Source organism: Cimex lectularius, unplaced genomic scaffold (assembly GCF_000648675.2).
Source record: "Cimex lectularius strain Harlan isolate CLEC.00 unplaced genomic scaffold, Clec_2.1 scaffold3, whole genome shotgun sequence".
NCBI lineage: Eukaryota > Metazoa > Arthropoda > Insecta > Hemiptera > Cimicidae > Cimex > Cimex lectularius.
This window is the reverse complement of record NW_019392688.1, coordinates 4,985,286-5,049,250: the sequence shown is the minus strand read 5'-3', so window position 1 is coordinate 5,049,250 and position 63,965 is coordinate 4,985,286. Positions and strand designations below refer to the sequence as shown.

The window sequence follows — 63,965 nt, the reverse complement described above, 5'->3', positions numbered from 1 at the left end:
GTGTGTGTGTGTGTGTGTGTGTGTGTGTGTGTGTGTGTGTGTGTGTGTGTGTGTGTGTGTGTAAAGTAAATAAATTTAAAAAATGTATTATCAAATTGACGTGGCAAGCAAGTCAGTCCTCATATATACAATGAGATTAATTTTAGTTATTACTTCGGTTTGTTTTTTCTCATTTGTACAAATAAAACTAGTCACTAAATAATATAACTACTTCTGTAAAACAATCTAGTTTCAAGACATGCTGAAATAAACTGTCATAAAAAAATTGTTTACTACTTTTATTTAGTCACTTTTTTCGAAAAGGTTACCACTCTTTGTGATATCAGCAAGAATGTAGAATGTATGGATTTGACCCAGTTTATAGGATCACAACAGATCAGAACGTTTAAGACTGCCCAGTATATCCATAGACCTGTCTCAACATACTTGTGTACCCCCTGGTTTTACAAATTAAAATCGACGAACGTGATGAATCTAGAAATGGTGGTTAATTTAAAGAGAAACCCAATATTTGAGAATATATCTTATGTTAAAACTACCTCCGTAAATATTTTTTGCAGGTTGAGTTTTGCTTGAGTAAACCAGGGGGTACACTAGTACATTGTCCCTGTGTATAATTATATGTGTGTTTGTGTATACATGTTAAATATGTTACACACAAAAACAATCACAGGTATTAAAGCAAATTGGTTTTATTTTTTTTTTAACTTTCAGTTTATATTATAAACTAATTAGTAATTATTTTCAATGTATATTGGTAACTATTTTACAGAAATGTGAGCGATCGGTTGTGCTGTTTTTGACCGCAATTACAACGCAAATTGAGGTGGACGGAGCGAAAAATGAAAATGCGAATCAGGGCGCAACTACGCACTACTAGATGTTAAAAACGCAAACATCACACCCACAAAGAGAAAATATTCTTACTCTAGGAATTGTTACTCTTGAAATTTGATATTGTTATTGCAGCTGCAAATTCTTTAAGGTGTAATTAAGTTATCAGTATAATTAGAAGAAGAAAAACTAGTTTATTTGACTAAATATTTACATATGTACAGATTGCAACCTGACTCTTTTTACATTTGCGTTAGAAGTGCGAAAGACACTGGGCTTTATAACCTTCTACTACCTTAATATTGCAATCATTTTGTATTGTTTAGCAAACTGATTTTTTTTTAAAACCTGCTGTCCCCTTTTGAACAGTATGATTAAAACGACACATTTAGGGTATTCAATTATCTCCTTGCTGAATAGTAAAAAAATTCTATAGGTTATGTTCCGTCGAGTCTTTCAATGGGAGATCAGAAACATATTCTCAATGGCACGACTCATTCAAGGCTGGAATGCGGTCATCCCCGGTCCTAAATAGTCGTAAGAAAGATTCTCCGGTTCTCGAAGGTGAGGCGGAAACAAAACCCAGGTGACTTCCCGGTCGGCGGACGGTCGTCCACGTGCCCCAGAATCTGCAGTCACTCTCTCCACCGGAAGGGCTTAACGAGCGGAAGCCTCGTCCGGAACGGTCAACAGATAGACGAAGAGTCGCAACTCCTCCTGTTGACACACATGTCCAACTTGAACCAATACCACTCTCACGGACCTAGAAAACAAAAGGTTCCGATGTACTCGTTTCTACCGTCAAACAGACCCAGGAGCGAGGAGAATTTAGCATTTGCATTCTTAGTTTTCATATTTGGATAGTTGTATCATTCGGCAAAAAATTCACTAGTTTTCGTGGTCCGCTTGACCAATTATTATCTTTCAATTAATTAAGCTTTTTAGTTGAGATAAAAAAGTGCACACGAGCGGGATTTGAAAAATGGCAAAAGGGAGGGAAAATTCAAAAGGTGGGGTTGAGATGGGAAGTTAGTGTCCGAGTGGATCGAAGTCACGATAGCTCAAGTGACAAAGTAGCGGCGAATCTAGCCGAAGGTCGTGGGTTCGAATCCCGTTCGGCAAAAAATTTACTAGCTCAACAAAACGTTATAATTTTCTATTGTTAGATTATATACATTATAAAAGCTACAATTTGTGGACATTGAATTCGATAATGTCGTCAAAAGCAAAAAATATAGAAAATAAGCCATACATAAATTTTATATATTTTTTAAATTATTATTATATTTGTTACGTCTTAATTTAACAGTCGCAAATAAGAAGTGGAGGATTTACAGTTAATTTAGGTAATTAAATCAATTAGGAAGCGTTTGAATGGAAAAGGTACGGATCACAATTGAAACCCAGTTGTTCGTTTCTCAGGGGAGTGCAATTATTTTCCATTCTGGCTCCAGCGAGTTCAACTCCTCACCTGGAAATGTAGCCGCTGTTCCAGAAACCATCGGCCTCGCAGGAAAGCGAGTTCGGAAAAAGAAAGGCTGTTCGTGAATGAAAAGAGGTGGAGGACTTCCTGTTGGAGAACAGGTACGTTAACAGGTGTTCGAACCAGGACACAAAATTGTAATATTGCGGATAAAGATCTGCACTTCACATGTAAAGTGCTGGAACAATGAATTAATTAGCACAGAAAAAACGTACAACAATTAATATAAATTCTTATAAAAAATAACTGTAAAAGAAACGTAATATAGCAGTGTATATATTGCAAGTAAAATGAACAGCAAAGTTAAAAACGAACCAAAAAATGCCACAATTTACGAAAATGCTTTCAAAAGATAAGTGAACAGCGAAAAATAAAGATTAATAGATAAACAAATGAATAAATATACTAGCATAGAAAATCTCTCTTTCTTTCTCTGACAAACTCTCTCTCTCTCTCTCTCTCTCTCTCTCTCTCTATGTATCCATATCTACATCTCTTTCACTAATCATCTTAATATCTCTGTATTTCTATCTTTATGTACATAACTATATGTCTCACATTATAAGGAGTAGGATATGAGGGAAAAAGAGAGGGCGTCGATGCCAGCAACGGTTTAGGCGTTGACACAGCGCTGAGCGCTGTAAGGCAAAGGTCTTGGGTTCGAATCCAGCGGCCCTGCATTCGAACCCGACATACTTACAAATGTTTTGTTTTCAAAAACACTGGCAAAAAAATATAAAAAAATAAATAAGAGAGAGAGAGAGTGAGAGAGAGAGAAATTGAATTTTTTATAATATTGTGTTTTGATAGTGCTTATAGAAATAATTTAGGTACTTAAGTTTTGTAAACAAGCATATGAGTATTTGATATTAATTTATTAAGTTAATAAACTTTATTTAGGCCATTATATTAGCCATTGTTTTTCGGAAATTTACTTTTTGCTTTTTATGCTCTTTTTTGCCGATCGTATAGGGAAAATTGGTTTAATATTTGAGAAAAAAAATTAAACAACCGAATTACCGGTCTGTTAAACTGAATGAAATATATATATTTTAAACCGTTCAAATAATAAATGTAAAGAAGTTTTATGTAAATAACAAAAAAAACCTCATGAATAAATGCAGAAAAATTTAAATTTTGTGTAAATACTAATGTATATGTATTTGTTAAATTTGAACAATGTTTGTAAATCCCAGGCCCTGAAGATGATCTCAATAAAGATCGAAACGTCGGCACGATAAAGAAAATGTTTTTCTGAAACCTACATCACCCCAGACCGCATCTCACGATTTCTGAATAATTATCCACTAACGGTCACGAATAACCACTAATATTAATTTTAATATGTATCACAGATTAAGTGTCTATATAGCAAATGGATTAGTGTAATGTAAAACAATAATATTATTTTTTAGTTAGATATGGAAAAATGGCAAAAAGGAGGGAAAATTCAAAAGGTGGGGTTGAGATGGGAAGTTGGGGTCCAAGTGGATCGAAGTCCGATAGGTCAAGTGGTAGAGTAAGCGGCGTATCTAGCCGAAGGTCGTGGGTTCGAATCCCACTCGTGACACTGACTTTTTTGTCTCAACTAAAAACCCTAATTAATCGAAATTTTTTAGCTTGAATTTATTGTCCTAATTCAATATATTGTTTGAAACATATTTCATAATTTTTGTAACTATTTGTGTTAAAAATTGTATATGTGAAGACACATATCATTGGCGAAACTCTGATTTTCTGTTTTCCCTTCGCCCAAATAATATTAAAGAATTAACAAAAATCAACGTTAGACCCAAAGAGAGTTCGAATGTGCGCTGAGCTAATATTGTATTCTACTCCATGAGGTCAAGATTTAGCTGCGGTCTTGCCCCCGATGACCCCCCGTTGACAACCTCCAAAAAAAATTTTAAAAATATGAAAATCGTTACCCTCGTTGAAAATATTAAACCTGGTCAGTAGACGTCTCGATATAATTGTCAAAATAGCCTGAGTGAAAAAATTATTTAAATTAAATTCGATTGTAAAAAGACTCAAAAGCATAAGGTTTATTTATTAAGTGATATTCAGGTTCTAATTTTATAGTGATTTATGTAGCATAATTACAATTTTCCTTTTTCCACGGGTAAATTGTTCCTATTCTGCCTGGACTCGAAGTCAGACATTGTAGAACGCTTTATTCAGGAATGTTCATTTCAAAATAAATTTCGGCTTAAGTATTTAAAAAGCCTCGCCCACCGTTTTCAAAGTTTGTACTATTGATTTTATTGATATATCGATTATATTTAGTGGTATATTGACCAAATTACTTCTTTCAATTAATTAATCGTTTTATGTAAGGATTTGAAAAGAAAACGCGGGATTCGAACCCAGGATCTTCGGCTAAATACGCTGCTGCTCTATCACTTGAGCTATCGTGACTTCGATCCACTCAGACACCAACTCCCCATCTCAACTTACAACCTTTCGATTTTCCCTCCTTTTTGCCAATTTTCAAAATTCGAAAGGTTGTAGGTGCTAACAGCTCTCCCTGGCCACTTCATATGTCGCCGAGAATCCAATCCTGATTACACGACATTTGAAAAATGGTAAAAAAAGAGGGAAAATTTGAAAGGTTGTAGGTTTGTTTTTATTTGATCACTAATTTTGTTATTTTTAATGAAAATCTTATGTTTTTAAAGGCACTACTACTTTGTATTCATTTTCAGAGCTTATTTGCTGCCACTTTTACTGAAAGGAAAATTTTGATAGGACTGACAATTTTTGAGTTATGGCCGACGGAGGACGCGTGAGGAGTATGCTTTTTGTAACAAAAAGATATAACATAAATTTCTCATCTACCTGGCAAATTACTCTAACTTTGTTATTTTAAATAAGAATTCCATACTTTTATTGCAGAATTCGATTCTAGAGCTTATTTTATGCCACTTTTACTGAAAGGAAAATTTTGATAGGACTGACAATTTTTGAGTTATGGCCGACGGAGAACGCGTGAGGAGTATGCTTTTTGTAACAAAAAGATATAACATAAATTTCTCATCTACCTGGCAAATTTCTCTAACTTTGTTATTTTAAATAAGAATTCCATACTTTTATTGCAGAATTCGATTCTAGAGCTTATTTTATGCCACTTTTACTGAAAGGAAAATTTTGATAGGACTGACAATTTGTGAGTTATGACCGACGGAAGACGGGTGAGGGGTATGCTTTTTGTAACAAGATGATCCAACCCCTTCATTTCGAAAACGATTAACATTAGCAAAAAATGTTCTTACACAAACCCCAAGTTAATTTTGGCTAGGGATGGCATGCGATACCAGATTTAACATAAATTTCTCATCTAGTTGGAAAATGATACTAATTTTGTTATTTTTAATGAGAATTCCGTGTTTTTATTGGTCAATTCATTTTTAGAGCTTGTTTTATGCCAATGAGGGCGGTATGCTTTTTGTAACAACAAGATGGCCCATCGCTTTATTTCGAAAAAGATTTACTTTAGGAAAAAATGATCTTATACAAACCACAAGTTAATTTTGGCTAGGAATCGCGTAGTAGTAACAGATTTAACATAACTTTCTCGTCGTGAAATGACACTAACTTTGTTATTTTAAATAAGAATTTCTCGTATCTATTGTATAATTCAGTTTTAGAGATTATTTTATGCCACTTTTATTGAAAAGAAGATTTATTGATAGGACTGACCATTTTTGAGTTGTGCCTGACGGAAGACGCGTGAGGGGTATACTTTTTGTAACAAGATGGCCGACCCCCTTATTTCGAAAACGATTAACATTAGCAAAAGATGGTGTTACACAAAGCACAAGTTAATTTTTGTTAATAAAACCATTTTATTGCTAAAGTGAATCGTTTCCCAATTAAATGGGTGGAGTATAGACGTTGATACACCCTGTATATGAAAATTCAAATGTACAGAAATTGTATTCTAAACAATGAAAAACTTGACTATAATTAATGTTTTAGCTGTTTGCTTTGTTGAATCGTTCGAATAACTCGTGGTTATTAAGCTCTGAGGAGGTGCGTTTAAGGTGTGATACATACTGTATACCTATAGTCTTCATTGTTCTCAATAATCGCAATTTGGTCTCAATCGCGAAGTAATTGGGCTCGGGTTGGTTATGATTTTCCACGTAGCAATAACAGCAATTGGCCTATCGGCGGCTTTCTCCTCTCCGGGACGCCTACAAATACAAATTGCCCGTTCACGCCGGCTGTTTAATTGGCTTCGGCCTTTTATTCTCTAAAGTGAAGATGATTCAATTTGAAAGGGAATTTTTTAATTTTGAAAAATAACAGATGGGAAGGAACTCAATTATTTGCCAAGCGATAGACTTTAAGTAGTATTTAAAAGCTCTGTACAGCCTACATTGGCCTGGATTTTTTTTTACGGTTTCTGCAGTTCAACCCATTTTTGTTATATTTCATCTATATCATCTTGTACATAAGTATGGGACATATGATTAACATGCATAGGGTCAACTCATTTACGTCTCCCCGCCCATTTTCACAACATGTTTCTATTTTTGAACGAAGATGGCGGGGAAGGAAATCAAAAGCCTGAAACGTTCTTGATTAATGGCTTTGCAGTAATAAAAGTACAGAGTAAAACCAAAATTCCTATCAAAAGTAAATCTTTAAAATGCTCTCTTTTTACGAAAAAGTATACTTTGGACTGTTTTACAAACTAGTGCCAAATAGTCAGAGATGTACTGAGACCGCGACGGAGGAGTAGTGCATAGGAGGAAAGAAAAGGAAAAGGAATAGAAAAGAAAAAGTTTTTGGGTTCATTATCCTACCCAGTTAAAGAAAATAAAGAGTTGCGTGAAGAAAGAAGAATTTAAAATTGAGTAAACCTATGGTTGGCACAACAAGCCAAATAACAATACATTTTTTGAAGATTTGTCTAATTTGACAATTGAGTAGGCAACATCACCATTTTAACGTCGATTTTTTTTGTCATTCATCACACAAATATCTTTGATTTTTCATCATTTTAATTTTCGTCCTTTCAGTTTTGTTTTTGAATTCTGGTGCTTTACGTTTTGCTCATTTTACATTAAATTTTATTTTGTCGATTTTGCGTTCGTCTAGATTTTTAATTCAAGTCTCCATTTGGTAAAATTTTGGTTACAAATATTAAGTTTTTTTTACGATTTATGGAGACTAAATTAGATATTGTTTTATTTGAGCTGTCTTTCAACTTCTGCTAACTCATAACGTCGTAAGGTTCATTTTATTGTACTTTAAAGTCTTTTCTAATCACTTAACAATATCTGTGATGACGAGAATGTCAAATTTCGTGTTCAACATGTTTAACCTATTTCTAGTCAAATTCCTAGTTGGTACAAAACGAAAAATTGGGGGAGGGATGTCCTGATAAGCGTATAATTAAAGCGTTTCCACAATATTTTCATATTCAAATTCACCTTGACATACCTTTTTGTCATTTGAGATAAAAAGCTAATATGCATTTTGTTACACCATTCTGTGGGGAAAAGGCTGCATTAGAAAAGTCTGAGAAAATCGTAATTGCCACTTTATTAGTAATATGATTACAAAGTGGCTAGTTGTAGTAACTAACATCTTCTTAATCAAATATATGCGTTAAACTGGTACAACAACAAACAGGTTGTGGAACAAGTTCACACAATAAAGAAAAAAATTGCAAATTCATCCCTTTAGCCCTGCCCGATCCCCGACTGCTTTTGGGATGAGAGAGCTCTTCCTTATGGACTGGAGAGAAATGACCTGGGTCTTCTTCACGCTCTTCCTTTATAGCACGGCCACCCACTCTTGCGTTAAATAAACGGGTCGGGAAAAATTAATTGATCGCCGTCTGTTTATTTCCCCCCCACTTAGATGCTTACGTTGTTATGTTAACGGCTGAATTTCATGGGATATGACGCCGGTCTTGTAGGTGAGGCCAAACCAAATGAGAAAGGGCAGAGGCCAAAGGGCACAGGGCCTGGAAATGCGTCCGCCTCTGATCGGGGAACATCTTCCTCCTGTCCACTAGATAAACCAGTCCTCCTACTTCGTAAAACACTACCTACTAAACTACTTTGCCCATTTAACGGCTGAGTGGGGACCGAGTACGTGCGAACGTAGTGCGTTCCTGTCGTATCGAAACTTTAAATCCGTTGGGAGGAAGCCAAATGACAGACCGACCCATGAAAATGTTCCTAATAGAACAATGCTTTCCCGAAAATGAGACAAATAATAAATAATGTCTGCCTTTAATCTTGTTTATTATTCAATTGACGTTACATTAAAATACATGTCTGGTGACCATAAACCACCATAAACGAAATCAACTTTGATCTATCTTGTTTGGCAATTTAAAAATTCTAAATAACATTATTAAATTTTTCTTGATTCCAGATGAACAGTTTATGTGTGAATTTTGATCGTAATTATGGGCTATATAAAATTTCCAAAACATCACCATTAATTCAATAAAACAATAAACTTTCGTACTACTCCATTACAGCCTAAAAATAAATCATATATCCTTAAAAAATTAATAGTTTTATAAAAGCAAATTACAAACATAATTTATTTTCATGGTATTTCATTAAAAGGTCTTACGATATAAGAAAAATTTCACTATTATTTGTTTTGGATATCCCGATGTATATTAAATTTACATAAGAGAATGAGATAGAGTGAGATGAGTGAAAATGAGAAAAATAGGAGAGAGAAAAAGTGAGGAAACTGGATAGAAAAAACAAGAGAGATTGATTGATTGATTTACGATTTACTTATTAAAATACACGTAAAAGTTAGGACTCTAGGACTAGGTAATTACAATTATAATATTTGTTTAGAGTCGCAACAGGCATAAAACAGAAATAACAAATTATTATAAAATCAACAATGAAGTAAATGAATAAAGTGAGAGTAAGTTGAACTTGAGATTATATTTTTATACAGAGAAAACTACATTAAAAGAGAGAGTGAGGGGGGGAAGAGAGAGAAAGATAGAGAACGAGAGGGAGAGGGAGGGAGAGAGAGAGAGATAGAGAGAGAGAGAGGAATAAACAAACAAATCGACAGAAAGTAAATAAATAAACTCTTACATAACATAAATCATTAATTGGGGGAGAGAAACAGATGTTGAAAAAAGAGAAAAGGGCGGAGGGAGATAGAGAAAGAGAGAGAGAGAGAGTGAGAGAGAGAGTGAGAGAGCGAGAGGGGGAGGAGAGAGAGTGAGGAATCAACAAACAAATAGAATGAAAGTAAATAATTGGATTCTTACATAATATAAATCATTAATTGGGTGTGAGAGGGAGATGTTGAAAGAAGAGAAGAGAGGGGGGAGGGAGATAGATAGAGGGAGAGTGAGAAAGAATGGGGAGGGGGAGGAGAGAGAGTGAGGAATCAACAAACAAATGGACTGAAAGTAAATAATTAGATTCTTACATAATAGAAATCATTAATTGGGAGATATGTTGAGAGAAGAGAGAGAGAGAGAGAAAGAGACAGAATAGAAATAACAAATTATTGTTAAATCAACAACGAATAAATGAATAAAGTGACAGTAAGTTGAACGTGAAGTTATATATTTATACAGAGCAAACTAGAGGCAGACAGACAGACAGGGAAAGAAAAAATTGTAGTTTTTATTTCTGATGTTATATTGTTCATGATCCTAATGATTTTTAGTAAAAAAGAGTTTCTAATTGTTTTGAAATTAACACCTGATTTGAATTTCGAGTATGTACATTATAAAAACGTTGATAATTTTCATATAAATATTGTGGAGTTTTATATTTAAATAATTTCTAAAATATCGTACCAATAGCTGAAGTTTTTATACGTTTCAATTTAAGGATGCCTAATTTCCTAATGGTTTATATTTGTCATAAATGTTATCATCATTGTTTAAATTTAGTATGGATCTTATCACATATTAATAAAACTTTCAAATTTTTCGTTAATTCATAATTCAAGTCACTCATAACTGCAATGCTGTTAAGCATATGAAGCATAATTAATGAAAGATATAACTTTTTATATTTGAACTAATTTTTAATTTAGCAAAGTGTTGTGTGACACTCGTGTGTGCGTGTGTGTGTGTGTGTATGACAGAGAGAGAGAGAGAGAGAGAGAGAGAGAGAGAGAGAGAGAGTGATAGCGAGAGAGACATTGTTATTGAAAGTTAGAGGGAGAGAGAGAGGAGATAGATACAATGAGATTGACAGAGTTTGTGTTCGGAGAGAAACAAAGAGAGAGTTTCCTTGTACGTGAGTGAGAAAGAAAGAGTTCGAGAGAAAGAAAAACAGCGAAGTAGAAATACATTTAGGTTTCGTATGTGTTTTATTTCTTTTAAATATTGACAATTCATTCAATTAATGTTTTTGAAGTCTTATCAACGGGTTCACACATATTAGCCGTAGGCTAGCCTTTATCGAAAAGAAAACAGTCCAAAGGTATGAAAAATTCACAAAGCAATGAATGACGGACGTGCATGGAGCGTCTGGCGCGATGGCGATTTCCATTTTCTTCTCCTCCGTGCAGAGAGAGTGTGGAAATCGGACGTCTGTTGTCCTTTCAAGCGGGCCGCACCGGAGATCACCGGTGCCGAAGCATCAGTGAAATTCGATCCACAAATTCTACGTCCTAGGATACGGGGAAAAAAAGAACACTTTCCTTGTTTGAGGAGTACGACGGACGGCCGCCAAGAATCCGGGCCGATATTTTGTCCTCGTCAAATATTAACCGTACATGACTCGATTTCTCCCCGATGAGTGGGAAACTCGAAATTTATTAACACCGACCCGGAGATTAATCTAAGGCCGATTTCACCAAATATCTCTCGTGAACTCTTAAAATATAGATAAAAAAAAGCTAACAACTTATTCCATTTCTTATACTTCAAACGGTCCTAAATTTACCATGGTCAATGTGACCCAGCGAAACATGCAAAAATGTGTTCCACATTTGAATTAAAATATCAAAATGGTTCGGTCTTTTTCCTAGCTGAACATATTAAAAAGCTTTTGACATGCTTCAAATGTATTTCTCTGTGACTATATTCTAAATACGGATAAAAAGGGGGGGGCCATAAGGAATTCTGCACCTCGACCTGTGTCGATATACAGGGTGTTCGGCTATTCGTGTTACAAACTTTGCCAGCAGATTCTTCATTCATAATGGAACCAAAATACCCTAATTAAATATGGTCGAAATCTCAGCAGTTGCGGAGTTATTCCTGTTTATCGGATTTTTTAAGATTTCACAACCTTATAAACTATGATAACTCCAAAACTAAAAGTTTGGGCAAATCCGTTGAAACCACTGAAAACTATGTCAAATTTCCAATAAGATGTGATCAATACTAAACTTTTAAACATTAGTGAAATAAGCGACGTTTTAGAAGGGAGAACATTGAAAAAAAAAGTTGAAAAACTTACTGTGCTAACTATGAACTATTATTTCCAAACCTAATGAAAAGAAAATTTCAGCAAACTTACTACATTTAATATCATTTTTAGTGGTGTAATTTCTTTTTAATTACTTTCTTCAAATATGAAAAAATTGATGGAGGAAAGGAAAAACCGTGGCTGACGGATTGGTAGGATGGAAAATAAAAAATGAAATTTTGAATGAATTATTAAACTTTTTTTTAATTTGGATTCGAAATCGAAATAGTGAAAGTGTTTTCATACCAACTGCAACTTTGAATAAAATATCACTGTATTGTCACTATCCGGAATAAAAGAGTTTTAAGATTCAAAACGTTTTTAGTTATCTGTGTGAAATCTTGTTAACATTAGCTCTTTCTCTCTCACACTCTCTCTCTCTCTCAATATCTTTCTCCCTTTCTATCTCTTTCTCTCTCTCTCTCTCTCACTCTCTCTCTCCCTCTCTCTCTCTCACTCTCTCTCTCTCACTCTCTCTCTCCCTATCTCTCTCTCCCTCTCTCTCTCCCTCTCTCTCTCTCTCACTCTCTCTTTCTCTCTCCCCCCTCTCTCTCTCTTTCCCTCTCTCTCTCTTTCCCTCTCTCCCCCATTCCTCTCCCTCCTTCTTTCTCTCTCTCTTTCTCTCCTTTTTCTTTCTCTCTCTCTCTCTGTCTCTGTCTCTCTCTCTATTTCTCTCTCTCTCTCTCTCTCTCTCTCTATCTCTCTCTCTCTCTCTCTCTCTCTCTCTCCCCCATTCTCCTCCTTCCTTCTCTCTCTCTCTCTCTCCCATTCGGTTTCCTTTTCTCTCTCTCTCTTTGATTGAAAAAAAGGTCAAATTGACCTAACTCAACGAGATTTGTAATAATAAATCGTTCTCCAAATCAAATAAAAAACCTCTCTACGACTCTTTCTATTAAAAATGATCTGGGAGTAGAACCATCATTTATAAAAAGTAAATCTACATACTCAGCTCACCTTTTTCAGTGCTATCTTTCTATTATTCTATTTCGAAAGGAAATTTTGAATGAATTTATTAAACTTTTTTTTTTAATTTGGGTTCGAAACCGAAATAGTGCTGTTATTTATTTACCAACACGACTGCAACTTTGATTAAAGGTTTATTGTATTATTATTCTTCCGAATAAAAGAGTTTTAAGATTCAAAACGTTTTTAGTTATCTATGTGATATCTTGTTAACACTATTGCTACTTTTTTAATTAAGAACCCGCTGATATACATGTTATGTACGGGTTTTGCGGGTTAAATGCGATGGCAGCGCGTCGAAAATACATTGTGGAGGGTGGAGAGCAATTCGAGTTAAAATTAAAAAACGTTTAATAAATTCATTCAAAAATGTCCTTAATTTTCTTATTATTCAATTAATTAACGTTTTTAGTTGAGATGAAAAAGTCAGTGCATTGAGCGGGATTGAAGTCACGATGGCTCAAGTGGTAGAGCAGCGGCGTATCAAGCGGAAGGTCGTGGGTTCGAATCCCGCTCGTGACGCTGACTTTTTTTTCTCAACTAAAAACCTTAATTAATTGAAAGATATTATTCGGTCAAGCGGATCACGAAAACTAGTGAATTTCTTCTTATTATTAATATTTCCACCTAGTAATATTTCCCAATCCGTCAACCACGGGTTTTCCTTCCCTTCTTCAATCTCTTCATCTTTGAAAAAAAAAATTTCAAAAAGCAATTGTACTACTGAAAAGGATATTAAATGGAGTACGTTGATAGAAATTTGCTGGTCCGTAGGTTTGGAAATAGTAGTTTAGAATTACCATAGTATGTTTTTCAACTTTGAAAACAAAATTATTTTTCAAAGTTCTGGCTACTAAAAACGCTTATTTCATCAACGTTTTCAAGTTAAATATTGATCACATCTTAATGTAAAACAGTTTTCAATGGTATCAACGGATTTGTCGAAAACCTTTTAGTTTTGCAGCTATCATTGATTATATGAAGCAAGGTCGAGAAATCTTCAAAATCAGAAAAAGGGAATAACTTCGAAACTGTTGAGATACGGATCATAATTAATTAGTACATTTTTGTTCTATTTTGAATATAGAATCTACTGGCAAAGTTTGTACCAAAAATTATACTTTAATTTAGTTTTCTCCCCAATAAATTACTGAAATTCTAAAGTTATCCTACAATATAAAATTAAAACAGTGCATCCATTGTTTATTAACTTATTTTAAAAAATCAAGTGTGGTAAATTTGGGTGAAGTTTGTCCTCTTTCATTATCGTCTCACGTCACGTTTGATTTTCGGTGTCGATGCTTTTATATTTTAATGCCATGGCGACTTAAATTGCTATTAATGATGGACTGCCAGGGCGTATTTTCTGCCAATGCTTCATTCTTATTGTGATCAGATATGCTAGTCAATGTTGTTATTTTAATTATATTACATATCAAGTTTACACGATTTAGTTTCTGTGATTGTTCTTGGTTATTTACCTATTCTAAATGTCCCAACATTCATGATTACAACGGATTAAATATTAAGATTTTTTTTGTAAATTTTTTGATTTTAAGCTAATACGCAAAGTGGTTTGCTATGAAATTAAAAAAAAAAACGAAGATGGTGTAGACCGCTACAAAATAGAGTTTTCTTACTTACCCCGTCAAGATTATTTTTCAATGTTTATCTGGAAAAACGACATTTTTCTTTATAATCTTACTTGGCATCGGTTTTATGCCGCATCTACAAAATCAAGCCAAAATCACTAAGCCCCAGTCCCAGATCAAATACAACCCCCCCTCCCCAACCACTGGAAACAAGAATACTTACGATGAATACGATACTTCCTCAAGATTGGCAAATTTAAAAATCTACTTCATTCAATACCCTTTCAAATAGGAGGCTAGGTACGTATTTTTTCAAGGAGTACGATCGATCACACCCTTCAAAAACGTGTATAATGGGAAAGATCACTCAATACTGAAGTACTTTGGCCGTTTAATGGAAAGACAGGATACCCTGGAGAAGAAACTGATGCAATGGAAAGTGAAAGGCAAAAGGAAGAGGGGCCGACCTAGGGCGTGTTGGATGGATTATTCTGGAGGTGACGGTCTCGACTACGAAGGAATGGAAGAGGATGATGGCCGAAAGGAAGCTCTGCTGCTGGTCAGCGACTGAACGAACAAACACAAATTTAAGGTGCAACAAAGTTTTTCGATATGTAAGTTAAACTACAGAAAAATAATTCCTGAAGTTATCTTTGGAAAGTCAGTCTAGTTTTTCACCCAGGTGTATCTTTTCGGGTGAATCTGTTATGCATTTCGTTTTGAAAAACCACGATGAGTACTTTAAAGCAAAAAAACCTGTCCCAACCAGCTTTTACTTTTTCTTCAATCTTCAATCTCTGACCTGCAAAAAAAAATAAACCATGGTATAACTGGAAGTAAGATCAGCGTGCAGGGAGAAATTCGAATTAAAGTTTATTAATTTTTGACCTCGTCTGACTTTTGCCCTTAAGTTTTCGTTTCTCTAGTTAATGTAATTTTATTTTTGTTAATTGATTTTACTTTTCAAAGTTGTACTTGTTTCTGAACGTAAAGTGTAATAATGAACAACTGGAATCAACTAAAAATTACTTGTTCGAAATCGAAAAAAAATTCAACTGATTTTGAACTACATTATGATCATTACTCCTTAAAATAATAATTGACAATAGATTAAATTTTGAGATATTGTTCAGGGAGGAAATGCTCTATGAACCTGTGGTTTGACCTCCTTCTAAAATCTTTGAAAACCTTTTTTCGCTGATTTTGCCTGCTAGATGCTGATTTTTCACTGATAAGAAAGAACACGTTAACACACACAGAGGACGAAATGTAGAAACTCGTTTGGTAGACCGGCCCTCATCGACAGGCAGACCAAAATGATCGACAACGAACGATTTTCACTGTCCGAATGTACAAAATTTCTTTCAGCCAGATAATTTGACTTTTTTTACTTTAAAAAAAAAATTTTAAAGATTTTAACTTTTTCAATTATTAATTTTTTGTAATAAAACTTATTTATCACCATGTGTAGTTCCATTTCCATAAGAACAATGGCCATTTCCTTATTGTTTCATAGTAATGGTACTTAAATTCTGCAATTTATTATAATTTTATAGAGATAAAATATGATTGATTTTTACAATTTCAAATTGAAATAAAATAGCAAATTTTCGGCAGATAAATTTATCATAGAATTTTTATGATTATTCAGGAACAATTCGAGTCATATCGTTTTATTTAAGTATTCAAGCGCATGAAACAGTCAACAAAATATTAAACTGCATAATTATTTTCTAAAATTTATTTTTTTGCTATAAATTAAATATAAATATTGAATTATTAGAATAAAAACATATTTAATAAAATAGCCACCTACCTTTTCATTTTTGAAAATTTATAAACTAAGCAGCATAAATATTCTTTTCTTTGTAGAATTTTCACACTAATTTTTCCAGGTACTGGAAGGGGTTAACGGGTTAAGATCTCCCATAAATAATAAAAGGAAGTGTGATTGAGAGTTGTTCCCAAAAATTTCAAAGAAAACGACTGATCGAAAAGTCAAAATTATTTATGTAAAAGAAGAGTTAGTCGTAAATTCATGGTTAATGTAAAGCTTAGGTTTATATATTTATATTGCCTCAGTTCGTTCCTAAATATGAATTTCTGTGTCTATGTATTGTAAATTTAAAATTTGGTCTTTACCGTTTTGATGGGTCTGTCAGAATCCTTTCAGCATTTCGCCACCTTCAGTGTCAATAACACATAAAAAATCACACAATAATAACATTTTTTTTAAATGTTATCCATTATCTCACTCTTGGAGTTGCACAAACGTTATTTTACCAATTAATTTTTATCTTTGTTTTAATTTTTAACATGATTGTACATAGTTAAAAAGTCTGATTTATTTTTGTCTTGAATGATTAGAAAGATAGGTAGAAATACTTTATTTTACAATTTTTTGCACATCATGAAACATATTTATAAAAGTATATTCAACAAGGAATTAAATCCGTCTGTCGTTGGAGATCGTTATAAATTGTCACACATAATTGGAAATTGAAAATTAAACATAAAACACTGGATACACATGTATTAATTGTAGAACATAAAAAGAATAGAAAACAAATATACTGAAAAGTAATGAATTTTTCGTCCAGTTCTATACGAAAGTAAAAATTAAATTTTTCTTGAATTATTAAATTATGGCCTTAAATATTTATGCAATATATTTTCCAAAGCAACTATTTTAGCATCATACTTACTTTTGTAACATTATTCTTGTCTTTTTCCAAAAGTCGACATCATCCGAATTTATGTTGCATCCTGTTTAATAAATGTATAACAACATATTTAGAAAAGCAAAGAACGGAAAGCAAGGGATAATAAAATTTTGGTTTTCCAAAACAGCACAATTTTGGTTAATTAGTTTAGCAAGATTTTTTAAGGTAAGGAGGTGAAGAGATCTTATTAATAATGGCCACTACAAGATTAAACATAAATACCATTTGTCTTAATAATTCTTTAAAAAACATTAAATGAATTTCATTAGGTTTTTAAAGACTTTAAAGGCAAATTTTAGTACATGATGTGAATGAAATTTTTATCTTGAAAATAAATAATAGTGTATATCTTTAGTCGTGATTTAAGATTACAGAAACCAAGACAACGAGGGATAAAGTAATGAAGTTTTCTTACAGGCTCATTTCGTAAACCGTTCGAAGGCACGACCGGCCACACAATTCGTCGTTTTCTCTCCCCATTAAGTACGACGTATTCCACCTGTGTGTGGTACTATCGTCCGAGTAAAAACCGGCCCTCCCAAAAACGGGCTCCTCCCCGTCGAAAAAGCGGTTTGAGAAAGTAAACGGAAATGGGAGGCTATGAAGAACCACAAAGGGACGGCCTCGGCTTTTATCGGGGTCACGGATGAAGGGCAAGGTCAATGAAAGGGTCCCAACCGAGGGTCAGACCGACTTTACGGTCAGCCCCTGTCATGTTCCCCTTCGGACGGTCTGGCCTTAAAATATTAAAGGTGCTTGATTGATACCTTCCTTTTGAAAATGTCCGCCTTCTAGGGAGAACTTATATACATTTAAATCAAATCTCTATCGGGTGTACAGACAAACAAACAAGATAGATTAGTTTAAATGTCCTGATGAAGTATTCCTCGAAAGTTCGACGAACGCACTGACCGTTTGGTATAATATTGGCTTTTTCCCATATTTTTGATATAAACTTATAATATTAGGGGTCGTCTGTAGGTGCAACGGTTCAGGCGTTGACACAGCGCATCATTGTAAGCTAAAGGTCCTGGGTTCGAATACAGCGGCCCTGCAATGAAACCTGACATAGTTACAAAGGGGCTTTTTTCAATTCATATAACCTCGTAGTTATTCAGAAATCGTGAGATGCGGTCTGATGTGATGTAGGTTTCAGAAAAACATTTTCTTTATCGTGCCAACGTTTCGATCTTTATTGAGATCATCTTCTTTACAAACATTGTTTACATTTAACAAATACATGTAGGATGTGGAAAAAAATGAATTTATACAATGCAAAATATATTTTTTATTTCACTACTTTCATGGTCCTCTTGATCAATTAACACATGACAATTAATTAAGGTTTTTAGTTGAGCTGAAAAAAAGCTAATGGCACGAGAGGGATCTCAACCCACCTTATGAGATGGGGAGTTGATGTCCGAGTGGATCGAGGTCACGATAGCTCAGGTGGTAGAGCAGCGGCGTATCTAGCCGAAGGTCGTGGGTTCGAATCCCTCTCGTGCCATTAACTTTTTTTCATCTCAACTAAAAACCTTAATTCATAGAAGGTAATCTTTCAGTTTGTACATGCAATTCGAAATCGATGAGAGCATTTTCTTTATCGTGCCAACGTTTCGATCTTTATTGAGATCATCTTCAGGGCCTGGGATTTACAAACATCGTTTACATTTAACAAATACATTTAGGATGTAGGAAAAAGTGAATTTATACAATGCAAAATATATTATTTATATTCAATCAAAGTATTTCTACTCATTCAAAGTGTTTGTCTTCTGTGTAATTGTGCCATTTATTACACAGAAGACAAACACTTTGAGTGAGTAGAAATACTTTGATTGAATATAAAAAATATATTTTGCATTGCATAAATTCACTTGTGCACATCCTAAATATATTTATTAAATGTAAACGATGTTTGTAAATCCCAGGCCCTGAAGATGATCTCAATAAAGATCGAAACGTTGGCACGATAAAGAAAATGCTTTTCTGAAACCTACATCACACCAGACCGCATCTCACGGTTTCTGAATAACTATCGATTAACGGTCACTAATCACCACACATTTTTAATAATTAATACAAGCCTAATACCTTTTTACGATCAACTCTCCATATATGAACTTTCTAGAGGCCTGGTTTGTTGCGTTTACATTTTCTTTTTCACCCCTTTTCGTCATTGAACTCGAAGGAAGAAATGGGTTTCCTCGGATCTGGCACTGTAACCTTGTTGGCCCTGGCCCAAGTTGGCAATTGTTCTATTGGCGATTGATAGGCAAAACGAGATTAGGCCGTTGGTCGTGTGTCGTTTTCTCTTACTCCACGTTCGGTTAAAGTTTAGAAAAAAATAAGTAGAAAATGAAGGAAACGCGCCCGGATGACCTCAAACGAAAGATCAACAAAGTTTTAAGTGATTTGTCCATGCAAATAACTTTCCTTTCTTTCTTTTTTAAACAGATAATTAAAACTTTAGTGCTTTGCCTTTTCGCGGGAATCCTTTGATGTGAGATATGTCCTACCGAAGTGGCTGTACCATAACCGAGCTAATGCTTTACTTTCACAGACGGTATGTGCCGTTGCCTCTGATTCCTCCTTGCAGAGTCGCATGTTTCCGTCTCAGCCTAGCCCCCTCATCTCAAGATATAGTGGCTTCAAATTTTACTCAAATTATTGGAGAGAGAGAGAGAGAGAGAGAGAGAGAGAGAGAGAGAGAGAGAGAGAGAGAGAGAGAGAGAGAGAGAGAGAGAGAGAGAGAGAAGTTTCTTCGATTTCCTTGAAACATGCATAAATTTCATAGCTTACCTTATACCTAGTGCGTTTGTGTTTGAGTTTTTCTTTCTCAATCCATTTTTCCAGTTCCAACATAAGCACTAAGCATACACTACGGTGCACCTAGCTGCGGTTCTGGTCCCATAAGTGAGAGGATTGCCCCTTTTTTTTGGCTCGCTTGTTGTCTTCCTTTCCTGTTCATTTACTTTTATGCATTCAACCCTCTTCTAAGCATTGTAATATTATTCTGCTTTTACAAAGTCCATAGCCAGTTTAGGCACTCCCAGAGATGTGAGGTACTAACAGTACACACATTTAGCCTTCGTGGTAGCCTGTCTGAGGGTATGTATATCTGTGCACCTTTCATTTGTTTCTTTAGTAGCTCCTATAAACAGAGTTGAATTGCAAGACTTGAGCTTGGAAAATCGTCGGGTTAGTCCAAGGGGCTTCGCTGGATGTAGTAAGACAGTATCCTTATGCCCTGTTCAATCTTCAATCCATTTGTACCATGCTACCATTACCATGCTGAATACACCGGTTGTCGTACAAATTACTAACATTTAATGCTTATATTCATGTTTGCACCATCTATTTATATATCAAGTTGCTACCTAACTTATGCCCAAGAATTTTTATTTAATTCAACACAAAATTGTTCTAAGTTTGTCTGAGTTAGAAACCACACACACTCTTTAAAAGTTCCATAAAGCGAAAAATCACCCATGCCTAGTTATCTAATATGCCTGAAAGTGAAATCATATGAATAAATCATATGATTTAACCAATGAGGCATAACATATTGACAATTTCGGGTATAAATCAAAGCAGAGATTGTCTCTGAGGAGGTAAAATCGAGGGGAGACATAAACAACCGCAGGGCTCCGACCCTGACCTTGCTCCACCAAATATTCATTATGGTGGTTTACATCTTAGTAATACCCAGCAGCGATTTACAGATGTGTTTCAATGTGATGCGTTTTGAATTCATCCCAGTTAGCTAATGTGCCGTGGAAAAATTGAAACGTCCGTTATAAATTAATTACAGCCGGGATTAAAACCATTTCTTTTTTTCAACCTGTTTTTGTGTTGTAAAATAGTGCTTAATTTTATTGGGCATTCGCGTTGTTAATCAAGTAGGCCGTTTAGGAAAAATGTATCTTCATTTGAATCTTTCATCCTCATCCGTTGTTTCCCCCTATAAATAAGGAAAAATATATCCTATAAGGAAAAATCTAATGACTCATATTTACATTATCAAATTTGTAATAACCTGTATGGTAAATTATTTATTTATTACTTATGCATTCTTTTCTTATTTGCTGGTTTTTTATTCTATTTATAATTCGTACTTACATTGAACTTTATGGCATATTACTTTACATATGTCAAGCTTCTCTGAGCTCCTCTTAAACCAATATTCGTTTTCTTATCAATATCTACGTTATCTGGGTCAAATAACTAAACATTGCAAATTTGTTAACAATAAAAATTAACTCCATTATATTTCGTGGTCCGATTGACCAAATAACTTCTATCAATTAATTAATCTTTTTATGTAAGGTATTGGTTGAAATGAAAAAGTCAGTGTTAAGAGCGGGATTCGAACCCACGGTCTTCGGCTCAATACGCCGCTGCTCTAACCACTTGATCCGAATGGATCGAAGTCCCGATAGTTCAAGTGGTTAGAGCAACGTCGTATTGAGCCGAAGGTCCTGGGTTCGAATCCCGCTCGTGACACTGACTTTTCCATTTCAACAAATACCTTATACAAACAGATTAATTAATTGATAAAAATTAACGTAAAATATTGAAATTGAAACTAATGTACAGACAATTAAGTAGGTCATATCTATAAATTATGTTTTATTGTCAACTCAATTATTTTTATAGGCTAAATTTATTTTTCAGCAATCAATAATAATTTCAATTTAATTTATAAATACTAAGATGTTCAGATAATTAAATGTTTTCTTATAATTTATACATTTCCAAATTAACAAACTCGTTATTTTTTTACGGTCTATTTAGTTGTGTTTAATTACACAAATGAAACCTTTTTGTTTATTTTATGATCGACCAAACTTTTTTAACCTTTTGAAAATGATATTAATTGGCTATTAAAAAAAGTCAAACATATGCCATTTTTAAATATAACAAACCAAATTGATTTATATCATCCCCCCTCCAAAAAAATCTTTCGTACAGAAAAATTGCGTAAATCAAAAATAAATCTAACAGCAAAGAACTTTGCTGTCCAGATCCAATGAAAGTAGCATCATTAGGTCATTTATCCACAAGATGATGATGATGAATAGGTGAGTAGAACGTGGGGTTTTATTTCTCACAAGCATTGCAGTCTTCTGGCTTATTTTACTCTTCTAGCTCCTTATTTCATTTTACGGATTCGATCGTTATTTTAAGAAATACTAGTCTTGATGTCATGCTACAATTTCTTTCCATGCGTTTTCTTTGAACCCCGTTAAATCTCTTTTGTGGGTTGCTTCGGATTTGAAGATGACATAGTTGCATAATCAAAAGAGATCATCATGCCAATATGATAATGTTTTTTTTCCTCAGATACCAGTGACCGGTGAATAATCAATCGTATCACTCCTCTGAGTTTAACCCTCTCCAATCACAGTAATGAGTATGCCAGTCCTAGTCCGGGTTGTTTTAGCATAAGTTTTCGTCGTTTTTGGATCCATTCCATGAAAGATTCTGTGTTCGTTTTTGTTAACCCAAGAATAGGTCCCGAGTCTTGCAAAACTTCCTCCGGCCGGCGTGTCTCTTTTCGAAAATTCCTTTCTATCCTGGTACCCAATTGTCAGGTTGTGTTTCCACAGATTTTGGATAATTTGATTCATCCACTGATACTTTTGACGTGATTTTTTTACATGCTAATGCTATTTGGCTATCCGATCTTATGAGGACGTTTTGCGCTTGTGTTACAATTTTCTTTTATGCAAGAAATAAATATTGGTGGCATGTACTTTAACATAAAAGACAGAAGTATGCTTCCCTAATAAGTTTGATTGCTCATGTTTTTGGCTCGTTCAAACAACGCCTGATCTGGTTCTTTCTTACACGTGTTTTAGAGTCACCTGTATACCATATTGTCGTATCCTACATTCTCGAGATTTTTCCTCTCCTTCGTAGTGTGTTGAGACTTTACACGATCTTGTAAAAAGTATTTCGGGGAACGCCCAGTCTCCATTTCTAAAATTCTAATTTTATTAATTGTTGGTACCTAAAATGTCTAGGGTCCAACTAGTCTGTTTCTGAAGCCTAAATAAGCTTTTTGTAGTTTCTGCTAGTGGTTATATTTCTATAAAACAAAATCCAAGTAGTGAATAGGTACAAATACCTCGGTGTTATTTTTACTCTGCGTCTTTCCCTATCTCACCATTTTGAAGCAAGAATTTCGGCTGCAAAAGCAGGTTTAAACTGTGTCTGGGTAAATCTCTTCGCAACAAGCTTGTACCTTATGAAAATGTAAAAGTTTATAACAGTGTCATGCGCACAGTGGTATGTTACGGCGGTCGAGTATGGGGTTTCCAGTCCTACGAGGTTGTGAAAAAATTTCAACTTTTTTTGTTAAAAAACTTTTCAACTTACCATCTTTCTCCCCAAATTACATGCTAACGCTATAATCCTGTTTGCCTCCTCTATTCTCGTATACCTTTTCTCTACACCTAAAATACATGTCAAAGATATTGAGCCTCCCAGATGATCGACTGCCTGAAATAATCGATCTACAGATAACTAGAAAGAATATCTCCTGGTACAATCAATGGGCTTCTCTCGCCTGGCAAAACTCCGGTGTTCGGGAGAATCTCTCGGACCTTTTAGTGCTTCCTTACAAAATAATCGAAGTTCATCGAGAAGAAGCTGTGAATAAGGCGAAAAGCACTAGTTGTTCTACTTGTATAAGGAACTTTTCAATGAATACCTACTCTCATATAAACCGAGCCTTTCCCAGGACCTTAATATTAGAGATTCTTGTTGGCTTTTCAAACTAAGAGGAGAATTGTTGTATTTGAAATTCAAACCCTGGGTTTTGAATGATCCTCAAGATGAAACTTGTCCACTTTGTAACAGCCNCTTTTTTTTTTTTGTATCAATTCTAATAAAGTTTTGTGTATTGTATTGTATTTCTATAAAAGTATTTCAGCAGAGTTTCTAGTGTAATTGAGGGAGTTGTTTAGATAATAATCTTTACCTTTCAAAACAATACAGCAGGTTCGTTCGAGTAACACCGATCCTGTTTTTCGTTTCAAAACCTGCATCATCATCTCACACAGTTGAACCCCGTAACCTTTGACCCTCGTAGGAAAATAGTTCGCTTTGTCTCAGTAATTAATAACTTCCCGTTACAGTCAATCTCATAAAAATCTTCCTGTTACTGAATATATAATAATTGAAAACCTACCATATTTTAATTAAACATACTCCCAGGCTAAAGTGAGTGAAAACTTAAAAAAATAGAACGCTACCAGTGGGTAGTTTCTCCATGTTTAAATCTTTCTTTATATGATAAAAACCGATGCTCAAATCAAAGTTAATTTCATTTAGACAAACTTCTTATTATTTTGATTTTACTTGGATACGTTGAAGAATATATCCCATTTACGGAAGAAGGAAAATTAAAACATAATTATATAAAAATTGTTATTATTCACGAGGATCGAAGTTACGATAGGTCAAGTGGTAGAGTAGCGGCGTATTTAGCCGAAGGTCTGGGTTCGAATCGCTCTCGTGGCAATGACTTTTTTATCCAAAACCTTTCATATAAAGAATAATTAATTGAAAGAAGTAAGTTTGTCAATTGACCACTAAAACGTAAATTATTATTATTATAAGAATGTAAGTTTTGAACAATACCATTATTCACGGTTCATATTATGGCTTTAAAACACCAAAAGGTTTGATAATTTTTATGGTGTTGAACTTTTGGACTGGTTTAGTCAATTTTTGGTGTATTAGTTCTTTCGTTTGGCGATTAGACATTTGATAACAATGTGAAACGACGGATCAGTCGTTCGACTTTCGACAGTTCATCGGCCAGCTGACAACCAGACAAGTATACATTCAGTTCGAACATGTTTAATAGGTAAGAGCAGGTCGGAATTTTTGAAACGGCGTCTTTCACCGATTCTTTTCTCCTTGTTGCCGACAAGTCAGACCTGATCCGACCGAAAGCGATTTTATTGCAATTTGCATACCGAGTTAATTGTCTTCAGCCCGGTGAAATTATAACGGCGAAAACGTTGATAACGCCTTTACAAGGATTAGAACGAAAGACACGTCCATGAAGAAACCGAAAGTAACTAAAAAGAAAATTGCCATAATGGTGAGGCGACAGTTTTCCCGCAAAACCGCATCCATTTACAGGTGTTACTTCATCATCATAACCCTGTTATTCTTCCTGTTATATATAATATTATCGATCCTTTTTACCTAAATAAAAGGGTCGTGACATGTTAACGGCAGTTATGGCGAGTTGACTAAAAGAAATAGCTTCGTCCCCAAAAAACAACATAGACCGAGTTCTACATGCTTATCGGAAACTTATTCGTTTTAAACTTTCAGTTGTTCAAATTCCTTTTCAAAGCCCGAAGTATTTCCCATCTCGTTCTTTTCATTTTTTTACAGGACAAAATATATAAATATGCTACTTTATTTGTAATAATTAATAAAAAAAAGTACTGGATTTATTTAAAAGATAAAAGATTAAATGCATTAGGTTTGTTTTATAACTAAAGACTTTTAGTTATAATTCATTGGTTGAAAACTCACCCAATGCCCATCCTCAGATTTAATAAATCTGCGGAGTTCTATACAAAGTCAACGGAGATTTTATGTCGTCTGTGTATGAGCATTTGAGGACTGGAAATCCGGGTTACTGCTAAAAACAGTTTGTGAGTAGGAACATCGTTTTCAACCCACTCCAACTTAACTATTTCTAATGAGTAGTGCTGTATTTCTTTGAATTATTAAAGTGGTCTTTTCTGTTTGTCAATAATTATATATTATTATGAACGGTAATAACTGTGCGTAGGAGTGTTTTTAAAGAATTAATTGCACCTGTCATGATTTCCTTTGTCTACTAGCATCATTGATTGAAAATTACGATCGTATCAAGCCAAATTCTTTTGACAGTTATAATTTTTTATATAGTTTCAATCAAACAATAAATGATAAATGTCCAAACTTTAACAAAATTGTTTATTTAAAAAGGTACCTTGAGTGGTAAGACACAATACAGGCTTTTGACGTTAAATATATATTGCGAACTGTAATAAAATTGTGAATGAAATGCATACAAAAACGTATAATTATATTTTTCGAGTGGGCGAATTGTTTAAAATGACTTTTTGTTCTTGTGAGTGGTCCCATTCACGAAACAGCTCGGAGTGAATGGCAACAGTGAAGGGAAGATGCATACACACACACAAAACAAGCATTGCTATTTGCTCAGCCGTCGACCGCAACATGAAGACATTCACATATTCGTCTTACGTCTCGTGTGTATTAATCGATCTTTTATCAGGCGTAAAAGTGTGTGTTTTCACTTTTTGCCGGCGATCCGTGTGCTGGGCGTATGCGGCGGTGTATCCGGAGGGAATGGGGTCAGCGCCCCCTCCACCACGGTCACGGCCTCCTATAAGACACCGGAGGTCTCGGCCAGGCAATCACATTCAGTCAAAGAGAGTCAACTAGAATGCGTCGTGCCCTAGTCCTAGCCCTGGTCTTGGCCGTGTGCCGGGGATACCCGACCCAAGAAAAGCCGGGAGCGTTCGAAGAAGGAATCGAGACGGCGTACAAGTGGGTGCAAGGATGCGGAGAAAAGGACCTATCGTTGTGTCTGAAGATGCGCGCGTTGACCTATGTGGACAGGGCTCTTAGGAGGCCGGAGGACATCGACATCCTCGACGGGGTCTCTCTCGTCAGGACGGAAGCCGCTTCCAGGGAGGCGAACGGACGGGCCATTTCCGAAGACGAGTTGGACGCGACTTTACCTGCAAACGCGGAAGACAAAGACGCACAGGTCGAGACAATGCTCGTCGACAGGGTCGCCCGGTTTCTCCAGACCCACACGCTCCAGTTGAAAGTCCCAGAGTCTTCCATCAACGAAGTCAGGAAATCTCTCGACGAAGGTAAGTCGGAAGGAAACTCTAATAAATCACGATCAATAACGGAACCTTTGTGTCTTTACAGCTAGGGGAAAGAAGAAGAAGTTGAAGATGCTCCTTCCTTTGCTTCTCATGTTGAAAATGAAGGCCGCAGCCCTCGTGCCCTTGGCTCTCGGAGGTCTCGCCCTCCTCGCCCTCAAGGCCCTCATCGTCGGTAAGCTGGCCCTTGTCATCTCCGGCCTCATCGGTCTGCAGAAACTCCTCTCTTCCAAACATCACACCCAGAGCTACGAAGTAGTCGCCCATCCTCACTACACGGAAGAACACGGCCACTACGGAAGATCACTCGGCGCCGATGTTGCCTACAAAGCCTACGCGCCCAAACAGGAATAATAATTAAGACGAACTTCGACCTCAGGGATACCACGTCCATCAGTCCAATATTTATTATATTTATTATTATTTAATTTAAACAAAAACACAGACAGACTGACTAGACGACTTTGTAAATAGTTTAATGTTAATAAAAAGTATTTTTTAAACGGTCGTTTCCTTTTAACCCCCAACCGAGAAATCCTGGAAAGAGAATGGGAAGAGTTTAAATTAATAGAGCTGGTGATCCGCTTTCACTGGGACGAGATATGTGGGCCTGTGGACAGGTCCTTACCGTTAGGAACAAGTGTGTCCCCGCTGATCTTACTGGGTGAAGGTCGCTTGCCCTCCTCAAGAAGTTCAACTTCCACGCTTGTTATTAACACGGCGGCTCACATGAAATAAAATCCTCGTAAAATCCATCTTATCGAGCCCTTACGTGGATAAAAAATATAATGTTTAAACAATAAAAAAAAAAGAAATCGCCTTTGAGAAACGCCGATAAAAAAATACCAGTGAAACATTATTAACAACAAAAAAAAATACTATCGAAAAGGATATCCCAAAATGGATTTTGACATAAATAAATCACGTCTTGGTTTATAAATTCGAACCGTGCGATACCAAACCGGTTCCATCCCTGGTCCGAGGCCGAAATTCAACGGATATTGTTTAAAAACCTGAAAAGAAATTTGGGCCGTGATAACTGAAAAACCGGAATCGACTTTTTCTCCAAATCCAGGACGGGTTGAATGTGTCGATTTTTTGAATACTAAATGAGATTCCCTCCTGTCCTAAAAAATAAATATAGGCGCCACATTTACGGTCACTCAGTTGTTCTATAATATTCATCTGTTATAATTTGATAATTTTTTATAAAATAACAAGTAATTTTAAAGTACGTAGTTTTTTCGGTCATCTTTTTGTCAAACTATTATTGTCCACAACAAGTGGTATTATTTCTAAAATTCACAAAAGAAACAAATGCTCCTACTTTCAGATCCTACTTACGTACTTAAAAAAATGAAGTAGTGTCGAATCTTAGTAATTCCACCATTTTTAAGCATAATTAATAAAAAAAATTAATGTATTTTGCATTAGTTTTAGTCTCTACAATTATTTTAACATACAGTATATTCTATGCTTGTATGTTATAAAATGTGATTTAAAACACAGTAACTACATATTTTTTTAGACGGTGCAGACTTCCAGAAACGACGATCTGCTGAAACTTTTGAGAGCTTATTAGCAGTATTTTCGTCCAATTATAATTGTCTTATATTTTCATACGTATCGCCAAAAAAAACTCAAGAGATTAAATTTTAACATAATACGATTTTACTTTCATTTTTATAAACCTCTTCCTCTGGGTCAAGATAGTAAATAAAAGACCACTTATAGATATTTTTTGAAATAGTAGGTAAATATAGATTGAAGTAATAAATGTTAATTTGTCTTCTTGTTCAAAACGCTCAATTCACTAGCTTTTGGTTGTAATATTGACTTTTTGTTTCCCCTCAACAACCATGAAGTATGGTTCTGTAAATTCTCAAATTTGTAATACGTTCCAGGCATTTTCAAAGATTTTCCGATTTGTTGTCTAATAGATTTATTTTCTACAAGAAACTCGATCATTCATAAATATTTGTCGACTTAACGAATCATAATCTAAAGTTTCCAAATGATTCACGCTATTTCTTTAAACTTCATTTAGCAACGTTGTTGCTCATTGTGCGAGAAAGGATTTCTTTAAATTCTGGCTGTGTCCCTTTCTTTTAGAGTTTTGGGTTCTCTTTTTCGGACTACCAGAGTTTCGATATCGACTTTGATTGCAAAACTTAATTCCCCTCATTATTCAGATTCTTGTTAGGACAAAGTGCAGTAGAGTACCACAGAGATCTCATGAAACAGTTTACCTTTAAGTTCATACCTATATCTCATAGTTTCTAATTTAACTATATAATTTGTTTTAATAATTAGTATATTTTTCAGTTAATTTCCTCCAGCAGACGGTTTTATGCTCTATGCTCTGTGGGAACTTTTTGTGTTAAACTAGCTTAAGAAAATATATTTGATTTTTGTAAAGTTCTGTTTTCATTGACTCAAAGGTGTGAGATAAATTCATAAAATAAAAAATCATAGATACAGGGAAAGTTAGATTAATTTACGGGTAGATTTCCTATGAAGAAGATGGATAGACCAACAGATAGATTGAAAACAGATGTGAAATATTGTGGAAAATAGATAGTCGGATGGAGAGAAAGTTTCATGGATTAATGAAAAAAATATATATATATATATATATTAAAATATACAGATTGTAAACTAACTGGCACCCATGGTTTTCTCAAAAACTCATTTCTACAAACAAACAAAAACTGCGTAGATTTTTTTTTTTTTTTGGGGGGGGTTGATAACCATAAATGGTTTGATTTTGAGATTTTGAGAAAACAAGGGGAAACACTAGCAATTTCTAATGCATATACCTATGGAGAAAAAATAAATACTTAGAAAAGAAAAATAGGTACATGGTATGGTCAAGCTGTAATGGTCAAGAAGAAATGAAAAACATGACAAAAGACAAAAAAACAAAACAAACAAAGACAAACGGATCAAATGAAAATTGAAATAGATGGCGGAGGAAGATGAGTGTTTACATGAATAAAATTCGATCAAATAACATTCGATAAGCGAAATGTGTCGATACTCAAGATAAGATTATAAATTTTAGAATAATACACTTCAAAAATTTAGATAATTTTGTATTTATAATTTAGATAATTACTGTGTAGATGCTCATATTTTTTAACCTTATGGATTATTAATAATAGTTTCAAAGCCCTAATGAAGAGGATAATTCCCTAGAATGCTTGACGAAGGAACTTGGTATTTTTCTTTTCTTTCAAATTGGCCTTATCCCTGAATTTGTATACAAAATCATAATATTAACGATATACATCATACATATATCATATCGTGATACATTTAATAGTGCACAGATGAGTAGAAATTTCGACTAAAACAAAGAGGAAAAAATAGATTTAACATACACAGATAAAAAGAGGACGGTAGATAGATATATAAATTGCTAAAATGGAAGAATGGTAAATAAGTTAAGATAAGAATATGAAAGCTTGAAATAAGTCAATAAACAATTAAAGCAATTAAAACTTTCAAATATTACTTATAAATAAAAACCGGATTCCCGGACAATTGCATTGTATTATTGCTCACTCCGCTTGTAATAAAATCAAGACACAAGTTCGAATCGTGTAAATGATCATTGGCACTATTCTTATTTTGCACTAAATTGCACGTTTTTACGGTTTACTGCACAAAATTGCATTTTTTCATTTTTTTAATATTTATTATTTTTTACGCATAAATCAACGTGAAAACACACCATTTTTATAGTTTTATAGAATTTAGGAAACAAATCAAAGTTTTCAGCTTGCAATTCTTAAATCTTTCAATAAATATTTTAATATCTTATGTTTTAATTGGACCTATTGCTGAACTAGAGAGATTATTCAGTGATTTATAATTTTATGTAAGTGTGGTTGAGACGAAAAGATTAGTGTCACGAGCGGGACTTGAACCCACGACCTTTGGCTCTATACGCCGCTGCTCTAACCACTTGAGCTATCGTGACTTCGGTACACCCGAGACACCAACTCATCATCTCAACCTAAAACTTTGTTTCAAATTTCCCTCTTTTCGCTTCATATTCAAGTTACGTGAAATTGTTATTTTGACTCTCTTTCAATTCTCGAACAAAGTTTATTCTACAATTGTACATATAAGGTTTTGAAATGGATATATTCGATTAATAATTAATTTTATTAGGTAAATTAATTTTTACTCTATTAGATGGAAAAAAATTATTTTTATCACACTTTTTTGCACGTTTTTTCACATTTCTAGGTTTGTTTTGCAAGTTTTGAAAATTTTTACCTCACGAAAATCCGTTTTATACTATTAAATATCATTAATTAGATAGTTTATTCCATTCGGTATATATATTTTTCAATGTGTAAATAATAGGAGTGGGTATTTGTTTTTCTGCGTTTAATCGTGGAACATATGTGTTCGAAGACGTATGTGCGTGATTCAGGTGGAATAATCGCGGTCATATCACTCGTTGAAGGCAGGCGGTGCTGAATCGTAACTGGGAAACAGGACGCTCGGGCAGAAATCATTTCCCGTCTTCGACTTTCACTCGGGGAGTGGGTTTTTGCGATGTGGATATGCGGGTCGAATCGAAAGCCCCATCGCAATCAACTCGCAAAGGAAATAGCCATAAAACAAACTTTTATATACCAGCATACATCACCGTAGATGTGCGTGATAAAATTGACGCAGTCACTGGTATCCTGGATAAGAATCCGCACTTCGTTGCAAGCAATTCTTAATAATTTCGCCGTCATTGTTCATTTTTGTTTTTTCTATTATCGCTGGTTTGGTTTGTCAGACGCATTTGCGCCGTTTGCCATCAAATTAAAGTGAATCGAGGGGCCAGATTACATAGAGAAATCTGACGATTAACGGTGAACACAGAAATTATAAATAATAAATATAAAATAAAAGTAATAAAAATAGAATATAATAAACATATGTACCAGTAACGAAATTAACGTAAATTTCCAAAAAGAAAAAATAGTTGTTGGACCAGACGGTGTAACAAACATTGTTTTTGTAAATCTCCCACACATTCCGTCTCGCTCTCACTTTATCTCCCTCACTTTTCATTTACATATATTTTTGTTTCGATTTATTTCTCTCTCTCTCTCTCTCTCTCTCTCTCTCTTTCTCTCTCTCTCTCTCTCTCTCTCTCTCTCTCTCTCTCTCTCTCTCTCTCTATCTATCTATCTATCTATCTATCTCTATCTATCTCCCCCTCTATATATATATATATATATCTTTCTTTCTTTCTATCTATATATCTATTTACCTCTCTTTATCTCTATTTACAGCATTATTCTGTCAACATTTCTATTTATTTTTCTTCGGCTTTCGTTCTCTCCCTTTCTCTCCCTCTCTCTCTCACTCTCTGTATCTATCTATATAACTATCTGTCTGTCTATTTGTCCATTTACCTATCTATATATCTATCTCTATCTCATCATGCATACAAACGTGAAAGAGCTAATAATATTGTAAGTATTTTTTTAAATGGCAGATAAGACAGTAATTTATTATCAGTTAACGTTATAATAACAGGCTATTAATTACCGTCGCATATTAATGCTAAGTAAAAGTAAGCTTTTGCTTATACAGGGATACTAATTAATACTAAGGTACGTTTTTACATATAAATTATGGCTTCCCATTTTAAATTTAATTATAATTGTTGGTTGATGAGTTGTGATTGTGTTAATTCATTAATAAGCAGCATAATTTATTTCACTCCTCTGATCATAATGTATCTCCCATTTGCAATAATTATAATGCATCCAGGCTATTTAACTATTTCACACCTTGTTATGAAAAGAATTCCAGTTTATATAACCCCCTTTTAATACAGAGTAAAATATTAAAATCTAACAGAATACAACATCTATCAATAAATCGACAACATAATAAATACATTAGTTATGTATAGTTGTTACATGGTTTTTGAAAAATCATCGGTTCTGTAAAACCGTACATTTGGCTGAAGGCACTATCGTCTAAAACAAAATTAACAAAAACATATTCTGTCAGAGAGTCACATCCCTCCCGATGAAGATGCTAAAAGCTCTTCTATGAAAAATGTCGATGATTATTGAAAATGATGAATATGAGGTAATATAGCCAAACAGAAAATCTATATATTATTTGAAGTTTGCGTATTAAAAGCAGACGTTTGAAATGTGTGAATTAAAGGGAAAACTTTACTGAGAAAGAATCTCGACGGTAGCAAAACACGAACTGGAAGATTACTGGGTAGGTTCCGAAAGACTGACCACATGTGTATGACGACAGTTATGGTGAAAAAATATTATGAGTACGGATTTACTTTCAGATGTAGATTGATTTTAAGATGGTGAGTGATACATTCCCTCGTACGGGATTCAATAGATGGCTAATGTTACTAGGTGAGACGGCAAAGGTAATAGGGCTGGTGAGAAGGACTTTTAAAGGATCAACGATGTCTGTTGGAAACGCTTTCTCCGCTGAGTTTGTGATAAACGATGAATTAGGGGAGAATTAAATGACCTCTTTTATACTAATTAATGTCTTGAAAAGCGGACACCCTTGCAAGAAAAGGGGCTGCCACACCGCTAATAGGACCCGAACCCTTCTGTGGAATAGGAATACACCCTATTAACGAATACCTCAGACAGAAGGACAAAAAGAAAATGAGCGAACTTTGGAATTCACTTATTGGACATAGACAATCCAAGAATCTTCTAACCAAGTTTGGCAAGAAATAAATCACAGAATGTGTCAAAGGAAGCAGGAATAGACTGGGAATCCTAACAGGATTCCTGACAGGACACTGTAGATTAAATGGACATCTAAAGAAAATTGGAATAATCCAAGATGGCACATGTAGATTCTGCAAAGAAGCAGAAGAGACACCAACACACTTACTAACAAACTGCGGAGCTACACTAGCCCGCAGGAGGAAGTGTTTTGGGATGTACAATGTGACCATAGAAGAACTACAACCACTGAAACCGGGCCTATTAATCAAGTTTCTTGATGAAATAGGACTCACCGATGTGCTTTAGGCAGAGCACAGGGAATGCAATAGCTCTTAAAGGGCGCAGTATACCATACCCTGAATTATTATATCTATCTATCTACTAATTAATGTATTGCTTCAGCTGGAAATGTGGGAGAAACATGGAAATCCAGGACGGATTCACAAGTCGAGCTAAGGTTTTCAGTCAACTTCACAGTACAGCATGCGTTTGAACCCAACAACCCTCAAGAAGGAAACTGAGTACAGTAAAAATAAATTTCTTGCTTGGCTGAAAAAAGTTCCGCAACAAAGTCATATCAAGGAAAGCGAAGTTAACCTTAAACAAAACTATTCTAAGACTGGTGTTGTTTTATGGTTTAGAGACTTCGTTTTTGTAACGGCAGATGAGCTAAAATTAAGCCAAAAAATTTATGAGCCGGTAGCGGAAAAGGTACACTGGTCGGAAAAATCGGAAAAAATTTGAGTCGAGAGGCCATTACAGGGAGGATTGCAAAGGGCTAGGGGTACATGAATTCTGAACATGGCATGTTCCTATGGATGTGAAAAGCCGAGGATCGAAATGCTTAGGACAATATTTTGGACGAGGCAAGGGCTTTTATGGCCAAGGAAAAAATAAATTAATCAATGATATTTGGTTCATCTGTTATGGCAATTGTCTTCTATTTCTTTTGCTGTAGTATTATTACTACTTACCTTTTGTATAATTCATAGTTGCCATACCACTTGGCAAATGGCAAAAATGGCAAAAAGTAGGGAAAACTCAAAAGGTGGGGTTGAGATGGGAAGTTAGTGTCCGAGTGGATGAAGGTGGTAGAGCAGCGGCGTATCTAGCCGAAGATCATGGGTTCGAATCCCGCTCGTCACAGAGAAACACTGACTTTTTTATCTCAACTAAAAACCTTAATTAATTGAAATATATTGCTCAAGCGGACCACTAAAACTAGTGAATTTAATAAGTAAAAATGAAGTATACTTTCACTAAAGCTCTCAGTCGCCATTTCATTTGTCGCCGAGAATCAAATAGATTACACGACATTTGAAAAATGGTAAAAAGGAGAGAAAATTCAAAAGGTGAGGTTGAGATGGGAAGTTAGTGTCCGAGTGGATCGAGGTCACGATACCTCAAGTGGTAGAGCAGCGGCATATCGAGCCGAAGATCGTGGGTTCGAATCCCGCTCGTGACACTGACTTTTTATCTCAACTAAAAACCTTAATTAATTGAAATTCCAAGTTGGGTTGGCAGCATGTAATTAACAGTATTTGGATATCATGGGTGTGCGAGGGCTATGCACTTTTTGCCCCAGATAAGGCTGTAGTCTTCCAAGGAACAATCCTAGGTCCTGTCCTCTACTCCATTTACACTCACGACATCCCTACATATCCCTACTCCAACACATGTAAGGTATCTACCATCGCTGATAATACTACGCTATGATACCCGACTTTGTCACCTTCCTTGGAAGATAAACGAACCAAAAGAAAATATTTAACTGTTACACTTGGACGAATTACACACCATATTAACTACATATCTCTCTGAATTCGATATTATATCTTGGATTATTTCTGGACGGGGGAGCTGACCTGAGATTTCCATACTAGATTAAACTACTTGACCTAAACTATCTTTGACTAACAAACGACAGTACTTACGATATATCGCTAATATCCAAACACAACAATCCAAGATCATACGAGACAATAATCTATGTCCGAAGTACAAAGTAAGAGTTGTAATGAAATCAGATCATTATTTTGTGTAATGGCGTTTGTGATAATTGATTATATTATTCAAAGGGCAGTTCTTCTGGAAACTGTTGTTTGACTCCCGCTTAGCTATAAACCTTGGCATATTTACATTTTATTGCTTCGAATTATGCGGCGTCTTTGTCATAAAGGTTGCCGACGTTTATGATAACTTCATAGAACCGTTTGAACCAATTATTTCGTATCGCAAGTATGCGTAGTTAGTAGTAACCTCAAGGTATCTGCAACCCCGTGACCTAAACCTAGCTAGATGCATTCCGCAGGGTTCAATCTATACTAGCATTAAGCGACGTTCAATTCTTCGCATCGGTCGGCTCACAAGTAGAATTCCAGGCTTTTCTGTGTCTTACTTCCAGCGGGGTGATTGACCATTGCTCTCAGGCGTAAGTAAAACACCCTGGAATTCTGTTCAGCAATTCATCTTAACGAATCCCAGTATTCATTTTGATATGTAAGATTTATCGATTCCAATTACATAACAATAATTCCCAGTTAAAATTTTCAATAAACCTATCATAATTATAATTTCCTATAGAATACCAATTAGGAGATTGTGGAGCGTAAACTTTTTTATTAAAATTTCCCATAATTATGCTATTACTGTAAATACCATAATTACTTGTAAGTTTATTATAGCTTTTAACAATAAAAAATATGTAAAGTAAGCAAGCCTGTGAAACATTTTCTATATTAATTTTTGTATAAATTATTTTCACTTTGTTTTCCTAATTGAGAACTTGTTTATGCAATTATTGTATAATTTATGTAGTGTTGACTTGATAATGTACTTTTTGATAAATATTTATTTTTGGTTAAAAAGAACGACTTCTCCAGTAATCAATTAGTACTTCATTCAATTTCACAAAATGGTTGCGTAAAGAGCGATTCACATCTGCTATCACTACACGGTGAAACGTGGGCAAAAATGGACAATAGAGGAAACGGGAGGAACCGTCCGACCGGACAATACCCGGGACTAGCTAACCGTAAAACTGAATCACTTTCATCTCACGCGGATAAGAAGGAAAGCAGAATAAATTAAATGGTAGGATATAAGATTCTTCTTGGCCAGCCATTCGCCCAGTAGTCGTTATGCTTCTGCCGGCGGTCCTTCTGGCTTGGACCGCCACCTCGGAGGCGGTCACCTTCCCCAAGGACAAGTACAACGAACTCGACGAATTCGGTGCATGCCTGAGGACGGACGATCCTCTCATTCCGTGCTTGACCTCGGGCTTCGTCAAGACCCTGGAAGCCACGAGGGAAGTCTCGGAAATCAATCTTGGCGACGGCCTGACTCTCATGCATGATTACGAAGACGAAAGCATTCCACAAACGATAACAGGTGATAAATCGGAAACAATTTAAGTGGTTCGACGTCATTTGCTTGATTAAAAACATTAAAGAAAAAGAGCGATACCATTCAGCCCGCAAAATGGCACAGTCGCCCTTTAGTTGAAACAATACTTACTCTTTACTATTTTAGTACACTCTTCTAAGTTTAATTATTTCACTCGTTACCTTTTAACAAACCGATTTGGTTATGTCTCCCGTGGTCTTTTCGACCATTTTGGACAGCCAGACTTATCGCCAAATTCAGTATAAGGATATAATCAGGGTTAGTAAACAGCACTTTCATTCTATGCAAAACAAATCTCTGAAGCTGGCGAGAAACCGAAACGACTCTAAACAGACAAAAACTGGTCAGAACTGAGCAGGTTCATAACCCCAAGAGGAAATCACACAATTTAAAAATAAATTTACATATTAACAATGTTCATAATTTTAATATACTGGTATAAACATTAGAAATATATTTCAATAAATTAGGGTAATTTTTGAAAACAATTCTAGAAAATAATTAGGATGATTTTTTTTTCTTTTTAATGATATTAAATAAAATTATTTACGGGTTATATTAGTATTTAGGTGGGATCGTTTGCCCATTGGCTTAATTGCATAATTATGCTCAATGATGTTTATCTATTGAGAACACAGTTTTTCAATTCTCTCTTTAAAAGAAGAAGAAAAAGTTTTTTTCTTAACTTACAACTTTTTTTATCAGATGTGGTATTTTGGTTATAAATTTTAAACTTTATGAATAACATTCAATTAAGTAAGGTTTTATGTTGAGATGATAAAGTCAGTGTCACGAGCGGGATTCGAACCCACGACCTTCGGCTCGATACGCCGCTACTCTACCTCTTGACCTATCGGACTTCGATCCACTCGGACACCAACTTCCCATCTCAACCCCACCTTTTGAATTTTCCCTCCTTTTTGCTATTTTTCAATATCTAACTACAAAAATAATATTATTGTTTTACATTACACTAATCCATTTGCTATATAGACACTTAATCTGTGATACATATTAAAATTAATATTAGTGCTTATTCGTGACCGTTAGTCGATGATTATTCAGAAATTGTGAGATGCGGTCTGGTGTGATGTAGGTTTCAGAAAAACATTTTCTTTATCGTGCCGACGTTTCGATCTTTATTGAGATCATCTTCAGGGCCTGGGATTTACAAACATTGTTCAAATTTAACAAATACATATACATTAGTATTTACACAAAATTTAAATTTTTCTGCATTTATTCATGAGGTTTTTTTTGTTATTTACATAAAACTTCTTTACATTTATTATTTGAACGGTTTAAAAAAAAAAAAAAAAAAAAATATATATATATATATTTCATTCGGTTGTTAATTCGGTTGTTTAAATTTATTTTATTCTCTCCAATATTAAACTAACTTTACCTATAATGGCTAATATAATTGCCTAAATAAAGTTTATTAACTTAGTAAATTAATATTAAATACTCATATGCTTGTTTACAAAATTAAATACCTAAATTATTTCCTTTTGAATTTTCCCTCCTTTTTGCCATTTTTTCCAGTTCTTATCTCAACTTAAAATCTTAATTAATTGAATTATATTAATTGGTCAAGCGGACCACGAAAAATAGTGAATTTATGAATAAGTGATGTTTTATTACACCCCATCGAATGTTTTTTCAGGCGATCCTAGGGAGGCCCGGACCCTCCTCGACGCATTTGGGCTTTACATGGACCGGAGATATTTGCTATGGGATATGAGCCAGCTTTTCCCAGGCCTTGTGATGAGGGTGGGCCCTTCAGCACGGGGGAGTCTCCAGTTTTTACTTGACAAGAGAAGAATCGTCGACGACCGGGCTCTTTCCACTGGTAAAATTAATAAAAAATGTCTAATTGCAAGCTGGGACAATATCAATTTGAGATGGTTATTGTTTAAAAAAATGAAACTTACTTCCGCACGCATTAATTGTTCTGGTTTTTCAAATTTCTTTAACACACCACATTTTAGTGACTTCTGATAAGTGCAAAACAATAAAACATCAACAAACATTAAACATAAAACTAATATCCTCGATAATTGTCTTTTTTAGATGTTTGGTTTTTTGGAATAACAGATTTCTCTCAGATAAAAAACAATAACAAACATTATAAATTTAAAACACACTTTTTTATTTAATTCTAAAGTGAACTTTGATATATCATCTATGGAAAAATATCGTGTTTCTATACAGAATAAAATTATTAAAGAGCGTCGTGGCCACAATGGAAGAGTGTTGAAACTGAGTCATCACTGATGGCAGTAAGAACTGAATTTGCATTTTCTTCAAGATCATACATTGATCTAGGGTGTTCGTGAATTATTTTAGGTACATTTCTTTCATTTTAATAACATTCTTAATTAGAATATTGCTTGTTTATAATTTTTTAACAATGTTGTCTTTTAAATTTTACATTATTTTATAGTTTCAACGATTTTTTAATGTTAAATTACATTATTTTTAATAATCAACATAACCTTTATTTCGATAATTAATTTTGTATTTTAAATAAATAATTAGCCCTGACTCCAGGAGGAAAGCACATCTGGGGAAACAATAATTTTAGTAAAACTTACTACATGGATGTTTTTCTCGTTTGTTAGGTGTGTTGTTGTCTGTTACTATCACAAAAATATTAATACTCTTAAAGTCATTCATTGATCAAAATTGTCGTAAGAGCAAACAAACTACCTTAAATTGCCGAAAGCCAATATATGGAAGAAAAGTGTCTCAACTCAAAAAGGGGTAGTTTTTTGAAGGTAGTACAGCTGGATTTTTAGTTTTGTGTTTTCGCTTACCTCTTGGAAAACCGAAATAAAATATTGATGGATCATGACAGTTTTTATTGCCAACAACCGTAATGGCATGAACTTAATACATAAATCAGAAAAAGTAAACTTCCACTTCTTTTGCTGAGTTGTGTCCCTTTTCATGTGGGTGTGCGATATGTAATTAAAGCATACATATTTTTATGCTAATAATAAGTCTTTGCTTTTACTTAATTAAAATTTTCAATAAATAATCTATTATTTTGATATCCACGCTATCAAAGAAGACTTTAGCATCTGAGGTCCTGAATTTAAACCAAACATGCTTACAAATGGACTTTTTACTCAAACACCAGTCTCGCGCGGTACGGTACGACCATTGCTGTTGCAACTACTGTCGTAAAAATTAATTAATTCATTTAAAACAATTAATTAGTTATTAACAAAACATTTAAATTCTAGCAAATTATCTTAATCATCGATAAAGAAAGTAAGAATAAAAAGAAAATAAACATAAAAAAATTTCAAAAACAATCGTCAAAATTACTTTTGTTTAATTGCTATTCAAATCTGACGTTATAGTTAAAATGTCTGAAAATTATAATTACCAATCTCAATAAAATTATAATGAAGAATAAATTATTAATATTAGCGTAATAAAGCAAACCGAATTAACATGTTAATTTTTAAAAGTCGAGATATTTTGTGATGCATTTGTGCTATATCAGAACTCGTTTTATAGGTAGCGTCTGATTTTCTAACCAAAATAAGCATTTTTAAATTATTTATTTTCTTTATTAAACTACGACGTTTCGTACACAGAAAGAAACTAGTTGAAGGAGATTCTGAATATTAGAAGTGTTTGAAATAACTTTCAATTAATTAAGGTTTTTTGTTGAGATAAAAAAGTCAATGTCACGAGCGGGACTCGAGCCCACGACCTTCGGCTGGATACGCCGCTGCTCTACCACTTGAGCTATCGTGAATTCGATCCACTTGGACACCAACTTCCCATCTCAACACCACCTTTTGCATTTTGCCCTCCTTTTTAACATTTTTCAAATATTGTGTAATCTATCTGAGTCTCGGCGACAAATGAAATGGCCACGGAGAGATTTAGTGAAGTATACTTCATTTTCACTTGTTCAATTCACTAGTTTTCGTGGTCGTAGCTCAGGTGGAAGAGCAGCGGCGTATCTAGCCGAAGGTCGTGGGTTCGAATTCTCTCATGACATTGACGTTTTTATCTCAACTAAAAACCTTAATTAATTGAAAAATATTAATTGGTCAAGCGGACCACGAAGACTACTGGTTTGAAAAAAACATTTTGAAAGGGGCGAATCAACTATTCTCATATATTTCGTCTTGAATTTGCAACTCGCCTTTAGTGTATATTAAGTCCTTCGTCTTTTATGTACATTCTGTGCCATAAACTACCTTATCAACTACAAAATTGCCTACTGACTCCCTCCTGAATTGGTTTGTTACTTTTGTGTGGCAAGGATCGGGCGTAAACAAGAAAAATTCGTGCTCGATCAGAAAATCACATCTCCCAAAAAGTTATACTTTTTCACCTATCAGTTCACTTCTTTTTTAATTTGTTAAGCAATATTATGCAAATAATCATTTGAAAACACAAGAGCGGACAAATATAGTTTCTATAAATGTAATTTTATTAGTGATTGTGTAGTTATAAATAATCACAACTTCAATTTCTTCCTAAATCCTTAAAAATCCTTATCTACGAATTCATACTATATGACAAAAAATAAACGAAAAATAGATTGGTTGTAATTCACCAAATAGATTTTGATAAAATATTAACAAAAATGGCAACTCCATTGCAGTTCGTGGTCCGATTGCCAATTAATTTTTAATTAATTAATATTTATGAAAGGTATTGGTTGAGATAAAAAAGTCAGTCTCACGAGCGGGATTCGAACTCACGATCTTCGGCGAGATACGCCGCTGCTCTACCACTTGAGCTATCGTGATCTCGATCCACTCGGACACTAACTTCCCAACTCAACCCCACCTTTTGAATTTTCCCTCCTTTTTGCGATTTTTCAAGCTAGCTCAAGTGGTAGAGTAGCGGCGTATCTAGCCGAAGATCGTGGGTTCGAATCCCGCTCGTGCCATTGAATTTTTCATCTCAATTAAAAACCTTAATTAATTGTAATATATTAATTGGTCAAGCGGACCACGAAATTAGTAAATTGTTAATAATGATCTATAATCAAGATAGAACACAATAGGCTTTCTTTATACACTCTGAACATTTCGGTTATACGAAACGCAAACGTCGTCCCTTTGATATATGTAATGTAACAAAAATACTCTGTTTATTTAAAAAAAAAATGAAAATGTAACACTTAAATTACAAACTGGCGAATAATTATAATTAGGTTCAAACGGTAAGAGGGAGGAAACGTTAAATACACAGAAGGTACATAATTTGAAATGACTTTTTTTTTTGTCCTTTTAATGGCGGCTTGTCTTCACGTAGTCTATCCAATCACTTTATCTGCCAAAAATTTTTAATTGCCAATTGCAAGTAATAATGATAAACTATGTTGATGATTCAGAACACAAACAGATTTGAGTAAATCCGATTTTTGGAGGAAACAGGGCTGGTTTTTTGTACATGGTACTGATAATTTGTGTCTTTAGCGTTTGTTAGAAGTGAATGAATTTATTAGCGAGAATATGTAGTGAGGGATGGCAACCTTGAGAACAACAACGACCCTCCATTTGTGTATAGGATGATGGAGGAATATCAAGCACTCCATCACCCTAATTGAGTGAAAGGTATGTAAAAAGGAAATAATGTATTAAGAACGAGTGAGAGCGTGAATGGTTTTGGATATACGAACTGCATGAGTTGGATACTGAAATGACCTATCTCGAGGTAGGTCTCGAAGCCTGCCGGTAATCTACTTTAAATTACAAAAGGTGAATTTGCCAGTGGACAGCGAGAAGTGATACACCCAACCATGCACTTGTGTGTATAAGTGCACGTATATTTAAGCTTATATAAATTCAATCCAATCCAATCAATAACCTTTCCATGACTGCAAATTACGATAACTAAAGATTACCTAGGTCTCAAACCTTGTGTTCTAATTTCAAAGGAATGCAATATATTATATATATATATGCAATAAGGTAAAATAAATCCTCACATATTGATATAGATTGCAGTTACATTTGAATGGCTATAACGCAATTGAAAGTTAAAAAAAAAAAGAGATAGTTGCTTGTAGTCATTACGTAAAATCTTTTTAATTAAGGCTAAGATCCGATGAATTAAAGATGGCATTACATAGCGGATACTTTTGGAAAAATTTCCTCACGGAAACTGGAGAAAGTGAAAATGAATATTTTAACTCCAATTGTGACTCATCTGCATTTCCATGTGTTTTACCTCAATTAATTCAAAGAAAGCGGCCATCCCGACCGGACTTTCCATATAATTTTGACGGTCATAAAAATAAATTGGCTATTAAACAGAAAGTCAACACAGGCAAAGCGGAAATGGCGTTAATTGGTAACAGTACTTGAAATGACTATTATGAAGACCTGAATTTTTCCCCAATTTTTTCTTTTTCAAAAAGCTTCGCTCTATCAACTCTAACCTCTCACCGGCTAATGGAATAAAACATTCAATTGTCTACGTGAGCCTTATCCTCGCCATCACGATCTAACGGATCGCGCATATTTTCTATTCACCAAGTCCTTTTGTTTCCTATGTAAAACGGGGCAAACGATATCTGCCGGAGAGAAAGTTCCTAATCAAATTTGCAAGCGCATGATGATAGAGGATTGCCGGCAAATTAGGCCCATTTTTTTCGGTTTATTATCATTAACTATCTCTTTCATAAACATTCTTCAGAGTGGTTCTCGTCACTTAAAGGGCGTGAGTCTCTGGATCGTGCACACGTTCCATTTCGTGAAAAGAGTGGGGACAAAATTAGTCCAAACCGTGACCACAAACTTAAGATAATACGCGTCAAATGCGGGCTAATGACTTTGCCCAAAAGCATGCTACGGCCTTCTTGTCTTATGCGGTTAATGGGTGATTGGAACGTCTGAAATGATATGTGCGTTTATCCAGTGCGACAACATAAAATATAATTCGAACTTTACTGATTTAACAATCAAACATTTACAAATAAATCAGCATAAAAATTTCAAATCATTTTAATTAAAAACGACATCAAAATCATTAAATATGTGCCCAATTATACATTAATAACATGTTTATATATAATGTAATAATATATTATGATAAAAATTAGTAATGTATGTTATAAAATAAAATGTGGTTGAAAATTTTACTGTGAATTATAACAATGATTTTACGACGATTAACAACTAATTGAGTAAAATTTATCGGTCATCTTATCAATCAGATGTTAGAAATCTCTCTGTCACTCTCTCTCTCTCTCTCTCTCTCTCACTCTCTCTCTCTCTCTCTCACTCTCTCTCACTACTCATTAAAGGCACTGATATTCAAAATAACCTAAAGTGGCATAATCCAGTTTCCGTAGTTTCTCGCAAAATAGAGATACTAGTGGTCTGTATAGTACTAAAACATAGTCAATATTCAAAACATTTAAAATTAAACATCATTTATTCAGGACGTTGATTACACCTTTATCTACTGTTTACTTGTAATGTTAATATTGGATGAAAGAAAGAAAGAAAGAAAGAGAGAGAGAGAGAGAGAGAGAGAGAGAGAGAGAGAGAGAGAGAGAGAGAGAGAGAGAGAGAGNAGAGAGAGAGAGAGAGAGAGAGAGAGAGAGAGAGAGAGAGAGAGAGAGAAGAATTGTACATTGTATTGATAAAAGCTTGCAAAATAGGTCTCATGGACATTTCTTACATTTCACGAGCATTCGTACATACAATTAAGTTTACGTAATTCAAATTACAAAATCCATATAATACAAATATAATTTATAATTGGGAAATAATAAAAATGAATAAAACGTATAAATGATAATGAATAATCTTTCAATTAATTAAGGTTTTTAGTTGAGATAAAAAATCAGTGTCACGAGCGGCATTCGAACCCACGATCTTCGGCTAGATACGCTGCTGCTCTCCCACTTGAGCTATCGTGACCTCGATCCACTCGGACTTGATTCTCAATCTAGAATCAAATAGATTACACGACATTTGAAAAATGGCAAAAAGGAGGGAAAATTCAAAAGGTGGGGTTGAGATGGGAAGTTAGTGTCCGATTGGATCGAGGTCCCGATAGCTCAAGTGGTAGAGCAACGCTCGTGACACTGACTTTTTTATCTCAACTAAAAACCTTAATTAATTGAAAGATATTAATTGGTCAAGCGGACCACAGAAACTAGTGAATTGAATAATGAATAACAATAAAATAAGATTAATGAATAATAAAAGAGAAATAATAATGAATAATTTATAATTTGACAAAAAGAGAGGGAGAGGGAGAGAGAGGAGCGAGAAAGGAATGGAGAGAAAGATATAGCCAAGTGTATAAATAAATTAATAAACAGAGCGACTTAAACGAAATAGAAAGAACGAGAAAGAGGATGAGAGGATGAGAGAGAGGGAGGAAGAATAATATTGAACGTTTCATTTATAAAACCTTGCACAATTAAGTCAAAAGGACCTTTCTTACATAGCATGAGCATTCATCCATAAAAATAAAATGTACACAATTCGAAATACAAAACGTATATAATATAAACGTGATTTACAATTTGAGAATAATAAAAATGAATAATAACATAAAAATGATAAGGAATAATGAAATAAGATAAATGAATAATAAACTAAATATAATAATGAATAATTGATCATTTACACTTAGGGGAGAGAGAGAGAGAGAGAAAGAGACAGACAGACAGATAGAGAGAGAGAGAGAGAGAGTGAGAGAGAGAGAGAGAGAGAGAGTGAGAAAGCGAGATAGTTGGAATGAAGAAAGAATTAAAGCAAGGTGAATAAATATTAAAAATCTGGCTAGTTAAACAAGAGAAAATGTGTGGGAGAAAGAGACAGAGAGATAGATAGAGAGAGAGAGAGAGAGAGAGAGAGAGTGAGAGAGAGAGAGAGAGAGAGATAGAAATAGATAGAGCGAGAGTGACTTGGTATAATCTGAGTAACGTTAACTTAGCTCTGTCAGATGGCACTGTTGGCTTTACAAAAAGTCTTTACAGTTTGAATGATCAAATGGTATTTCTTATCAATTATCACTTATGAGACTAAGGGAACTCTTGGTTAATAAACAATAATTTCTATGTGTGGTGATTAGTGACCGTTAATCGATAATTATTCAGAAATCGTGAGATGCGGTCTGGTGTAATGTAGGTTTCAGAAAAACATTTTCTTTATCGTGCCAACGTTTCTATCTTTATTGAGATCATCTTCAGGGCTCAAAGTGTCTTCTGTGTAATTGTGCCATTCTTGCGTGTCGTGTTGAGAGTGCCCAACCCAAGAAGATGATCTCAATGAAGATCGAAACGTTGGCACGATAAAGAAAATGTTTTTCTAAAACCTACATCACACCAGACCGCATCTCACGATTTCTGAATAATAATTTCTATATTTTCAAGATATAACAAGTATTTTTCTAACTGCAGTATCGTTTCTAATTACTTTGTATGTGAATTTTTCAGGTGGTTTGCTGTTGAAAAGAACCATTCTACCGGTGCTTCTAGGGGTTAAGTTGAATGTAGCCTCCCTAGTACCACTGCTTTTTGCCATGGTCATAATTCTCGTGAAGAAAGCGTTGCTCTTCAGTAAATTTTCATTTCTTCTCAGCGGATTATCGTTGTACAGGCGGGGAACGTTCGACAGCAGTTCGAACTTCGGAGGAGGTGGTATCGGCGGCGGTCCAGCTGCTTATTCAGCGCCCCACAAGCACGTCATCATCGATAGGGATCGGCCATTCGATCACCGAAACCCTTGGTTCCTCAGGGAAAACGAAGACGTTTAATAGTATTAAAAAGTTTAAAAAATGTATATCGCACCATTTTTGCACACGTTTCTGTAATGTCTGTGCCAAAATAGTTCCTACAAATTTCAAAAAATTATTATTTCTCACCATAACACGTAATAATGTTAGGTTATTTTTGTGTCCTATTTTTTGAAGTGTATTAGCCGTTGACGACGGTTGGACGGATATGGTAACATCGCGACCTTCCTGGTATTGCAGAGCGTGAAGATTTAATTTATTTTCACTGTACTACTTCTGTGAAAATAGAATTTACTTTCGAGCTGTTTTTATTACGGACTGTTTGTCCCTTATTGGCAATCAGTTCAGGAAAAGAGGAATCAGTATATATTGCCATGCTGGATTTCGTGATTTTTCAGTCATGAGGACGTGCTACTGCCTTCTGGCGATCCTCAGGTTCGCTACAGCGTACAAAATCATAACGAAAAGCATGATACACTCTCCCGATGAGTTTCTATACGAGCCGGTCCCGTTGAAATCGAAGGACGACTTGACGACGAGCACCGTCCAGACAGGATTCGAGCGTCTTATCGGAGACGACCCGACGAAAATGGAGCATCCCGTGGAAGAACCGCCGACTGTTCCGACCCCCGATGAAGAAGAGGAAGAGTACGATGAGAGTTTTATTCCCACGACAACGGAAACCGTCGATACAACAACGGAACTTTCGAAAGAATCTAATAGAAACAGGACGAAGCTATATCCGGTAGGGAGGCTGTGGGAGAGGACTCGCAACGACATATGGTCCATCATTTCCGAAGCGTTCAGCTGCATTTGGAGCGGTGTGGGTCTCGACTGTTTCACATACAAGGTGGTGCCTATGTTTAAATCATTAATGGGATATCAATCTTTTGACCAACCGCTGTACATTTTGCCACGAGAAGGCGAATTTGAAGGTGATTGCTTTTATTTTAAATAAATTTATTTACAAACTAAAGCGTTATTTTTTTTAAGGTCGAGGTAGAAATGGAAGGAGGAACTCGGGACTCAAGCTGGCCAAGCTGACTCTCATAGGACTCTTAGGCCTCAAGACTCTGATCCTTCCCGTTTTGTTAGGTCTTGTGCTAATATCGGGTAAGACTCTGTTCGTCAGTCTCTTATCGGGGATCCTGACTGCCGCGGCCGCATGGACGACGTCAAAATCTGCCGACAGGCGAGTACAGACTGATACGCCATCTCAAAATTACTACATGTGAACAGATTTGGGTAAAAACAAAATGTAAATAACGGTATTGTACTTAATCACAAATCACCGAATCCCTTCCGACTTAAATTATACGTCTGCAAAGGTCATGGAGTTTGTAGGACTTTCTCTTACACACGACTTTTAACGGAAAAATGTCTGTAAATAGCAAGAAATTATTTGTTATAAACGAAAAATAAAATTTTATATATTACATTTGTCTATTAATATTAATCCCTAAGCTATTGACAAAGTGCATACAAAGTTTGACGACCCAAACAAATGTTGGCTCGTTAAAATGCCATTTTATTATCTTCAACGTTAGTATCTTATTTTAAAAAGACAAACAACAATTTTTTAACCCTTTTTTTGCTTGAATCACCGTTTTCTCCATTTATTTCATGACATTAACATACACTTATAATAAACGCAGTTATTTATCAACAAAAATAAAAAAGAGTCTACTTTTAAAACATGGTAAAAATTAAATAAAAATGAGACACGATGAATCTCTCTGTGCCCTATGAATTTACTTGCCCCCAAATCTGGCAAAAAAATTTTACAATTATTAATAACAGATATATCCTCCACATTAAAGTAAAATTTTGTTATTCCAAAAATAATCAAAATAGTGAGATTCCTGATATAAAAAATTATTCCTAATAAATAAGTAACAATGAGAGAGCGCTGTTATAAATTATTAATTTTTAACAGTTTTGTATATCCTATCAAAATTTGCTTTTATTACCAAAAGAACCAATGTAGATTTTTTTTAAATGAGTATCTTGTATTTTGCGATGTTGTACTATTGGTTTTTTTTTCAAAATCATCATTTTTTCCAATTATTTCATGACATTAACATAAACTTATAATAAATACATTTATTTATCAACAAAAGTAAAACAGAGTCTACTTTTAAAACATGGTAAAAACTAAATAAAAATCATGATTCTGTCTGCGAATAAATATTTTAAACAAAGAGGGAAATATCCAACTGGCCCACAAATCTGGCAAAATTGTTTTACAATTATTAATATTAGATATATCCTCCATATTAAGGTAAAGTTTTGTTATTCCAAAAATAATTAATAGTGATTTCTGATACAAAAAAATATTTTTAATAAATAGATAACAGATTTCAAAGGTCGGGTTGAGATGGGAAGTTAGTGGCCGAGTGGATCGAGGTCTCAATCAGCTCAAGTGATAGAGCAGCGGCCTATCTAGCCAAAGAGCGCGGGTTCGAATCCCGCTCGTGACAGTGACTTTTTTATCTCAACTAAAAATCTTAATTAATTGACAGATATTAAATGGTCAAGCGGATCACGAAAACTAGTGAATTTAATAAATAGACAACAATCTGGGTGCACTGTTATAAATGCAAGAAGGATTTATTAATTTTTAAATGTTTTGTGTATCCCATCAAAATTTGCTTTTATTACTATCAGAACCAATTTTTTTTAATGAGTATCTTATATTTTGCAATATTGTAATATTCGTTGATAATTTTTTTTTTCAAAATGTATATTCTTGAAATCCCTAATTCTTTGAGTTTAGTTTTAAAAATATAGCTGTCAAATAAAATTTATCAAGAGGATCATTTGTAATTTGGTGGGTACTCATCATTTTGGTCTGCCTATTTTCGCTAGGTTGGTTTTTCCGACGCGTTCGGGTGTTTCGCCATTTTCAGTTTGTTCTCGAAGTTAAAATTCAAACTCCAATGAAACCCTGGTCAGTGATACAAAGTTCAAAAATATTACACAATTGTCCTTTTTCCAATGATCCCTAGGAGCAGAGTAGCACTGCGACTGGTAAAACACTAAAACAAACCAACCCAGGAAGTTAGGCAAGCCAAAATAATTGGTAACGACCAAATTTCAGGTCCATCACCCTGCAGACCACAGGAGGAAATTTCACCATTCAAGAGGAAAATTATTTATTTTTACTGACACGAGTACATACATACATAAGCATATCATCGATTCAAATTAAGACTCGTAGTTAATCGTGACAATCATCAACTTCAGGGGACGTCTGGTCCCTTTAGATGGCCATTTGAGTTGCAAGTTTCTTATAAACCTAGTCACCCTTATTTTTAAATACATTTTTTCTAAATATATACCATTGAATTAAGTAGGGTGATGAAGTACTAGATATTCTCCCATGAGTCTCTCACTCTACACTTACACTAATAAATACATTCACTCTCAATAAATAAAATGTATATCAAATTCACTAATTTCGTGGTCCGTTTGACCCATGTTGTACATCAAAAACTATATTCAATAAAACAACCCTGTTTCCTACAAAACTCGGAACAAGGGATACAAAAACCCGCTGATGTGATCAAGTACAATTCTCTTATCTGGTAGCATTCCTACTTGCTCTCTGTATGGATCCAAGTAATGCAATCATCCATAACAATCTCTACCCTAAACACATAATTAACAGAATAATCAACAATTACAACACAACACTAACACATTCCACTATTACTAATAATACTACATTAAGTACATCAAATACAAACAAACCAGCATACATTTCCATACCATTTATTCAAGGCCTATCACACAAATTAAACACTTTTCTCTCGTCCGATAATTTCAAAATAGCTTTCAAAAATTATAAAACAATCCAAACACTTTTTTCCAAAGTTAAAGATCCCACTCCAATAATAAATAAATCTGACGTAATCTACAAGATCAACTGTTCAAACTGTCCGGCAACTTACATCGGTCTTACATCCCAATATCTGGACAAGAGAGTAAAGCAACATATCTATGATTGCAAAAAACCCAAGCAAAATCCTACCGCACTCGCTACCCACCACTTTGAACACCAACACAATTTTGACTTCAAAAATCCAAAAATATTACATACAGAACAAAACAAATATAAACGTAATTTCTTAGAAATGGTTTATATCAACAGAGATAAACACAGCATCAATTACAGAACAGATACATGCAAACTCAGTCGCAGCTACGCCAATATCATTAATCAAATACAATACAAATAACATACATACATCATTACATTACATTCCACACATCAAATACTTTTTACATAGTCTAATTTTCCAACAATTTAGCTTTCCTTTTCCTATTTATCCCCTTTCTATATAATCCTGAAAGAATAATCTGGCCGAACTATTACCAACACATTGTTCCCCTTTGTCGGCTTTTTTCACTTCAAAGGAGCCGACGCCTTGCACAAAATTGTCTTTTATATACCGACTTCCTTCCCCACCTCCTCAAAACCAAACATATATAAACATGAAACAGCAAAATCTCACTGGCACTCTCAACACGACACACAAGGATGGCACAATTACACAGAAGACAAACACTTTGAGTGAGTAGAAATACTTTGTTTGAATATAAAATATATTTTGCATTGTATAAATTCACTTATCCACATCCTAAATGTATTTGTTAAATGTAAACATTGTTTGTAAATCCCAGGCCCTGAAGATGATCTCAATAAAAGATCGAAACGTTGGCTCGATAAAGAAAATGTTTTTCTGAAACCTACATCACACCCGACCGCATCTCACGATATCTGAATAACCAAGTAATGCAATCAATTATGTGAGACATATTGAGCAGGTTTTCTCTACAACCTGGACAGATTCGCCAGCTTTGACCGAAAGGCATCTAATCCACGATTACCTGGATGATAAATTCAACAAAATTATATCAAAGTAACCCAAAAATAACACGTAGCTAATTTGGAAGAATTTCAATCCAGAAACAGGAGTGAATGGGTTCGTGTTGTTACACTTAACTCCTCAAAACTGGCTAGAACACTGTGAATAACACAAAGATTTGCCAAATTTCCAAATCATTTCTCGTGAGATCTGCATGTTCTGGTGGAGATCTTCTGAATCTTCCTGAAAATGGCACTTCTTAAGAACTCGATGATCTCTTATGGCAGTGAGAATTTTTTTTTCTTCTTCGAACTGTGGCTTAAGTTTTTGTTATGTTTTCAAATATTTGATTACCAGAAAATATAACCTCTTATTGGTGAAAGTATTGTCAGGTATTTAAAATCCATGCAATATATAGTACATCGGTTTGGCGCAATATTAAAAATAATTGAATGAAAATAACTTCAGTTTCTTCTGTATTCATAATGAGGGTAAGGCCTTCAAATTAATTATTAATTTAATTATTAATTATTAATTAATTAATTATTATTAATTAATTAATTACTTCAATTCCTTTCAAGTTTTCATGATATATCTCCCGAATCAGGCTTTTCAAATTTTCACCAAGAGGTAACCGAGTGTCAACCTCGCATGGTTTATTGTTAGTCTTTTTTGATTGAGCTCTTACCAGAGACGTCTATCGACCAAGCTCTTGAAACGTGAAAGCTTCTCTGCCGATCCGGTCATTTCCTTTTAAACAATTTTTAGTGTCGAAGAACAGGATTAGTGGTGGTCTAGTCCCGGTCTTAGCCCCCCTCGTCGGCTTTTTCGTTACCCTTCAGACCAATGTTTCCGAGGACGCAGAAAACGACCGTTTTGCCGATACCCTCCAGAATGGAGAATTTCACTTTATTTCTGCTCTTTTTACAATTAATCTCGTAAAGCTGAGTAAACTTTAAAATCGTAACAAGTGGTATTAGTGGAGCCATCTTTTGGGGAGGAATTAGAAACTTTCGTATTGTCTCAACCAGCGCCTGATTTTGTTACTTAGGCAAGCCCGCCATTCTTCGAAGCATAACTGGTCAAGCTGCCATCGAAGGAGTCAAACTACATATGAAATTTAGTATTGTGCTTGGAGCCTCGTCCACAATTCCTAACGGTTGTTGGCCGTTAAACCTATCTGTATGACTGGAATTACTTTATTATTTTACTTAAAAAAACGATCGTGTATGAAGCCAATAAAGAAGAAAACGTACAATATCTTGATAGAACTATCGAGGGATATATCCCTTTCATCATAAATATTTAACGATAAGGATTAATGGTTATATTCCATGAAAGCCTGACGAGGGAACTGTGTGTTTTCTTTCAAAGTGGTAATATCTCAGATTTTGAATATAAAAGCTATTTTAAATTTAAGCTATTTTCTTTCTTGAGTTTTTGTTGTACTAAGTTATTCTAATCCTTTTTAAAAAAGATGGTTTGATGGTTAACCTGGTTAAAAAGGATTGAACTCCACATTCACCCCATCATTTATAATTTCTAATAAGTTATTCTATGTAATAGTGCATACATGTACAAATTTTAAATACAAAATACTATCTCCAATAAGGTATGAATAATACAAATTCACTGCATACTGGTCTAAATTCAGTACACTTTCTTGTACTTCCTGGGCACCAATGAATTTAAAACAGATCAAATAAGTTAACAATATTATGAAAAAAGTGTCATTACTGTCATAAATGATTATTGTAACCTTAAAAATTCCGATTTTCAGGAAGATTCAGAATGAGGAATATGATGAGTCGTTTCTACCTCACGCGACAGAATATAAAATTATGATTTGGTTGATTCCTTGCCTTATTTGCAGCCTACTATCTTTACTATAGTAACAATTTCAACAACCCCTGGTCTGCGGAACATCCGGTTTTGGGAATCTCTGTAGGAACGACAAATTTCACCGATTCCAGTATCTGAGTTGAACGTTCTACCCAAAAGATCCAATACCTCTAAAATATTTTTGGTCTGGTTTACCTATAATTTTTATTTTTTTGAAAATACGAATAAACGTTTAACAGAGATTTTACTTTCGCAATCTACCAAACCAATTTTTATGATGATATCTGTGCTTCCTCTTTCGCATTATTGGCATATGTACATCATTAAACATTAGACATTATTAACATTAAATAAGATCCTACTTCTAAAGGATCATTTCTATAGTTGATGTTCACAAAATCCGGCTACATTAGTCGAATACCTTAAGCCACGATGAGGAAGAGTAGCGTTCTCCCCTGAGCGTGAGGCAGTTTCGGCAGATCTGTCATTTTGAACTACCGAAAAATCTATGACCGTCAGCTTTCCCTTACCAGGGAAGGCGTGGGGATAACGCTTTCTGAGTGGTTCTCAAATAATTATGATAAAATAAATCATTAAACTCCCTCGAGCGCAAAGAATATTGTATGAGAGCTTTCCTTGATGCGGCACAAGCGTTTGACCGCGTGTGGCACAAGGGACTCCTGTACAAATTAAAGCGTGTCCTTCCAAATACTCCTTAGCTAATCCTCCGCTCTTATGTAACAGAGCGGTTCTTTCGGCTCCGACAAGGATCAGATTACTCCGAATGCTCTCTGGCCGAGGGAGTATCGCAGGGCAGTGTGCTCGGACCATTCCTCTACATCCTTTATACTGTAGATATGCCCACTAAATCTACCACCATACTTGCATCCTTCGCCGCTGACACAGCTGTACTATCCTACAATTCCGATCCTGTGGTTACTTCGGAAGATCTACAGGAACATATCTCATGTATAGCAGATTGGTGTAGACAATGGAAAATGATGATAAACGAAAGCAAGAGGTCCATGTCACATTAACACTCCGAAGCAAACCTCCTGTCACAATATACTACATCAACGTTCCCATCCCCAAATCCGATTACGTTCGCTACCTTGGTTGCCATCTAGACTCACGACAAAACTTAAACAGACGGTATAGTCTTCTGCACAGACTTATCGGTCGACAGTCTAAACTATCGACAGAAAACAAACTTACAATTTGCAAAACACTACTACAACCGATTTCGACATACGGAATAGAACTGTCGGGAATCGCTAAACCTTCTAATATCCAACGTCTCCAATCCTTTCAATCTAAAGTCCCCAGATTATTGTAAATGCTCCTTATTACGTCTCAAAACTCCACAACGACCTTCAAATTCCTTATATTCAAAAATTTATTCCCCAAAAATTTACCAAGTTCCACAAAAAACTCTCCTACCATCCAAACCGTCTTCCCCAAGCCCAGTCGAATAGAACCCATCCCTACATAAGGAGACCCCATAAGGCGTCTCAAGAGGAAATGGCCCCGCGACATCCTTTCTGAGTACAGTAAAACAACATAAACAAAGTGAAGAGGGAAGATAACATTGATTATTTGCTGCCCTCAATGTAAATAGTTGTATATAAGTTCATGTATCCGCAAATTACATATTGTAAATAATAATTACAGATTGTAATAAAAAAGAATTCAACCGCCATGTAAACATAAACATATCCGATGCGCATGCACAGTTATCATTCTATACCCAGTTATCAATAGGATTTGGATTTGGTTTGGATTTGTCAGGCTTAAATCCACTATGTACGTACCTACATACAAATAAATCAAAAGAATGAAGGTGAGGTAAGTAGATTTATTGTTGTTAAGGTGGTTCTACCCACAGATTTGTTGTTTACAACTATCCGGATTTCAAGTATTAAATCAGCTCGACGTCAGGTTGAAAGAGTGAAAATTTACAATTCATGTCAATAGACGTGCTTGTAACTCCTTCAACCTGAGATGAGCCTTAATGCTAGAAATCTGGATAGTTGTAAACAATGTACTTAAAAATTAAAAAATGTGCATAGTTGAGCCTGTCGGTTCTCGCAGACCACGATAATCCTAGCTTTTTCAATTTACAATAAATTATCGGCGGTTCACGAGAATTACCCACTTCGGGTGTTGGCAGTCTGGGGTGAGACTGCAACTTTTTCCATCCAGCCACAGGGTTTGAGGTCAAGGGGTTATCAACAGCTAGATCATTTCAGCCCCATCAGTTCCTAAAACCAAACCCGTTCACTCTTTCACTCGCTCTTTATACTCTCTCATTATATTCTTTCCTGTTTACCTACCATTCACGCAGTCAGGATGGATTAATTGTTATTCCTCTACTCACTCTACACACATATCATATACCCAATCTAATTGATGGTCAATACTATCTACTCAATATTTAGCCATCGGCTCTCTCTCACTATGCAATTAAGGTAATACATACATTCATTTGCAATATACACTGAGAAACGCAAGTCAGGATTTCTACAAAGCATTGTACGCATTAAATTTCCTCTAAAAACAAAAACACATAGCCGCTGGCGTGCGCAAGCATAATTTTCATATTTGGTTGCATTCCTACACGCTCTCTACAGGGTGTCCTTTTTAGATAGCCCGAGTGAATTTTTCTTGAACCAATGACGCTATCAAAAAAGGTGTTCATTATATTGTAGTCTAGTTTCAAATTTTTTACTTTTCTTTCAACTTCAAAATTTCAAATAGGACCTTATACATCCTGAAACATCATTTTAAAAGATTTTTATAAGTTTTATAATAATAGGATAATTACCTTTATTATTTACGTTCTATAATTGTTGGTCAAACTCTCATTATGAGAGCAAATCTTAATTCCTGTAAGTAAATAAAATTTTACGATTCGATACATTCAGTATTCCATTCAAAATGAACCGAATTTTTCCGATCAACGGCGAATTGATATGTACGAATGTTTTATTGATAATGATTGCGCGTCCTGCAGTTGTACTACCAGAAATTTCCTGATCGCCCCTGAATAAACCACAAAACGTTTATTCGAGTTCCTCGCAATATGAAAAGACGCGGTTATGTTGCTGTTCCATCACCGAGAAATCGGCAGCTTAATTTCGACGAGGAGCTGAATATTTTACAAAGGTATCGCGAAAATCTGAATTCCTTTCTCTGAAATGTTGGAAAGGTTTTTGTTTTATCAAAAAAAAAATTAGAGCTGCACTCCGGATTTACAATTTGAAGACGTATCGCTCTCATCTTGTCCAGGGATTTCGGGACTCTCTTTATGAAAGGTGTCTAACGTTCCTTGCAGTCGATTTGGGAGGCTGAAGAAAATGTTCGTCAATACTACCTAGGGACGGATGAATCCAAGTTCACCTATAATAGCATACTGCCATACCAAACCGTTGGAATTTTTCGAACGTGGGCAGGGGAAAATACGAGAATTTCATACTCTTATCATCAGGTGGTTCACAGTATCAACGTTTAGTGTGCACTTCTCGGGACTAAATGAATTGGCCCTTATTTTTACGAAAATAATTTAAATGGAGATCAGTTCCTCAATTTTTGAGGGAGGATTTACCAATGCTCTGATGATCCTCTGCGACAACGACAAAGAATGATTCTCCAGCTTCATGGATGCCCAGCCCACAATTCGCAGGTGAGACATTATTTGCATCGTCTCTTCCGGGGTAGGTGGATATGACCTCATGGACCTATCTGTTGGCCTCCTCTGTCACTCGATTTAACTCCACTTGACTATTTTCTGTGAGGCAATTTAAACAGCCTCTTCACCAATCGTTACCCAGCAACCCCAGCTGAAGAACTGCGGCAAAGGATAGAAAATGCTTGTCAATCCGTCTTCCCTGACGCTATCCCTCCGAGCACTGGTGAAAAGTTGTTAAAAAAGAAAATCTTTACTTTTTTACACAAGGCAGGCAGTTCGATCATGAAATGTGATTAATAAATAGCAAACCAAATGAGTTTTTTTTGTTGTTGCTTTTTTTCAAACTTTTTGCCAAAACTTTATCATTTTTTGACCAATTTAAAATCAGATTACACAATTATTTCCAACGTAAAGATCCTTTAAAATGATGTGTCAGGATGTATAGGGTCGTATTTGAAATTTTGAAGCTGAACTGGGCTTGAGGTAACCTCTATAATTTTTCTCCAAAAAAGGTAAAAATTTGAAATTAGACTACAAAATATTAAATACGTATTTATGTTTTTTGATAGCGTCATTGATTCAAGGGAAATTCAGCCGGGCCATCTGAAAAATATACCCTGCATATGATGGAACTATCGGCGAAATTGGGCCGATTTTTTTCATTAATTTATAGGGGGATGACTTTTATGGTCACTATTACGTTAGTTTTCAATGAAATTCGGTTGATAGGTTGAAAAATTCCAAGTTCTCCGTGGTTGAAAACGTTTATTCAATTTAGTAAATTACATGGCGTTTCGGGCACCTAGCCCATCATCAGAACTATACATAGAGAAATCTCATGGTATAATTCCCAATCTGAAGGCACAGCCATCAGTAATTTCCGAAACGTCCATGTAATTTACTAAATTGAATAAAGGTTTTCAACCACGGAGAAGTTGGAATTTTTCAACCCATCAATAGAGAAGATATGAACCGTGGAGTTGGTAATATATAAAATAAGATGAAATTTCGGGTGATAACCTCCAAGAGACCCGTCCAAGAAAGGCAAAAACCAAAAATTGCTTAATATGCAGAATGTAAACAAAATGAAGACAAAGAAATTCCCATTGTTGGGAGAGAGAGATAAAAGGCAATTTAAAAAATCAATCATCAAAACGATTATCTGGAGAAAAAGTGAAATGTGTATTCTTACCATTTCACATCTTGTTGAGTCATTAACTGATATCAAAGCCGACAATGAAAACGTAAGATTACAGTATCCCTTTGAAGATTTAATCAAATGACACCTTCTGGTTTGCATCCTGTAAAACTGCGCTTAAAAGCAGGATGTGTAGTTATGCTAATGAGAAATTTATGCATAGGGGATAGTTTGAGTTACCATCGTAATCATCGAAATGTCCAAAAGCGATAGAAACATCGAACGTTCGAAAGATGGAAAGATCGATCTTCGAAAAATCTAAAATCATCGAAAGATGGAGAGTTCATCGAAAGATCAAAAGATCGATAAATCATCGCAAAGAACAAAATATTTATAGATTCCAAAAAGAATAGAATTTCATCACTAAACACATAAAAACGTTTAGCATCTTTTCTCTGAATTCATCTTTATACATTAAAACATTTCTGTTTCCCTTGTCAGCTTTCACGTAACAGTTTTCACAGAGAAGGGAAAATAAAAGCTTGATTTTTTAAAATAAACCAAAAATTTTCATATTTCGATTATTTTTCAAAAAGGAAAAACGTTTGTGATTATGCTAATTACTTCAACCCTGATTAAATCTTTCATTCTTCTATCAAAAATTGTCATAAATTAACTCATTTTAACATCCCTTCTCTTCCACCGTGGTCATTGAAACCACCCACCTGACTAAAATAATACAGAGAATACTACTAGTATAATTTAAATAAGAAGAGTAATATAATATTATTACAGCCGTTAAACTACACCAACTAATTAACATTAATATTGTATATTTAAATTTCATAATATGATAAGTACAGAATCAGTACAAAATAAATTTTGCATACAAATCTACATAGTAAAAAAATCTTCCATCGAAAATCTTAATAATTATTTTTTTTTATAAAGAAATAACGAATAAAGCAAAAGTTGTGGCCAGTTTTGCTTTAAAGCATGACAGGCTTGCCTGAAATGGGATTAACAGGCGTCATCAGCTGTCTCACGAATCTATCCAAAAGATGGCACTACACATATCACTTTTTAATAGGTTTTTAACGACAAATTTAGTACGTCAAAATTGGCTGATTAAATAATGTAATTGTATATGCATTAACGATTTTTTGGGTTTACCATTCTTATTTTCTATTTGTATATACAGCTTCTATTTTTACATACAGCTTTTCTATATTTACATACAGCCGACCTCTACAAAATTGAAAATATTGATACGATTATGTAATCGTCATTCACATTCTGGCTAAAGGGAGTAATATAATATACATATTTTGAACTTTTCTTTTTTCTTTTATTTTACAAGTTTACAGTATGACGTTTAATATTTTTACAGCTATATTATAATCTTATGAACACATTTTCTTGATCATTAAATTCTAATTGCAGTTGCATTTATTACGCAAAATGTTTTGCTTCCTAATATTTGTACAAAAAATAAAACTATTCTGTTTATTAAAATATTCTATTGATTATATAAATTGCTTAAGAAAATCATAATTTAAACAAGTACTCACTTCACTTCATAGAAGCCTAACAGTACATGCATAATCACAGTACAATTAAATCTCCGTAGTAAAAAAAATCTTCAATCGAAAATCTTTAATAATTAATTTTCTCTATAAATGAATAACCAAGAGAGCAAAAGTTGTGGCCAGTAGTAGTGGCCAAACTATAATATTTAGTTTATTGTTGAAAATATATAATAGGTTTAATATATTATCTTGCACTGATAAGAACATATCTATTTGTAAAAATTTCCATTAATATAGTTTTCAATAGTTTGCATTGATTGAATAAATTATTTCGACAAATAAAACCGTACCTATTAAATTGATGCCCCATTAAACATATTTATGATTTTGTCACATTTTACATGTTTATTTTAAGTCATTTCATTTACGTTTTTCTATTGCGGTATAAAGGTTATATAGATAACATAATTTCAATATGTAGAAAAAAAATCAGGAGCTATATAAACCACAAATTTAAAATTTTAATAGAATGGTAAAAAAAATACGGCTTTAGAAAATCCAAATGTGTACGGTACCATGGCAAAGCAAACCACACGACAGAACATGTTATAAATTATTCTTTGTTTTTTTGTTTGTGTGTCTCGGAAAAAAGGTTATAAATTAGTTTTAGTTTTTTAGCTATGAGTTTAATTTCAAACTATATTTCCTTTTTGCCCGTCTCGCGCTGTGTATGACGCGTGGGTCTCTTTTTTACAAGTAAAGCAAATAATTATAATTTGGAAAAAAGTAAAACAGCAGGGTTTTTTAGTGGTTAAAGTCCATTTGAAAAAATAAATTAATAAATTATTATGCAAACTTTTTATCGAAGTTAAATAGTCGCTCATAGAATACTAAAAAAAAAAGACTTTATTGTTAAATGTGGGGTGATTAGTGACCGTTAGTCTATAATTATTCAGAAATCATGACATGCGGTCTGGTGTGATGTATTTACATGTGTGATGGGATTTACAAATATATTTGTTAAATTTAAACAGTGTTTGTAAATCTCGGGCCCTGATGATGATCTCAATAAAGATCGAAACGTTGGCACGATAAAGAAAATGTTTTTCTGAAACCTACATCACACCAGACCACATCTCACGATTTCTGATTAATTAACGGCTAACGGTCACTAATCACCACACAGTATAAATTACTTTGATTGACATTCTGTACAGTGATGAGTCATCTGAAGCCATGTTTGACCATGAATGGACGTAATATAAAAAATTCAAGTTTATGTTAAAAATATTTTCCAACTATGGTTATTGGTAATTTATATGAATGGATTAACCTAATTTTTATTTATTATCCTACAAACGGTTAGAGAATATTTTTTTTATTTGCATACATTCACAGGTGTAAAAAAACATTATCATTCATAATAGGAAATATTGTTTGACCGGATCAAAAGGTTATTTACCTTATTTAATTATAAAGTAAATTTTTTTTAATGTTTACCGGCTACAATATTAATTATACAACGTAACAAAGAGATTCGCATTTTAATAACGTACAAGGAACTGCTATAACTGCCCAACTAAAACCCATACGTCATGTCAGAATTAAAATATTACAGTAATAATAATTTAAAAAATTGGTTTAGGGGGCGGCAATCAGAGTTGGGCAAAATCAAACTAATTCAATCATGATTAAGAATTTGGATTGAAGTTTAATCATGATTGCATTAGTCATGAGTGAATTAATCATTATATGATTTAGTCATACCTCATGATTGAATTAATTATGATTAAATCATATAATGATTAATTTACTCATGACTAATTCAATCATGATTAAAGTTCAATCCAAATTCTTAATCATGATTGAATTAGTTTGATTTTGTTCAACTCTGGCTACAATGACCAACTTACCAAAATCCAACCAACTCCGGATAAGAATTTTGAGATGAGAGTCGTGCTCAAGGCCAACCTTCAAAAATTGTTATCATAAACGAAAACCAAAGTTACATAATTATACTACATGTCTATTTTATTACAATCAAGACCCCTAGATGGTGTATTTTCCAAATAATGTACAAATCTCTCCTTTTAAGTGGAATAAATTTTAATTGAAAGAAATATTTTTGCCATTAATCGGTTATGTAAACATATTTACTTTTCAAAGCGTAGCTTGTTCTAGGATTATTTTATTATTATTATTATTATCATTATCATTATTTTTTGGCTTTTTATAACGACGGAGTTTTACTTATAATTGGAAGATTGATTTTTGTTAAGTAAGGTGTTGAAGGATTTTCGTTTTGATGAAATAAATTTCTGTTAGAAATTTTTTTAAAAGTGATGAAGTGTATTTTTCATTTTTTGAGCTCCCATTTGAACATGATTTATCGAAATTTAGTCAGGACTAACTATATTGTGACTAAATTAGTCATGCCTCGTATTTAATTACTAGTCATGACTAATTTAGCCATCAATCACATATGGCGACTAATGACTAAATTAGTCACTTACTACCAATCATGACTAACGGTCTGAGTGATCAATCATTAATCATTAGACATGACTAATTTTTGCTCATCACTGGCGACAATCATCTGATGTCATAGTAGTAGTAATAGCCCCTGTGCCTGTTACTGACTCTGCTTTTATACGACATCCTAAAATGCTACCCTCTCATTTCATCCTCAGGCTGTCAACTACAAAATAAAGCATACAATACATATATATAATCACCACAAACATATGTAAAAGTTTGATGATATTCACTTCCTCAGAGTACTCGATAGTCGATAGTCGAACCTTCTTCATTCTCACTAGTAACTTATTTTTACTCTCCAGACGTCACACACTCATTCCAGTGTCGGAGAATCTACGTATAGATCACGGTGTGCCACAAGGCTCTACTCTATCTTCACTGATCTTTTCAATTTATATTAGTTATATTAATAATGGATTCGAAAACTGTAAACTTTGCCTTTATGCAGACGATCTAAGTGTAATAAACGATTCAAAAATTGATAAACTGATTTATTTTTTTAGACCTCGATTTGACATAAGTCGAATTCAAATTCTTAATTTTAAATGAGAACCCCCATTCTTCACATTTTTTTTTCAACTAGATTTTTGGCGAGAAGAATCAGTACTGAGATATTAAAATCGGTCCAATAGAACCGAAGATATGGTTTTTTGAAAGTAGCCGGAATGCTCTTCTAGTGCGTTAGGTAGATTTTGTAGAGGAGTGGAAAATCAACCAATGTAGAGAGAAAAGTCTTAAAGCTTACTAAATTTCCTGCCAAATCCCATAAATTTTCCACACGCGACATTAACTTTTTCATCTCAACCAAGACCTCACATAAAAAGAATAATTAATTGAAATAATTATTAATAGAGGTCAAATGTAGCAGGCAAAAATGTTTATTAGCACCTCAAACTGACAATGAGATTGAATACATTTGTATTGTATACTTTAAATTAATTTCCTTCCTTAAAAAGAAAACCGGATTCCCAGGTTGAAATAAAATTCCAACCATAGCTTGAGTTAAGCAGTTATTTTGCGAAGTAGACCATAAAACATTTTGATGCTTTAGACTAAACTGGAAGCGTCATGCTCACCAGTTCTTCCGAGATAGCATAAAGATGCGTTTAATAAGAGTTAACATGAAAATAGACAAGGCTTTCTCCTTTCTACGTGCCACATTGATGTCACACATATTCGATCTTTGTAATTATTTTCCACTATGTTTACAGTTTAATACAATTGATTTAATGAACCCAAATAGCGAACATAAACAGTTTCAATACAACTATTAATTTTATTATTTACACTGTTAAATATGTGTTCATGTCGTAGTTGAAATACCCTCGTAAAAAACGGGTATTGGTTTATTTGTTGTAATCCCTCAGAGATTAGGGTTTTGGATTACGATTTTCTTGTAAATTCTTTTCATCTGTTAGTTTTGACCAACATTATTGATTGGTATTTTATGCGGCCTTGATCGAAAATATATCATTTTTGTTTAAACAACTGTGG

The 63,965-nt window shown here is 34.4% G+C and overlaps 3 protein-coding genes and 2 non-coding genes across 5 annotated transcripts; 4 read left to right on the top strand and 1 right to left on the bottom strand.

The window, feature by feature from the left end:
• The first annotated feature begins 17,635 nt into the window (after positions 1 to 17,635).
• On the top strand, positions 17,636 to 27,479 carry LOC106662089. Its single transcript, XM_014385899.2, is given in 4 exon segments — positions 17,636 to 17,693; positions 22,128 to 22,214; positions 26,473 to 26,961; positions 27,023 to 27,479. Coding segments are annotated over 4 exon segments (942 nt in total). The 3' UTR covers positions 27,331 to 27,479.
• Positions 27,480 to 30,887: 3,408 nt separating this feature from the next.
• Trnay-aua lies at positions 30,888 to 30,961 on the bottom strand. The gene has a single exon. It is a non-coding gene; the product is annotated as a tRNA-Tyr (tRNA).
• A 5,898-nt stretch (positions 30,962 to 36,859) lies between these two features.
• LOC106662065 lies at positions 36,860 to 46,897 on the top strand. The gene is made up of 3 exons (XM_014385870.2): positions 36,860 to 37,109; positions 38,791 to 38,976; positions 46,567 to 46,897. Exons 1-3 carry the CDS (start codon positions 36,860 to 36,862, stop codon positions 46,884 to 46,886), a joined length of 756 nt encoding a protein of 251 aa, XP_014241356.1. The 3' UTR covers positions 46,887 to 46,897.
• Positions 46,898 to 46,918: 21 nt separating this feature from the next.
• On the top strand, positions 46,919 to 48,301 carry LOC112126537. Its single transcript, XM_024225823.1, has 2 exons — positions 46,919 to 47,800; positions 47,859 to 48,301. The coding sequence occupies exons 1-2, from the start codon at positions 47,266 to 47,268 to the stop codon at positions 48,098 to 48,100; spliced, it is 777 nt and encodes a 258-aa protein (XP_024081591.1). The 5' UTR covers positions 46,919 to 47,265; the 3' UTR covers positions 48,101 to 48,301.
• A 5,629-nt stretch (positions 48,302 to 53,930) lies between these two features.
• On the top strand, positions 53,931 to 54,143 carry LOC112126548. The gene has a single exon (XR_002910038.1). It is a non-coding gene; the product is annotated as a small nucleolar RNA U3 (small nucleolar RNA).
• Positions 54,144 to 63,965: the final 9,822 nt, after the last annotated feature.

Bases quoted from the DNA above. Each gene is read 5' to 3' on its own strand.
- LOC106662065 (XM_014385870.2), top strand. From the start codon at position 36,860: ATGCTTCTGCCGGCGGTCCTTCTGGCTTGGACCGCCACCTCGGAGGCG. The intron at 37,110-38,790 runs GTGATAAATCGG...ATGTTTTTTCAG, and splicing joins CATTCCACAAACGATAACAG to GCGATCCTAGGGAGGCCCGG. The intron at 38,977-46,566 runs GTAAAATTAATA...TGAATTTTTCAG, and splicing joins CGACCGGGCTCTTTCCACTG to GTGGTTTGCTGTTGAAAAGA.
- LOC112126537 (XM_024225823.1), top strand. From the start codon at position 47,266: ATGAGGACGTGCTACTGCCTTCTGGCGATCCTCAGGTTCGCTACAGCG. The intron at 47,801-47,858 runs GTGATTGCTTTT...ATTTTTTTTAAG, and splicing joins ACGAGAAGGCGAATTTGAAG to GTCGAGGTAGAAATGGAAGG.